Below are 72,089 nucleotides of genomic sequence, written 5' to 3' on the forward strand. Positions count from 1 at the left end.
AGTTCTAGGGAAGCACCTAGAAGGACCTTGTTCAATTCACGACAATGCTTCATTAAGCTGCAGCTGGCACCATCCTTCTTGGTGCACGCGATGTTCAGCGCGCTCCAGTCGGTGCTGTCCCTGTCGGGTGAACGTTTGGTGACGGCAGCTTGGCAGGATTTAGACATGGTTCACCGGCCGCTTGTTTGGCGAAACGCTGTGCTGCCCCCTGAATGCAGTCCTTCAGTCGTCTCCCGTAGAACCTGTGCGTAAAAGAAAAGAAGAAAAGGTACCCAAAATACTTAGCGCCGAAGCAGTTGCTTCAAAATTTAGATGACATGTGCGTTTCGCTCAAGGGATATTGCTTCCGTTGTATACCATGTTTTTACCACAAAGAGAAAGAGTATCGCCAACCATGGCTCATTTCTATAAAAGGCAAGAAACGCTGCGAACATTGGACGGTGTTACGACTGGCCTATGGGATGAAGAATTAGGGTCACGCCACCAAAGCCATGGTCTGTGCCCTGACCTTTGCAGTACGCCAATCCGCCCACAACAGTTGAAAAAATGTCGCAGTTTCGCCTGAAAGGCGAAGCATTGACTGCGATAGAAAATTAGTGGATAGCTGCACAAAGTAAGGATAGCAGTTTTAGCAACCGTATAAACTTTAGACATTCGCTTACTAAGGAAATTAACAACAATGATATAATATGTAAGCGTGACTGAAAGAGGACGTACAAAGAAGCAGACATCCAGACACAGCGCTCTCTTTGCCTTTCGGCTTCTTTCTACGTCGTTGTTCAGTCGCGCTTACACCTTCTATGATGGATTGAAACCAACAAACCAACCAACGTGTTTTACCAAAATAAACAAGCACGGTGTCATGCGCGCACAGCTAAACATGAGCGCATCTCGCTGACGAAATGCTGGAGTGGGGAATTGCGGGTGCAGCAAAGGAATTTATCTTCGTGCATCTATCGCTTCAGCGTGAACAAAACGTCGAAAGCACAACGCATACCAAGCTACCGGCACTGCGCACACTCTACAGCCAAGGATCGCTTTGAAGATGAGACCCGCGCGTGCGCGCCCTTTCGCCGTGTCGCAGTTCGCTTTCAAGACACACGAGCGCCAGCAACGCGTAGCTACAGCGTCCGTCAAAGGCGTTTACTACGGCGTCCGCCATTCGCGTGCCCAAAGCCGTAACAGATGCCGCGGTTGTCTCCACTCTACGCAGCGGCGAACGAGCAGGACATCGAGGCAACCTAGCGACCAGCGGAGAACGCCCAGACCTACCTCGCCTGACTCCGTGCCTCGGGCGCGTGAGGAGACGAAGAAGAAGGAGAAGACTCGCGTTCCTTGCTTCAGTGTGCATCTCGGGAGCTGTACAACACACCGTTACCAATATGTTGCCACAAAGCTGCTAGTTGGCCTTGTTGGTGCTTGCTAAAAGACATGTCTTTTGACGCAAGGGGTCAGAGCCCAAATTAAATCAGTTGGAAGATCCGCCCGTTTCTTTTTTTATGGGTGTTCCTTTTGTGTGTTTTACCTTGCGGCAATAAACAATTCTTATAACACCGTTACAAATTATTGAGGCATTTCTTTGTAAAAGCAAATACAGCAGTTTTCTCATGTGAGATAATCATGTCCGTGCTTTTCAAAAAAGATCATTATTTGCGTTAGGCCAGCGCGTAAATTTTGCTGAACAGCTCGTACAGCGAAGTCAGATGCCAATATGCACAAGTCACTTGCAAATAGTCCATCATTCAACGTAGCGGGCAAGAGGTTCCAGCTCGTACTAGACTCTCATCGTCTGCAACTTGTGCGACAACACACGTTCTTTCGTATTATCATACGTAGAGGGCTATAATAAGCACTATCACCGTACTAAGGCACGTAAGCGTACAATCTAGGCTCGTCAACTTCGAAAGATGGATCGACGTTTACTCGCAAAATAGTTAGAAAAGAAAGAAAGAGAACAAAAAAAAATTCTGCATATACCACGCACTGTGGGAAACGATGTAAGCGAAGCATCCCGTGCTAGATGCCTTGATTGACAATTAGCAATTGACAATGATATCGATGGTTAAAGCCTAATTTGTTCAGCGTATAGTCTAACACGACACTGATGAGCTGATATTAAAAGTGACCTTGCGATTATGTTGGCGGAGTACACAGAACACACAGGAAGAGATGTTTCCGTGAGGCATTGCTGTGCGCCCTATATCATAACCTCTGAGAGGGTTTAGCATAGGCATTGCCTCGCATGGCACATCGCATTGTGCCAGAAGTATTAAACTTAAATTGGATTATGGGTGTGCTACGTGTCGAAACCACAATTAGATTATGAGGCACGCTGTAGTGGCGGCCTTCGGGTTAATTTTGACACCGTCATCTTCGTTAACGTTTCCCATATGTAAGCGCAGGTGTGTTTTCTATTTCGCCTCTGTCTAAATGCGGCTCCCTCGCTTGGGATCAAATACACGACCTCTAGGACTGCAATAGAAGCAAAGCTCCGCGGCGCGCACAGAAATGTTGATATGATGGTTGACCGTTTCTGTAGTGCCGCCTGGACCCTGCAGTGCGCTTTAATTAATGCGGTTCTGCTTCTGCGCGCCCTGCATAGTTTGACCACTTGAGATATTTGCAAGGTGTTTATTTTTTCAAAATAGCAATAACATTTTGTGCGATACTTTGAACCTAAGCTTATCCACTTCCCTTGAAACCGCCATCCTAGAGTAGCAGGCTTTCTTTTTTTGCCTTCTCTCAGCACCTCCCTTGTATGGGAACTACCACTTTTCTCTACAGTTCTATCTACGTTCCCTCTAGACTCACACCTTACTAGAAAGGGAAGCGCTGCAGCTGCAGTTTCTGCAATGCTTCTGAAGAGAGTCACGGGTAATTACAGCTGTCAAGGCTAATGTGGCGGCGGCCACAGAGCTCCAGAGGGCATTGTGCACATTCGACGCGGTGGGGTGAAAACTAGTATTTAGCTTCGCCTTTCTCCTCCGACTCGCTCCTGGTATGTGTGAACACGCATTGACTCCCCCCTCGCCACACTCCCCACCCTACGTGGTGTGCCCGACAGCACCAGCAGCAGCAACAATGGGGAAGCCGAAGAGGCCAAGAAAGCTTCGCGTTAATACGCCGATGGCAATGCCGCGCTCTGCGATGCTTATGGGGTGCGGCTTTCCCGCATAACTTTAGAGCCAAATATGACCGACCGAGTTGCAAAATGAAAATTCATGCACGACGGCGGCCGCCTCATCGTCGTGACAATGTCTCGAGTGATGGCTTCTGCAAAGCCGATAGCAAGAGAACAAAGGGGTCAGTAGCAGTGGTATGCAGGCGTCTCCAGAAGCTGCGTGCAGGCGCAGACACTGCGTATTGCAGCTGTCCTTTCAAGCGAGGACTTGCTGCGCCACTGTTGGGCGTGCATTTTTATAGTGCAGGACAGCTGCTCTTGCGGCTCCTGGCATAATAGCCGGCAGTCGTAAAGAACTTGCGTAAGCAGCTCACGTGAGACGTAAATTAGTGGCATAGACGGTGCTAAACAAATTCCCGTATAGCTACAAGCGATATGCCGTCACTCTATACTGTCAACCACCAGCGAACGCCTTGATAGTGGCGCTAACTTTCAGCAGTATAGGAAACTAATAGCAGGCGCAAGGTCGGCGTTAAACCTTAACGAAGGTGTACATCCTACAAAATAAAGATAATTAGGCTTCTTTTTGATGTCCCCTACAATTCTTATACACATACTATGTTCATTGAAGCAGATATAATGCCTGTCTGGAAATTGTATAGCTATAGACTAATTGTTGCCTTTAGGTGCGAATTAAAAGAAAACCGAAAATTTTTCCCAACCTAGCCAAGCTGGAAATAAAGCTCACATCCTGTACTATACGTCACTCTGCGTACTGGAAGGTGGTCACTCCCCGTGCTAAATATTCTGTGGGTACACTATCGTATATTTTGCCCAAACGTCTTAATAATCAGTATAAATATGGAATTGATTTATGTCGTACTACAGTTCGCGAACTGCGCCACGTGATATGTTATACGTCTCTGAAGAATTTTAATATTGATTTCCTTGCAATACGTTCAATCGAATCAATTTTGCGTAATCTTTGGTTAGATTCCTGTATGTTTCATGTATGCTCCTGTACTGCCTTGTAGAGGGGACCGTGGGCTCTAGTCAAGCTGTTCAGCAGCTTTTACCCACGGCCCCTCCATCGTTTTGATGCAAATAAAGCTTATTGTTATACATCGTGTCGTCCTCAAATATAGCCGTTTGCTCAAGAAAAGATGTACCTCCATGGGATTATTTTACATATCAAAGTGTGCAGGTGGATGCCAACACGTAAACTATTTCCGACCGCATACACTATATATGGTGTCCAATACGATTGAATTATGTCTTCGTATGTATGGCAGCAAATATAGGAAGGATATATGCCCCCTTGCTATAGGAGTTCTACGACGACCTCAAAAAAAAAAAAAACACACACACACACACACAACTATAATAGCCCCTCTTGCTTTAGGAACAGTGAAAGAGATTATGTGTGTCGGCAGTGTTTTAGTTCCCATCCAAGTTTATCACTTGGAGTTATGCTAAACTAGTTCTGCGTTATAAAAGCTTTGCCCCTCTCTCAGCATAAATTAGGACGAAAGCACCGCAATGAAAATACTGTTTGTAAAGTGTTAGGTGACAGCTGCGCCTGACCCAGGCAGTGGTAGTAGGGACCTTACCAAAATAGTGTCAATGTTATTTTACATGCGCCTCGCCGACATCAACAGCTGAAGACATAAAGCGACCGCTTCGATATTACGGACTCGTGTCCTCAGTGGTCGTCGCTGAAATGTTGCGCATGCAACCATGTTTGGCTTAAGGACAGAAGATCTGTCGTGGAGCGCTACAGTTTTACTTTACTACGTTAAAGAATAACGATGTTCGTCCAACTTTCGGCCGTTGCAGTCCAAACCAATACAAAAAAAAGAGAAGCGAAGGCTGCGTATACGCGTTCTTATTAACAGGATAAACCGCTTACATTCAAGACTAGCTGCCTCATTTTTCAAACATTCGTCCACGCTTGTTTCGCGAGCGCTCAAAAAACGTTGTTATGTATAATTTGGACCTAAAATTTGTTTATGTAACATAATGCGTCGACAAAACACGAGATATTGACTCACCTTATACGAGTGCCGGGATTTTTTGATTTCTGGTCCCACACGGCTGCACGTGGCGTCGGTCCTGATAGGCGATGCGACCACTCAAAAAATATCCACGCACTTCACTCCAGGCAAGCAAAAGCGAAATGACAGAGAGTAACTCTTCTTTTGCCCTCGTGCTGTCAGGCTAGCCTGCTCCTACTGAGTCGACCGCGATTGAGGATGAGAGAGACTACACTGCCAGCAAAAAAGAGAGGCACCACTTGTGAAAACCTTCAACGAGAACTTCTGGTGATGTATTACATATGGTTACACATATATATATGGACATACGTCTGGTTTTGTATTACAAATGTATATTGTGATTCTGAGGAAGGAGAGAATAACGCTCCACTCTCCCTTCCCCGTTTTTCTGAAATGGTTGCCCTCGGTGCAGGCCAAGTTCCACGAAACTGCCGAAGCCTTCCGTGGGTCGAACTGAATAGTCGGGGGCCACAGAGCACCACGACGAATCCATTGGCAGCATTCAGAATTCCAGAGATCTGCTGACCCTTGCCATGGGGGCCGGTGTTATGCAGCTTGGGCTTCTACTTCCACGAAAGTTGAAAAAGACGTTGTTGACATCAGCACCGCACCTGGCCCTTCCTGTGCACGATGGGAAGCCCAAAGGAATATTAGGCGGAATCGGGCCATTGTTAGAGAGAGAGAGTCGCCACAAGCTGACCCGTGTCGCAATCGGCCTTTTTCATTTTCCTGTGCTGCCGCATGGCGCACGCCACTGGAAACGTTTTGGAAGGATCCCGGGGCTTTCGCCGGTTGATTTGTGTACCTGGGCCCACGTTCAGTGCGCGTCGGTTCTGCGTTTCATGGATCGTGAATAGTAATTCATGGATTCTTCGCGACCGCATGTATTTCCTGGAAACCACGTAGCACTCACCGACTGCCGGGTGCATAAAGTTTCTCACTATATCACCGAGAGGTAAATCTGGCGCCACCGTCTATGGAAGTTTCCTAAGGGGCCCTGCGCCGTCACGGGAATGGCGGTGTTCGTGTCTGCGGGGCATATGTTGGCTGGTGTTGTTAGAGGCTTTGTCTAAAACGTGGGTATGGCTACACAAATAACCAGTTCTTGAAGTAAAATCTTCATAAAATGTTTCCATTCAGGCAAATTACATCTTTACTCACCTACAATGCGTGACGAATGCCACAAAAGCAAGAACAGACGACAAATTGTTTCAAAGCGAACGCGAATTTTGTCTGACCTCCAGCTTTAGCGGCCCGCCGATACTCTTTACGTGTTATTTTTCTTATTTCTCTATAAATACTGCTATCTTAAACAAGATCTTAGCAGCGTGGTACACGAGCAAGTTTACAAAACAAAATAAATAAAAAATGGGAAACCGCACTAAAAAAATTCTTCACACAAGCGCTTCAATGTTACTTAAGCGATCTTTCCAATCATACAGTAAACGGTGCTATCACTAACAACCTCAGCAAGTGCAAAAAAAAATTATTTAAGATATGTCTCAAAAACTGATAATGAGTCCTGCGTTACAGTTTTATCTGCCAGCTTATTCCAATGTGCCATATTTCAAGGAAAAAATGAAGCAGTTGACACGTGTTGTAAATGGAGTTACAGCAGGTGAGTGTCCTGACACTGCCCAGACGGCGCGACCGGATGGATGGATGGATGGATGGATGTTATGAGCGTCCCCTTTGGAACGGGGCGGTGGCTTGCGCCACTAAGCTCTTGCTACTATGCTGCCTAATATCCTACCTAGGTTAACCCATGAGAAAAAAAAAAGCACACTATGAACTACCACGCCCAAATTTTCTGATACCCTATTGCGAACTGTGCTTTTGTACGTCTCCGTCCTTTGTCGTTTCCCTACTTTTCTTCCACCAATCCTCCAATCGCCTCTTACTGATGTCTATTGCGGACCTGTTTGCTTTTCCACTGCTCCCGCTGAACCCAAGGGCTTCAAGGAGGCCAGTGGTGCCTAAATCGACCGCTGGATAGATGTCTTCACATTCTAATAAAATATGCTCCGTCGTTTCCCTAGCTTTACCGCAGCAAGCACATGCTTCTTCTTCCTTCTTATATCTCGCTTTATACGTGCGTGTTCTAAGGCATCCCGATCTTGCTTCGAAAAGTAATGAGCTTCCCTTTGAGTTATCATAAATGGTTTCTTTCCTAATTTCGTTTTTTCCCCTTAAGTAGTTACTCATGGCAGGTTTCTTTTCCATTGCCGCCACCCATGAGATTAATTCAGCCTCTCTGACTTTCCGCTTGACCTTCTTTGTTGCTGTGTTGCCCACCCCACAGGCCGCATACTTGCTGGTAAGCTTCCTAGTTCTTTTCCTCCACTGTGAATCAACCGAGCAGTGATCGTCAGCGCCTCTTGCGGCACCATCCGTCAAAACTGACATTGACGGACCGCGCTAATCACGCTGCCCACGCGGATCTGCCAATGTGATCGCTTGTTCATGCTTGTTTTGAAACGAACAAATGGCGCAAGTTCTGCTGTAAGGTTTCAGACCAATTTAAAATTAAACGGTCGGATACGCCTGGCATTCGTCGTAAAGGGGAAAAGTTCTACGCTGGCGGGCACGTTCACAGCGTGAAAGAAGTCGCCGGTGTGACTCTGCTGGTGAAGTAAACAAGAAGAAAGGGGATTAACCGAGGGGCCCGATTTTTTTTATTAGTCATCTCATGAGAACTGAATCATGAGAAGTATCACTTCCAACAAGGCAAACACAACTGCAGCGTATCTGTAGCCTGAGTACACTCAACTGTCACATTATGCTTCGATCAAGCAGTTCAATTGATTGTGCAGGCATGGCTGAGCTTACTAAGCGTTAGGGGCAGGTAAAGAAGGGAAAACCAGACATCCACCCATTCGTGCTACAAAGGAAACCTTAACGGGTTCCTCGAAAGAAAAGCCTCAAAGTTGAAGAAAAATTCGTCCTGGTCCGGTACTCGAACCCGGGGCCACCGCCTTTCCGGGGCAGCCGCTCCACCATCTGAGCTAACCAGGCGGCTAGCAGATGGCAGGGCGAAGTTGAATTTGTCGACAACACGAAGCAGAGGCAAGAGTTTGACGTAATAGTTCTGCGGAAACCCGCAAGGTGGAGATAAGTAATTAAACAGGGGTAAATCAGACATCCACCCGTTCGTTGCAATTGCTACGAATGAAACCGTAGGTGTTCTTATCCAAAACTTTGAGTTACCGTAGACGCGTGCCGTAGACAAAACGTGTCCTTCCATGGTGCTGTTTTGACACGCTTGCAAAGCCTCATTGGCCAGGGATGATAGGCGCCATATCTTTTAAAATTACTAAAGGGCTCTTGTAAACAACTTGCAGAAAATATTTATTAGACTGCTATTAGACAAGCACCGCAGTACTTTGTTTACAACTGCCGAGGCACCGGCATGACCAAGCTTGGGCCGCTGCTGCCGCCAAGACTCGGGTGACCGTATACGGCAACTTGAACCCAAGCAGAACCACACAGCGTGAAGTGCTGAGCGACTCACGCAAGCCAGAACACCTGCAGCCACCGCGCAGTACGCCTCGTATACAGCAAAATAAATACCCACGCAGCGTGAAGTGCTGAGCGACTCACGCAAGCCAGAACACCTGCAGCCACCGCGCAGTACGCCTCGTATACAGCAAAATAAAATATATGGAGAATTTGCAAAAATATGCAAGTCGGCTGCTCGGCAAGACTCTTTCTTGACCAAAAATTTCAATCTACTGACTACAACAATTTCTAGTGCGGTCCTCCAGGAAGGAAGCGCGAGCACAAAACCACGGCCGGCCAGGAAATCTGGAGTCGGAGAGCAGGCAGCCCTGCACGGCTGTTACAGCCTTTGACGCAGCAGTACCGCCGTCCCCGCGCTATTTTTTCCTGGGCTGTTTTAGATATTTCTTGCACATTTGCCATCGTAAAGCAGCGGTATGAGAACGTTTACCCGCAGGGTGGTGGCACACGTGGTTCAGAAGTTTCAAATCACACGCGGTCATAACAACCACACGTGCGCCACTACGCCGTCGACTGAAGTTTGATCAGTACCAGAGTTGCGCTTTCGACGCTACAGGTGGCGCGGCCGTCGCCGGGAAACTCCACTGTCAGGAGCGGATAGACGTGCCGATACTGTAGTGACCATTTATTAGTTGGAAAAAGAATTTTAGACGATATACACGTTTTCTATCACTTATAGAAGGCAAGCCGCTCCGAGATAAAAGGTCAGTAGTAATAGAACTACGCCCATATATATTGTATATGAATCGAACTGCTTTTTTCTGTAAGCTTTCTAGCTTTCCAATATCGCCTTTCAGTGAACGGGTCCCATAGAACTATATCATATTCTAAAACGGGGCGGAAGAGTGTTTTGTATGCCAACAGGCGTACTGTTCGTGTGGAGGATTTTAATACGCGTCTTAGAAAGAATAACTTGCGGTGACAGTTTGCTATTACTGTGTCAAGGTGCTTTTACGAGGAAAGTTCCTTTGTGTTCATATAACTGCACATGCAATAACAAGTTTTCGTAGTTAAAGAGATCCCTGTTTTTCTGTAATAATAAAGATAAAACCGCTTTTTACGTGCTGTTGTAGCAGGAAATTAGTCATTGTGACAGACGGAAATGTGCTTTCCTGACTCTCCGAGAACGATGCCAATCCAAAGTCACAATATACCGGCATTCGCATGCATACCACAGCGCAGCTATAGAGTGTACTCTAGCGCAGCAGCGCCAGATTCGTTCTAGGTAATATATTGAGAAACAATATGGCTGGGTGAGCAGGCCTGAGTGCGCTGTTCTGCAACCAGTGCAGCCGATAAAGGCACGCCAAGTTCCTGGTGGGCGACGCGGCTGCCTTGGAATTAGTCGCGGAATTCTGCAATTCTGCATTGTATTCTTTTTGCACATTATTTAGACATTTCGCTTATTCAAGAAGCCTTGGAGCGCGGCCTTCTGCGTCGGATTAATCAAAGCGGCGCATGTGTTTCTATTGACATCTACAGCCGCGATCATTCTTATCGTCAAATATTGTGGAAGAAGTGCATGGCTGATATGAAATAATGAAAAGACCTAGCAAAACATACATATATGTGCCTATGTGCCATGTGGTTACACCCCGAGGCCTGTTAATATGAACGGGCGAACCACTTAAGCAACGGCAGCTGTGATCCAGGTACATATATTACGGGCTGTTAATTTATCACTGATTGACGCCTTTCTTCACCTCGATCATAGTTACATTTTGCGCGTGCCATAGAGCACTACTAGAGAAAACTGCGCTCTCATGAGCGCTCAAATCCAGGCTGCTATCCCCCTCTCGAAAACGCGCGGATGCCATCGCTCACACGGCGTTGGTATAACTGAGCGAGACGGATGTTTATGCTGCGGTATGTCGAATGCACCGTTTCTTGTTTGCTGTTTGACGCAGAGGCAAGCAGTGCACCTCCGAGATTATGAAATGTGTCGGCAAAGCAACACGTACAGGCCCAGCTGTTGCGCATAGCGAATGTTGCCGACCGCCTGCGCGTATAAGGTGACGTACAGATGTTGGCACAGCGCGGTGTCGCCGATTGCCGCTCATGGTGTGCGTGCCATGCGAAGTGAAGGGTAGCTGATTTCAAATTGTTAAGGCCAGAACTTCATTATATAAGCAGTTTCGTTCGACCTAACTCCGTACAGTTCAGTTCAGGTCCACCGGTAGAGCGTGCGCGAACTCGACGGCGCCAGGCTTAGCCTTCGCTGAAGAGGATCGACATTGGCTCAAACTTCGTAGGCACGGCTTGATATGGTTGAAGCTGGTCAGTTTCAACTTGGTAGGCGCGTTTGGCTCATTTCGACCACGTATAATTACATATAAAAGCGAAGACACTGTCGCTACCGTGTTGTCGGTTCGACGGCTGATTACGTGGGGTTTGGTCGAACGATGGTTGGCATGCTGATTTTGCCGAGGCCATCGCCAACAAAGCCCGTCGCAGTATGAGAACTAGCGCTCGTCGGTGACACCGTTGTCATTTGGTATGATGAAATTGTTTAGGTGGCGCGCAATATTCGGTCAATCGTTGGCGTGAATGTCTTGTCGGTCTCGTATCGACCCAGTGTTGCCGCGCCTTTCAAGTACGTTAAGTCAGGTACGCGCGGCCACCACCAGCAAGTGGGGACCGACCTTGCAAGAAGACTTCGTCAGCAGCGGGATGTACTTAAGTGTGGTCCAAGTGTAACGCACAGGTTTTCCGTTAAAACTGCCAGCCATCAATGAAAGGCGGCAACTGCCCGGCACGGTGCAGTCCGGACGACGCGGACGAAGCGCTGGCGGATTCCTATCCTAAAGTGGAGTTGCAGCCTTACGCTACGCATGTTTTCGGCGCAGCACCGACATCGAGCTACCAGTAGAATTCAAACACGGTGCACGGCACGAGTGTTTCCAGCTGCGCGCGTCCTGGCGCTTTTTTTTTCTTCGGGGGACATTGCGGTCCAAAACGTTACGCGACGAATCCGCTAGGGCAGAGCGCATGCGCCGACTAGGACAGTTCGCATGCGACATAGCAGCTATGAAATTGACGCTATATAGGGCGCTCGGGACAGCCGTGTGCGCGCATGCGCAAAAGCATTTTTGCAAACCGTCAATTTCTACAGCGCTTGTTCTTGCGTTGTATGTGCGCATGCTAATTTTCGACATTATTCTGTATACCGGGAGGCTTCCGAAAACATTCTACCCTCTGTAATTTGGGGACGGTAAGGAAGAATAACGTCAATAGGAGATGACGGTTCTCGGCTATGCAGTAGAAAGACGGGAGAAAAGCCCGTCGTCGCCTTGGGCGCCGTATTGCAGCGGTATGTTACGTTTGGAATGACCGGTCCCAGTTGGTGTGGTTGGAGGCGACATATGTCGAAAGCGTGTCGCCAAGAGTTCGGTTGAAGCGCTCTGTCAAGCCATTTGTCTCCAGGCGAAATACGTTTGTACAGCGATAAATAACGCGGCATTCAGTGAAAAGTTCTGGAATGACATCGGCGAGAAAGACGCGGCCTCGGTTGCTCAGGAGTTCGCGTGGGGTGCCGTGACGTAGAACGAAGCGTTGAAGCAGGATGGAGGCTACGTGAGGAACCGTCGCGGCTTGGAAACCAGCCGTTTCAACATACCTCGTGAGGTGGTCTATAGCCATGACGACCGAGCGATTATCAGCAGCTGTGTATGTAAGCCGGTCAAAGGGTCGGGCACTGCAAAGGTTCCATTGGTCCAGACGAGCGACAAGGATAATGCTTGCGGCGTTGACAGTCCATGCAAGAGCGAATGTACTTTTGCAGAGGGGTGTATACATACCACTGGAATAATATCTATATCACTTAGCCTGGCGTAGGTCTTGACGATGGTTTAGGTGACAGTAATCGACGCAAAAGTGATCGAGCCTTCCTACTTTCAAACTAAAACAGCTGGCGGTTCAATGACGCCACGCTTTAGCAATTCACCTACTTGTTCATCAATGGCGCGGCGTTCTGTCAATGATACGTGGTATGGTATGCCCTAGCGGCGAATGAGCATCGGTGTCAACCCCGTCATACAGTTTCCCTTCGGCCTAGGGAAGCGCTATGGCAGTCAAAAGCAGGGCGAAATTTGTCGAGGAGAGGGAGGTCATTCCGTTGCTCGGAGTTTAAGGTGGTGTCGATGACGTAGCTGAAAACGTCTTAAATGGAAGTGGTGGTGTTGGTGATGGTAAGCTTTATTGAAAGGGGGAGGTGGCTGACGGTTCGGGCTCAGGTAAGGCTCTGGGCCTGCTTGGCCTTCTCTGCCCAGTCCACCAATTCACGTTGTCGGGTGACGTCCCCGGACCTGAGCCAGGCTGTCCAGTCACTCTCGCTGCTGACCGGGGGATGAAAAAACTGGAGTGACGTGCATTCCTACATTAAGTGTGCGAGTGTCTCTGTTTGTGGACAGAGCCTACATTGGTCGCTTTCCTTGCCCGCTGCGATTTTCTTAATGTACCAAGGGTGTGGGTATGTATTTGTCTGGATTCGCCTAAATGTGACCGCTTGCATTTTATCGAGTATCTTTGCCGGTGGTAGGAGTGCGCAGTAACGGCAGTTACGGGTCTACAGTAGAGGATGTTGACGTCTGAGGATCCAACAGGAACTTCCAAGGTGGTAAGGCTCCACAGGGCCGAGGGATTGACCGCGAAGCGACGTAATCGGTGTAAGCGTGGGAAATATAGAAGGCGAGGGCAAGTCCTCTGTGCACTTGAAGAACACTTCCACAGTCACTTGTGAAGAAAAAGAAGCACCCATGAAATTTCTGGCATCTTATTTTATCTGCACTTTTCGTGGGCCCAATGACAAAATAGCCTAACCTGCCGGCTAGCTGGCATGCGCTCGGGACGTACTTTGCCACGCCACTTTATTTCTTTGTTTCTTTTTTTTTCTTCTAGGACACTCCAGGCACATTCCTGCCATCCCCGTCTCCCTCATGGGGCGTATAAAGTCCGAGGGCGGTAACATCGTGACCGCGCGCCGCATGCTGCATGTGTGAGTAAAAAGTGGGGGGTATTGGAATGCGTGCCGATGATGGTGGCGCAGCCTTGTGTGTGCAAGAGAGAAAAGCGGGTAGGAAGCGCGCTGCCTCTCCCGTCAACCGCGATTAAGAGGGGGCCTTAGGATTATGCGATCTGTGATTTCACAACATGTTTATTTGGCTTAATTGCCGCATTAATTACAGTCGCTTTTTCTGACATATCTAGATATATTGAAGATTTGTACCCATACTCAATTTTCTTGGTGCGAAGATTTGTGCATACGTGCAATGAACTTTCTTTCCAGTGACACTTCTTTTGCCCTCTATGATGCTGTATCTTCACATTTGTATATTACATTGTATCTTCGCATTTAATGTACAAAGGCAAGTCAAATGAAAGTGAGCCAACCCACCCTACGCAAATTTGTTTGGTTCATTATCTGCCAGGAATGCGCGTAGCACACAGGCATCTCTCATTTACAAAGCGACAGGCAGGTGTGAGGATAAATGTTCCTTAATGCTTTGATAAACTTGGTTGAACATGGTTACGTGACGTAATGGACGCTCCAAAAGTTGAACAGCGTGGTGGTGAGGTTTTTGACTGCTGCAATGCATTCCCAAAAGGTAATTAGTAGCCTTGTGGCTGCCTTTTACGTTGAACATTGCATTTGATTCGCCACTGTAAAGTGTTTGAGCAAACGGTTCAAACAAGGACGTGAAAGTTGCAAAGAGGATCCAAGACTGGGGAGCAAAGACCGAGCCAAAGCCACCATGCAATCACCGCCAACACGATTGCTAATGTTGGTGAGCTGATCAGGCAAGAACGGAGAATAAGTATTGATATACTGGCAGAGTGTGTGAACATAAGCCCAGGTTCGGTTCACACCATAATTTATGACCATCTCGTTTATTGGCTGCTGTGCGAGCAATGCATGCCCAAGATTTTGAACTACCGCCAGCAAACGGAGAAGTCTGAACGGCGCGTGGGAAGGGGCCTTGAACTACGTTCCCTCGGGGACTCCCTCGTTCACAGCAGCCCAGATTTGCGGTGGCGGGCTCAGGCACAAAGCCTGCTTCGTCGCACGGAGAGTCGATGATGCGCGCACTGTTTTCCACACACAGTCGACTTAGTCACGCCGTGGCTAGAGGTTTTCGGTGGCGCTCCAGGAAAAGTTGACGCCCCCTGTCGCAACTGGCTGGCAAAACTGGCACGTCAGTGGGCCGTTCTTAACAGCTTCTGGCAATGTGAGTAATATGTCAGGAAAATACAACGGACTGTAAGCTCAAATCAAACGCCTGAACGAATTGGCCGTCTACGTCCCGTGTGCTGGTCATTCACTGAACTTAGTTGACGCGCCCTTACAAAAAATTTTAGTAACATTTTATAAACCGTCTTTAGACAAATGTTACTAGAACCTATCGACACTCTATAAAACGTCTTTAGACACCGTAACAACTTCCTAGTAACCTCCTGCCGACTATTGGCCACCGATATTGAATTGAAAGTATAGATATAAAATGTCGATAGAATTCTTACCGACTGCTTATTATCTTATGTCGTTAGAAAGTGTCAACTGTGAAGCGACTATTTATTGACCACCTTTATACATCCTAACTACTTGCTAGTAACATCCTGTCGACTATTCGCCACAGATAGTTGACAGGATATTACTAGATAGTCGTTAGGATGTATAAAGGTGGTTAATAAATGGTCGCTTCACAGTTTCAAAGTACATAAAAATTTTATCCAGAGGTAATTACTTTTGCAATTATATATTGCAAAAGTAAGCTTTGATTATCTCTGAATAAAATTTTTATTTGCTTCCTAAAAACTGTGCAATGACTATTTATTAACCACCTTTATATATCCTAACGACTTGCTAGTAACATCCTGTCAACTATCTGTCTTTGGCGAATAGTGATTGCCAAGTGGCTAGGTGTGGCATGCAACAGAAGAAGACGGGTTTCCATTTGTGCTTGAACACATCCATTTAATATCCCCGGGCTAGTAAGGAGGACGAGTTCTCCAGCTGCCCTGGAAGTAGGCTGAAATGTTGCGTTGTGTAGTCTAGAAATGAGAAGAAAAAAGGCAATATATTAGTTTTGCTACAGTGACATGAGACAAGAAGTGCCATGAGAAGTGCACAAGAGACAAGCTTTCAATCCTGTGAGCTATAAACATCTCCACCTGTTTTGTGCAAAGTCCTAAAAATGCATGAAATGACTGAATTCGTGCATTAAAGCTGGGAGCGTGATGGATGTGCATAACACCAACAGATGCACGACACATAAACTCTATCGTACCAATTGTCATCTACAAACAAAAGCTGTAAATCAACTTCAGTTTAATGAACTTCGATATTCGTATTGTGACTAGTACATGGAAGTTTTATGTGTGAATTATCTTAGGAAAGGCAAGGTGTCAGTCATAACTATGCTGCAGCTTTGCTTGGGCACATTTACATAGAAGAGTTGATTTTTATGTTGCACTTAAGAAACACGAAATGATACAAGCAACATGTAAGCAGTTCAACAGGCATTACGGACGTTCTACAGCAAGATTACAAAATGCCTTTGTTGTGCAGGCAGACATTGTCAAAGTGAGCTTGTTACTAAACATGTTAGCTTTCCACAAGACAGGGTATTATATTATCAGTGCATTCACATGACCAGGGCCTCTATCACAAAAATACACATGCCAACAGTAATGACAATCTTCTAGTTATTGTGGCAAAGCTTGCAATATAATATGCTATTATAATCAGGTTAATAGCTATTTTAGCAGGAAAGAAAGGAGTATACCCTAAGATAGCATTGAAATTGCCATGAAAGGAGTTTTGTTGAAAACTGCACAAAGAATATTAAGATGCTTCTTTGTGACATACATACCTACTATGGTGTTGACCTTCTTGGAATCCAACGGATCCTTCTGTGGAAGGCATTTGACAGCCGCCCAAAGAAGGACCTCCCTTCAACGTCTTCTATTGAAAAAGGAGCTTTAAGGAGGCCCTCCGCGAAGTGAAAGCCTGAGTTGTTAGCATCCAGGCACAGCCTCTTCAGCAGGCCCTTTTCAACGTATACACCGTCACCGATGTCTACCTGTGAAAGAATACAACAACCAAAGATTCATTTTATACGCATTTGATCAAGGAATGGTTAGGAAGTAGGGTAAGGTTTGCAAAAACGGAAGTCGCTGCTTCTTTTTGATTCGGTTTAAAGAACAAAGCAGCCTTACGTATACCATACATGCATTGTACTGAGCTGTGTACTTTTACGTAAGACTAGAAAGTATTGGGAACTTCAATGCGAAAGAAAGACATGCATCTGCCTAGAACTAAGCAAATGTGTGCCACCCCTTGACACAGAGTGAGATCTGGTGCTGTTTTAGTGATTAGCAGACATTGAAAGGTTCAAGCCTCATCGAGTATAGGGCCAAGCTGTGCTCGATTAGTGGCGCACAAGTGCTCGAGAACTATCAAACAAGATGCAATTGTCTTCAAATACAATTCTGACTTCCCCTTGCAGGCATGCACTTTTAAATTTACTGACTGCACTTCGGTGTAAAGATTTCGTCTGACAGAGTGAATAAACAATATACGCAAGCAGCATTTTCATAGTTAGCGTAGTCTTTAATAGGTACTGATACCTTCAATTTAGAAAGCGCTGTATATTGGGCCTCATCAAACTAATTTCACAAAAGGTTTGTCAAGGTAGAAGCATAGAACTTTAGTCATTAGAAGACAGGTGAAAGTAGTTAATTATTGCAATTATTACTGAAAATAAATTTCAGACAGCTCATCCCAATGAGAAATGGATGCAAGCAGTTTGTACATGCCACATAAGCATTTAGATATCAAAAATAGGGATTAGAGAAAACCTTCCCTTAGAGGTTCATTATTACAAGCAGCCATGCCCTCGAGAAGACATAACTTTTTTTTCTGTAGGCAGAAAGAGGCTCGAGTATTTTATTGACACATATATGTGCCCATGCATATATGTCATCTCTGTTGTAAACCTTTTTTTCATGTACATGCAAGGTGTGTTTATAACATCTCATTGTGCACAAAATTTGCGTAATAATTTAAAGACCGCGATTTTGTAGCGATGGTATTCCTTTGCGCTATTCGTTAGTAGGCTGACCGACGCCCCGGCCCGTGCTACGTACTGCAGCTGCCGGCCGTTAGCGGTGGGCGAGAAGAGTGATATAGAATCGAGGGGTAAGTATTGCTACAAAATCGCAGTCTTCAAATTATTACGCACTGCCGAACGAACACAAACTTTCAATGTGTTTTCATAATTGTGTGCCCATTCAGGCATAGCAATCAAGGCGGGTAGCAGAATGCAAGTACGCTGTAACATCAGAGGAAGCTTTCGCGAAATTGCTTGCTAAATGTGCACAGCAACATGGCTAACATACGATAGGAAAGCGCTTTGCTCTTGCTAGTTACACAACGCTCATTACGCAAATCATAAGCTTCAAGAATGCGCGCAAGCGCCAAACTTGCTTACCTTTCAAGACTTGGCAAACGCTCCTTCGTCTAACAGGTACAGAAGCACCGACGTTTCTCTGGCGCAAGCACTGTAGAACTGCCGATGAATTCCAGCTCCACAAAAGCACAACCTTCAACAGTCTTCCAAACACTACAATTCGAAGCCCCAGTATCAAACTTTTGACGAGAGCGCCGGCAGGCAGCTCGGCAGAACAAAGGCAGTTCGGACGGGAGCTGTACTAGGGCACTCACTGACGACACTGGTGGATCGCTCGAAACACACGGCGAACTAATGGCGTTACACGAGTCCGGAGGGTTTGGGATGGTCACTGCACACAACAAGCAGCACGTTTTGTCTAGGCACTTCTAAAATTTACCTCAAATACCACCTTACTGCAGGGAGCACTAACGAGAACCAACGTGGTGTGTCGACCAAACAAATACTACAGTAGCGCCACTCTGCGGTTTTTTAGAAAAATGTATCTTAAATGAAAAAATTGCGTGTTTTTTCCTAATAACATTTGATAGAGTCTTTTAATAAATTTAATTGGTCCAGAAGTGTGTACTTTGTACTTTGTGATACGAAGTTTAAGGAAATGTATATATAATAAAAACTAAGCGGATGTTGCCTTCAAGATTCGCAATTGCTTCAGGTGCATGCAGGTTGCAAAAGCATGGCCTTCGAGATCAGACTGTCACTCAAAGGAAGCCGTAGTAGGAGGCGGAGAGGCATTTAGGCCCCAATAATTGGGTTTACAGTGCCTAGGTAGGCTTCCTTATTTATAAAGTGTATACGGGGACTTCAGCCGAACCATGAGCGAGCTATACAGACGCACGCGGTACGATTCGGTGTCCGATCCGACGTGCGGCGCTGCATGCTACGGCATGAGCGGCGCGTAAGCTCGGCCCACATCCAACTCCCCAGCTTGAGTTGATATTCACGTCGAGAAACGCAATATAAACAACTCTGCACCACACTGCTTCGCTTTACGCGAAGGCTGTCGATAAAATTATGCCCCTGTGAGTGACAGAACACTTCACGACGGCGGGTTGTCCACTGCCGGCTCCGCTAAAGCCAGCGATAGGGCCGGTAGGCATAGCTAGGCGGACGCTGCAGCCGACGGCGCTTGCGATCCAGTCCGAGCTCGTCGAAGAGTGCTTATTTTTGCCAAAACAATGAACACTGTACACTTAGGTCGGACGTAATTAAATACAATTGGTTTACTCGACGCAGTCGTTGCGAAGGGCAAACGTGCAAGCGAAGCGAGCGGCCTCGCTCAGACGGTCGGTGTGTGATGTCTGCTCGCGAAATGCCCTCGCGTCGCGGCTCCCGATCTCACCAGTAGCTTAGCGCTAGTGTACAAGGCGCTGGTTTGCGTAACAGGCACACGTTCAAGATAATTTTACTGAACTAGTAACTATTTCATGTCAGAAACAAACTGCAGCAGGCAAGGAAAAAGAATAACTGCGAGAAACCGGAAAGCCAGCACCGCCTCCGTCGAGGGAACGTCAGAGAACGTCACATGCCAGCCGCGCTGCCAATGGCTGCGGCCAGACGACGGTGCAGTTGTCGGACACGTCGAACGATGAAAATCTGCCCGGTTTGTCGCACGCCGGACGTCCGATCCGGCGCTTCGGCACGGCAAAACACCTCGATTCGGGCTGCAGTTTCGGCGCGTCAGACGCCGGATCGGACACCAAATCGGACCGTGTGTCTCCCGCTTTAGTTGGCGAACACGAGCCGATCAGCGCGCCGTCTAGTGCGATGGTGCATGGCCTACGGGCTTCTTTGACACATACTGAGCACAAATTCATGATCACCGCTCATATACACGCTTCCCATGGCACTAGCTGTCGTGTTTTCGAGAATACGTGCCCACATCTTGAATTGGTGAGACCATATTTTCTCTTAGCGTCCGGTATTAGAAGCATTTTTTTTCTATGAACATTCTACTATCATCTGTTACTAGGAAGTTGATTAAAAATTAGGAAAACAGTTACTGTGCAAAAAAAAACATTTTTTTTAATGCAGCCAGTCTTTGCATATTCATTTATAGTTCAGATGCTGTTATATGTTCATTTTTCACTAATTCATTTTTAACAACTTTGTAGTAACCAGTGTTACTAGAAAGTTGATTGCAAATTGTGGAAAGTTACACCTGTCCATGAAACAACACTGTCTTGCACCAGCTATGTTCACTGAATAATTATAACCTTATTGAATAATATTCATGCATGTTTTGTAACTTGGGTTATGTACTTTAAGAACATAATTATTTTTATTGCCTTCCTATTGAATCGTGTTTTTAAAAAGTTAAAATAGTGTGTCTTAACTTTCTAGTAACTTTCTTTTGACATACTGAAGTTAGAAAAGAAGTAACCAACTTTCTTTTGACAAACGTTACTAAAAAGTAAAAGTCAATAGGATGTTACTAAAGTTGATAGGATGTTGATAAAAGTTCTAAAGAAAGTAAGGAAGCATTTTTGTATGGGCGTGTAGCGTTGACAGTTCCCTTGAGGCAGTCAAAATTTCCCCTGTAATTCAGAGACTGTATGTGTTCTTTGCTGCCTCGCCTAAGTGATGGAGGTATGTTTTGGACAGCATGGGCGGAACTGGACAGTGCTTCTTTTGAAAAGTCTCTCTGAGACCACGTGGTCCAGACACGCTGAATCATGTAAGACCATTCTGAAAAAATTCACTGCGTTTTTGTCTTGCGCTGAAGCTATACCAAAGAACGAGGAAGAAAACGGTGACACTAGGAACGAAGCGCACTCCCTCATCAAGAAAACGAGAAAACTAGAGACGGCATTCATGGTGATTTTCTGGAGTGAAAGCTTGGAGCGCTTTGACATAACGAGCATAGCGCTTCAGAAATCAGCCCTATACATTTCAACTGCTGTAGACCTGCTGAGTTCTGTAGAAGGCTTTGTTATATCTTTGTGACCTCTCTTTGATACCTTCGAAGAGAGTGCGCGCACGCTAAGTACAAATCAATGTTATCAGGATGAAGGCAAACGCATCGTTTTGAGTAAACTCCCGGACGGAAAAAGCTATAGTGCGCTACTGGTAGAAAAAAAGTTTATTTGACAGAAAAAAGTTCACTTGACAGTCTATAGGCTCTGCTTTACGAGTGCGAAAGGCTGCCTACACTGAACTCTGCGAAAGGTTCGGATTGTTATAACTGCTGACAAAAGTTGGGAGTGAGGCCTCTCTGGCACATCAGGCTGAGAAGTTCGTGATAACCTACAAAAATTATTTGGAGCCAGCATTTTCCGCTGAAATCGTTCAGTTTGCGAACTTTCTACCCAACTCTGTGTGCCAGGACACGAGTGCCCTGGGAATAATGAAGTTGGTGCGCGAAAGAAAGCTTATTGATGTGTTTCCGAATCTTTCTATTGCTTTGCGAATGTGCTTAAGCATACCCGTGGCAAACTGTGAGACCAAACGATGGTTTTCCAAGTTGTCGCTGATAAAAAAATTGCCGTCGCTCGAGCCTCCATGACGACAAGGTGAACTCGCTTGCTATCATGTCCATTGAGAGTGACCTCCTCCGCGATATATCTTTCGTAGCGACTATATTCAATTTCGCCAAAGAAAAGGCGCGAAAGGTGCCATTTTAAAAGAGGACTGTTTGCGCTATACATCAATGGTTCGAATAAGTTTGTTGTGTCGCCTCCCAGCCTCCATGTTCGTAATGAAACGCCGAGCAGTGTAATTAAAGATATCGAAATTTTTGTTTTTCGTCTCTTGTTTGGTCTTGTGATATTAAGCGTGCCTATTAAGAACTGTATTTTCGTAAACTGTAAACGTAATCCATGTACACACCCCGAAATTCTGAGGTTTCCAAGAAACTCGCTTTTTAGACAGCGAGTTCATTCGGTTCTGCGGCCCTAAGGGCACTTCCTGTTACGTCGCCTCCCACGCGTGATTATTCGCTCTTTGTAACGCATTTTGAAAACATGGCGCGTACGACTACGCAAATATATCCTGGCTCTCGAGGATTTCGTACAAGCCTTAGTGGGCTGCCTCAGGTTCTAGCTGAGGTAGCTGACCGTCTTTGTACACGACCGTCAGCGGACAATGTAAAAGCAGCATTACCTGCCATGAAGCGTGCCTCGGCCCCATGGCCGGACGGGTTACCCGTTCAGTTTTAGCTAACGTTCTGGGAAGATATTGGTGCCACTTTCGTGTCTGTTATCAGCCGCTGCTTGGGGAACCATGAATACCCCTCTAGTTTGCGCGACGGTCGCATTGTGCTGGTACCTTAGCATGATCCATCATCTGTTTGTCCAGAGGAATGAAGGCCAATCACGCTTCTCAACGATGACTACAAAGCCTTCACAGCTGTTCTCACCCTATGCCTGGTAAGCCTGATGCCTTACTTAATAGGACACCATCAGGCATGCTCAGTCCCTGATAGAGAGATGCTCACACCAGGGATTACGTTCTTGACAAAGTGATTCCTCAGAATTTTGAGAATGACAGCCCACAAACAAATGACATGAAACAAAACAATGACAGCGCATGCATAATTCTTTTGAGACATAAATTTTAGAAGTGCGAAACAATAACAGAGCTGAAACCTGAAAATGATGCTAATTTTATTAGCCCGGATTTGCGCTATCTTCGGGATCGGCCGAGATAAGAGATTCGAAACATAACTGATACGAAAAAGTGGCGTTCGCCAAGAAAGACATTCGCTTTCATTTTTATATTGTTTTCCATATTGTTGTCACCTGTTACCTTTAGCAATGTTGCATATCCCCCCTATGTAATAATACGTACCTTCCAACGGATGGTCCTTAGTGTATACTGAAAATTTTAAAAAATTAAAATAAAATGAGATTGTCTCATGGCAGGATTGAAACAGAAGTGTTCCAACGCAACAGTTCATTCTTACATTACATGGGGCGCTTAGGTTTACTCCAATTGGTACTGCCACTACGCAGCTACGAACTTTGCACTTCGTGTAATCATCGCTACCGCAGTCATTGCTTTCTTTCTTACGAATTATGAAAGTCACTCGTTCGCCTAAAGAGACCCTGCAAACATTAAAAACGACGATTTAAAAAGACTGGCAACCAATCTCTATGGTACCCGTTGTTTTAGTGCAACGAGAAGCTTACTGGACTGAGTGTCCTATAGCATAGTGGTAATCCGCAAAACGCTGTGGCACATTTGTTAGCGAAAATTTTACGATATGCCTTGATGATCTTGTCGCGCTCATTAAACATGCTGGAAACAGGAATGGGAGAGTCCGATATCGATGATGCGCTGGCATTGGTGGGAAGCCGACGACAAGTGCGGCTCTAGCGGACGAAGGCAGTGGCTTAGCGAGAAATTTATTTCGGGGGGGGGGGGGGCATTCTTTGTCGAAAACTACCACTCCTCCCTCTCCTTCACGTCTCTCTCTCTCTCTCCATGTGTATATAGCGAGCGAGAAGAAAGGGAACCGAGGGGCCCCATTTTTGTTTACCATATCATAAGGCAACAAACAAGGACACCAAGAGCAACGTAGTGGAAATTACACACTTAATAATTAAAGAAATGAGAAACTAATGGAAATGAAAGTGTATGAGGAAGAACTGGCCGCAGCTGATATACGAACCGACGTGCTCGCATCAAACCTGCGATGCTCTTGCCAATTGAGCTACTGCGGCGGCCCCGGTTTGCCATTCACTCACTGCAGTTTACTGGCAGAACTAACCCTGGGAGTGTTAGCCAGCGCCACCACTCACGAACCTAGGCGTCGGATGTGGAACACCCGTTTTGTCGCAGGCGTCACGAGTACATGATCTATTTCGGCAACGGCAGTCGCCCAATAAACGCACACAAGCTACCTAAAGGCATCAATGTCGCCGGATTTGAGACCCTCGTATTGTAATGATCGAGAAGAAAGGGAACCTAGAGGCCCGGTTTTTATTAACCATATCATAAGAAGCCAACAAAGACAACATAGGGCAAATCACTTGTACTTACTAAATGAATTAAAGACATGATAAATTATTGGACAAGAAAGTGGATCAAGCGATTCTTTTACCAGTTGAGCTAACCGCGGCGCCGTTTTGCCTTCCACCTTCTGGGGTACTTATGCTTTGCTACTAAACTAACCCTGGGAGTGTTACATTTCTGCGTTTCTTGTATACACAGCATGCACTTTATTTATTAAATGGCCACAAACAGTCTTTTTTCCATGACACGCTCATTTATTGTAATCTTTACTTACAGGCAACAAAAACACAAATCTGTCGACAACGAACTTGTTCTCCAGTTTATTCCCGTGCCTCCACTGTGGCTATGACATTCTGCTACTAACACAAGGTGAATGCTTCCTGTGTGAATGAAACTCCCTCTGCGGTGGCAAAACTACTAAAATTGTCAACGCACCTAGTCGTTCACCCTCCTCCGCCCCCCATTTACATGCCGTCAACATCCACTGTGAATATGTCATCGTAACGGAGTTAGGCAATCTCGATACATGGCTGTACCTATCATCACTACTATTATCGGTCTGGGAAGCTAATTGTGTGCGTTGAGTTCCGCCACAGTAGTATCAACGCGCGGTTAGAGATAAGAACTATACATATTGTGATCAATGTAGTTCAAGAACAAAACGCCTTCTGACTGTCGATGTAGCAGTACATACCGAGGTAATAAGGCCGATAATATAAACTATACCTGACAGTTGATGTCCAGTGCATAGTACTGTATACTTGACGTTTCCCCGGTGTAAAAAGAAATTTAAATACAATGCTTTAAAAGGGAAGGAGAATCCGTTGAAGGAAATCAACGTAACTCCATCACGTTCAAGTTCTAATACATTCGAGTATTTGCCTCCAGTCTCTCACAATCAGTGGTTGTAGCGAACTGATTCCAGCTCTTAATGCTAGCTCGGACTGCACTGCGGAAGCACGCATGGATTATTTCTGCCTTTCATCAGACATGAGGATTACAATTGTACAACGCAACTCTGAATGCGTGACAGTTGACACTTTACGGACAGGGTAATGCGAAAGTATAAGATTGCTCTCTGCACTCGAACACATGGTGGTAGATACGCTGAAAGACGCACGTCCGCGTTACCGCATGTTACTGTTTACCGCAATCAAATCATGGACATTACTTTGCAGAACACTAGCGCCTAATAAGTGTCTCAAATCACTCGCTCCGAAGTGCACCATGTAAATTAAAACAACAGCTGCACATAGTGTTGGGTGAGATAGATATACATCTAAGCTTTGTTTCAGCACTGAAATCAGGGTCAATAAAGAAAGATGGGCACGCCGCCATCGTTCCAAAATTCGCACGTGTCAAGGAAACTGAAATTGCTTTTCATGTCACGTGAAGTAATACGAGGAAAACGACAGGACGCCTCCTCCATTGCTTCAACGCCAGCACCTGAAAACACATTCAATTGACGCTGAAACACTTCCACATCGGCGATGGCAAACGGTGTTCAGTGGCTTCCTAGCAGCTTCCTGGGTCGGCGATGTAAGGAGTGGGAAAAATCAAGAGGCGCACAACCGAGCCCTACTAGTTGAAACATAACAGCCTCTCTTTACAGCCGCACTTCGACGCCAGCGGGAGGAGCAAGCTTGGTTTCCTCTCCCCTCAGTGTGCCACGCTCTGCTCCAGAACACTGTAGAATGAAGCAGATATTGGTAACATTTGTTGTTTAGCATTAACACCACAACGAGGAAGCGATAATGATACAAATATATAAATACCCTTAGTCGTCTGAATGTCACTCTGCAGGTTGTGTCGAAAATAACTCATTCAAAATAAGAGGTCGTGATATTTCATCACTTTTTAGCTTACAAAAGCTCTGGTTTAGCTACGAATGAAATATGTATCGCAGAATTCTAATCCTTAAATTGAATCTTATATGTTCCTATTGTGTCTGTGTGTGATGACAGTATTGATGGTAGTTTAAGTTTGCGCATTATAACTATCTTCATTTTTTGCGGAATCTTTTTTTTACTATATACATAGAGCAAGGAAAAAGTATGAACGACCACCAACTCGCCCTTTTCACTTCCATATTTTCTCTCTGACTTGTGGTAATTTGTGTGCCTTCAAAATAAAGGCGTCACGAAAAAGAGAAGGCCATTAGCAAGTTTATTTATGAATAATGGGTTATATAAAATGCCTAATGATGTCCTACGCAGCTACTCACTGCGCGGCCCTGTGTGGTAGCACGAGAGAGCACCAAGAGATAGAACTCGTGATGCTACCGTCGCGACGTTCGCATCCCCTGTGCCAATAGTCTGCGTTTTAATGTCACGCTACACAGATCTCCCGAGAAATGAAACCTAATGCAGTCTGTAGAGCAGCTGTTATCAAACATGTTCTCGGTTCGTTTAGTGCTGTTGGTATGTTTTATATAGTACATGCCTAAGACATTCGGTATGTACTCTCTCGCCTGTACAGCTAGCTATCAATGAATAAGAAAGCTGACCATGTGGGACCAATCTGGTTGCCAGCGATGTCCTTATAAGCTATATTATGGTGAATGAAAAGAAGTAAAAGTGTAAACAGGACGGTAATTTTTTTTTATCTCCCATGTGACTGAAATGCTATGGAAGAAGATATTGAATATTTACGATATATGCGCCTTCTGAGCTTGTGTGCTTTATATTATCAAGACAAATTACTTGCACAAGAAAAAATCAATCTCAGCTTGACAATTAAGTCATAATGCTAATGACGCCCGTAGCAGGAAGCTGACAAACTTAACAGCTTCTTCGCAAGTTATTGTCGAATTCCTTTTCAGCAATCTCCGAAAAATTCGTGGTATTTTCATGTTTTGTTTATAGACAGCCACATTCACTTTCGTCATGCTGTGTTAAACGAGCTGTTCCTTCAAGCCCCGGCCCCATGCAAACGGCGTAAAAAAAGCCGGTAGATTGTTTTCACCGACCTAGACTGGCTCAACGTGACAGGACGTCTGCTATCTTCAGGAAACTTCGAATGTGGAGCCAGCAGTCATGGCCAATGTCGGCGAGCTGAATCCTCCTGGCACCGGGTTGACTGAGGCACTGCACCGCCTCCTTGACGACGCCAGTCATTGTCATAAATTCGTCGATGCTACTTCTCCGGACGCGAAGCAGGATGCTGCGGATCCTCTTCTTGGCTTCAGCTTTAGTGACGTCAGCATCTTCCATCACCATTTCGAAGAGACGTGGGTGGTCATGCATCAGCTCGATGGCGCGGGCACCCTCGACGCCATCTTGTTCGCCCAGCACCAAGTCTGCAGCGTCCAAGACGGTGGATGCATTCTTCCTGGCCACTTCCTGCGTGTACAGAGAGGAGCCACGGTGGGTAAAGCCAGAGAAATGTAAGCGTGCGAAAGTAAAACGTTCCAAGCACTTCGGTATAGTCTACGCGAAAATGGAACTGAAGTGGACAGCGCGTGGAATCCATAAGGACATTGAAGGTAGCCGTCCATATACTATAAAAAAACATAACGCGACGTCTCCATCGTAGCATCGCTTGCTTTGTCGCAGAAATAATCTCGTAGATTGCCGATATGAAGTCTACGTAACGTGATTATGAACATCTTAACGTTAAGCGCCATCCAGTGCAATGACAGGATTTCGATTAGAGCAAACAAACATTACAGGCGTCCGCCATTGTGGGGCAGAAACTTCACCTTAATCATCGTCATCATCAGTCTATTTTTACGTCATCTGCAGGACGAAGGCCTCTCGCAGCGTTCTCCAATCACCGCTGTGCGAGCTGATTCCAAGTGTAGCTTGCAAGTTTCCCGATTTCTTCACTCCACCAAAGTACGTAATATATTCGTTCACAAAATTTTGGCGTATGTGCAGTTGAGGCAAGCATCCGACGTGATTGACGAGCGTGCTGTCACATCGTGATAGCAGTCGATGGTAACCACGACAGCTGATAACCATGATCTGCTGCCACGATAGCTTGGTGGTGTAATTAAACATTAAGCCGATGCAACCCCAGTCAAGACCTACGTTATTTGAGGCATTCACTGTTTAGTAAAAAATACTTGTCGTGATTCGTGTCTCCAACGAATCGGGTATAATCGCGTATACTCTCTCTCCCCGTATATATATATATATATATATATATATATATATATATATATATATATATATATATATATATATATATATAGGACGCATTGGGGAAATTAGCTGTTGTTGAAATGTACACAATACTCAATAACAAGGGAAATGAAAGTGGGCGAGAACGTCAAATGTCAAGGTTGGGACCTGGACCCACAACGTCAGCATTACGCATGCTTTAATTCACTACCAATTGTGCTACAGCCACGGTCATCAATATCAATCCGGCCACTAACATTGGGATCCATATTTACTAGATCTAGGGCCGTAGTAGCGTTAGCCTGCGCCGCTCATGGTGGCCGGATGCGTAACATCCCTTTTCTGATGCCCGATGGCGAGGATTTCGAATCTGGCGGTCTTGATGTCAGGTAGCGCGCGAAGGTTTATTAGTCACGTGCCTACTCACCTAAGATCACGTGTTACGGGACGCTGAACATGTTATTACATTCGAACTACCTTCACACACACTTTAGCATTCTCAGACTCCCCTTGTCGAAGTAGCCTATGTTTATTTTGGTGAACTGAGTGGCTTTCGAGAGCTTTATATTCGCAGTTATTATTCCAAAGGCTAATGGTAACCTTTTCTTTTGTTCGAGACCATTCAAAGTTTTAGTATTTAAGTATACTTCAGGTAAACTTGGTGAATCGTTGTTTTCAATTTGTTTTGTGTAAAAGAGACACAGTTCGTATTTCCTTCGTTCGTTAGCAGAACGTCTTAGTGTTAGACGTCGCTGTTGAGCATCATCATTGGCGATGCTATACAGGTTGTTTTCCACCAAGAATTTTAAATTTCGGGGGATTTTTTATGGTGGTTATGTACTTTGACTGAGGCTTATCGTCCTCATTTGCACGTAGGGCCTCTTTTGTACCACCGACGCTGTTTTCACGAGCATGACAGCTAGGAAAATCGTGAAAAGGACACCACCGCCATCTTGTTAAGAACACATTGTTTTCCAATGCCCACCTAATGTAATCCTCGCGCACTGTAGTGCGTCTCCTTCTCGCCTACGAAATCATCATCATCATCAGCCTGGTTTCGCCCACTGCAGGGCAAAGGCCTCTCCCATACTTCGCCAACTACCCCGGTCATGTACTAATTGTGGCCATGTTGACCCTCCAAAATTCCTAATCTCATCTGCCCACCTAACTTTCTGTCGCCCGTGCTACACTTCCCTTCCCTCGAAATGCAGTCCGTAACCCTTAATGAGCACCGGTTATTTTCCCTCCTCATTACATGTCCTGCCCATGCCCATTTCTTTTTTTTATTTCGACTAAGATGTCATTAGCGCGCGTTTGTTCTCTCACCCAATCTGCTCTTTTCTTATCCCTTAACGTTACACCTATCATTCTTCTTTCCATAGCTCGTTGCGTCGTCCTCCATTTAAGTAGAAGCCTTTTCGTAAGCCTCCAGGTTTCTGCCCCGTACGTGAGTACTGGTAAGACACAGCTGCTATACACTTTTCTCTTGAGGGATAATGGCAACCTGCTGTTCATGATCTGCGAATGCCTGCCAAACGCACCCCAGCCCATTCTTATTCTTCCGATTATTTCTCTCATGATCCGGATCAGCAGTCACTACTTGTCCTAAGTAGACGTATTCCCTTACCATTTCCAGTGCCTCGCTACCTATCGTAAACTGCTGTTCCCTTTCGAGGCTGTTAAACATTACTTTACTTTTCTGCAGAATAATTTTTAGTCCCACGTACCCTTCTGATCTGCCGCTCCAGGCAGAAATGCCTACCAAATGCATGAGCATTTTGCACTGTTTTGATAATCAGCCTGGAGCGTGAAGCCTGGCAGTAATTACCCATCATCAATGTAGTGCGATTACTTAGTGGTTAGCGCGTTCAACTCGGCAAAGTACATTGCCCCAGTGTAACGGAGTTCAGATTCCAGTGTGGTCGGCTGTGGAGATCCGTAGTAATTTTTTTTTCTTCGCGCTTAGGCAAATGGTGGAGCTGGGAATTACGAGGTGGCTTGGGACGTTGAAAGAAAAGCATAATCGTTGTGCCACGGCCACTTTCATGTATTTAAGCGCTCTCGCAGTAACGCTTTCTAGTGATTCGGTCATGCTCGACTCGCATACCTCGAACGTCTTTACGTGAACGTAAGGGGAAAGTCAAATTCAATTGGATGAAGTGTCGGAAGGGATATTTTACATATGGGAGACTTAACGATGTACTTCATTACTTTAAATTTGCAGGCACAGAGACGTGCAGTGTGCTGCAGTCTATTCGGCAACGGCCAAGCAAAGCTTACTGACTGATTAGTCAGTACCAAGAATAATTCCGTTAAGTCCCAAGGAGTCTCCCACAGGGAACTCTGGCAAGTTCATCATTCAGAAAACATAATAGTCATGCTTGACAGGTAGATTTGTCTGCGCCTTGTTGTAGCCTTTTTGAGATCCAGCGAGAGGGTGGCAGGTCTTGTTGTGAAACTCAATAAGAGGTACAAAATGAAGATTGTACAGGTCTACGCCCCTACATCCAATCATGATGACCAGGAAGTCGAAAGCTTCTATGAAGACGTGGAATCGGCGATGGGTAGAGTGAAAACTAAATACACTATACTAATGGGCGACTTTAATGCCAAGGTAGGCAAAAGCAGGTGGGAGACAAGGCAGTGGGCGAATATGGCATAGGCACTAGGAATAGCAGGGGAGAGTTATTAGTAGAGTTTGCGGAACAGAATAATATGAGGATAATGAATACCTTCTTCCGCAAGCGGGATAGCCGAAAGTGGACGTGGAGGAGCCCGAACGGCGAGACTAGAAATGAAATAGACCTCATACTCTGCGCTAACACTGGCATCATACAAGATGTGGACGTGCTCGGCAAGGTGCGCTGCAGTGACCACAGGATGGTAAGAACTCGAATTAGCCTAGACCTGAAGAGGGAACGGAAGAAACTTGTACATAAGAAGCCGATTAATGAGTTAGCGGTAAAAGGGAAAATAGAGGAATTCCAGATCAAGCTACAGAACAGGTATTCAGCTTTAACTCAGGAAGAGGACCTTAGTGTTGAAGCAATGAACGACAATCTTGTGGGCATCATTAAGGAGTGTGCAATGGAAGTCGGTGGTAACTTCGTTAGGCAGGATACCAGCAAACTATCGCAGGAGACGAAAGATCTGATCAAGAAACGCCAATGTATGAAAGCATCTAACCCTACAGCTAGAATAGAACTGGCGGAACTTTCGAAGTTAATCAACAAGCGTAAGACAGCTGACATAAGGAAGTATAATATGGATAGAATTGAACATGCTCTCAGGAATGGAGGAAGCCTAAAAACAGTGAAGAAGAAACTAGGAATTGGCAAGAATCAGATGCATGCGTTAAGAGACAAAGCCGGCAATATCATTACGAATATGGATGAGATAGTTCAAGTGGCTGAGGAGTTCTATAGAGATTTATACAGTACCAGTGGCACCCACGACGATAATGGAAGAGAAAACAGTCTAGAGGAATTCGAAATACCGAAGGTAACGCCGGAAGAAGTAAAGAAAGCCTTAGGAGATATGCAAAGGAGGAAGGCAGCTGGGGAGGATCAGGTAACAGCAGATTTGTTGAAGGATGGTGGACAGATTGTTCTAGAGAAACTGGCCACCCTGTATACGCAATGCCTCATGACCTCGAGCGTACCGGAATCATGGAAGAACGCTAACATAATCCTAATCCATAAGAAAGGGGACGCCAAAGACTTGAAAAATTATAGACCGATCAGCTTACTGTCCGTTGCCTACAAAGTATTTACTAAGGTAATTGCAAATAGAATCAGGAACACCTTAGACTTCTGTCAACCAAAGGACCAGGCAGGATTCCGTAAAGGCTACTCAACAATAGACCATATTCACACTATCAATCAAGTGATAGAGAAATGTGCAGAATATAACCAACCCTTATATATAGCTTTCATTGATTACGAGAAAGCGTTTGATTCAGTCGAAACCTCAGCAGTCATGGAGGCATTAAGGAATCAGGGTGTAGATGAGCCATATGTAAAAATACTGAAAGATATCTATAGCGGCTCCACAGCCACCGTAGTCCTCCATAAAGCAAGCAACAAAATCCCAATAAAGAAAGGCGTCAGGCAAGGAGATACGATATCTCCAATTCTATTCACAGCATGTCTACAGGAGGTATTCAGAGACCTGGATTGGGAAGAATTGGGGATAAAAGTTAATGGAGAATACCTTAGTAACTTGCGATTCGCTGATGATATTGCCTTGCTTAGTAACTCAGGGGACCAATTGCAAGCAGTCCTTCAGTCGTCTATCGTATAACCTGCGCGTAGAAGAAGAGAAAACAAAAAGGTGCACGAAAGATTTAGCGAGTAAACAGTTGCTTCACAGTGAAAGATGACGAGCGCGTTTACCTCAAGGGATGTTACCTTTGTTGTATAGCATGTTTTGACCACAAAGAGAAAGATTATCGCCAATCATGGGCCATGTATATAAAAGGCAAGAAACGCTGCGAGGATGTACCGCTTTCTTTTTCTTTCTTTTTTTTATTGTTAAGCATGGACTGGGCCAAAAATTTCACACGGCCTATAAGCCGTGGGATAGGATTGACGAAAAGGATTAAGGAGTGGAGACTATTTACAATGTATGTTTACAAAGGACAAAGCAGCGCTGGCCAGTTCAGCCGACAGCTAGAGAGCCAGAGAGCGTTCGCCGTCTTTGTCGGGGCGCCCGCGTGCGTCGTCCATAAGAAACTTTCAATATGCATGCGTAATTATCCCCGGTGGCAGAAGCACCGTCCCGGTGCATCTAAATAGCGGTGATAACAGGAGAGTAATATGGTTTGAGGCGTGCGATATGCAAAACGTCAGTGGATTTCGAGGCAGATGAGGCACTGGCACTGACTGGGGCGATTTGGTCCGTAACAGGTGTCACGGCAAGGAGCACTCGATATGGGCCTGTGTACAGAGAAAGCAGTTTTTCTGACAGGCCAACATGACGAGTCGGGGACCACAGGAGTACCAGAGATCCAGGCGAAAAGTGGATGTCTCTGTGGTGGCGATCGTACAAACGCCGTTGCTCTTTTTGCGAGTACAGGAGGCGAGCGCGGACAATTTCGCGTGCTTGCCCTGCCCTCATGATGGCGTCAAGTGCATTTCGGTAGTCTCTGCTGCGGCGGATGGAAGGGATGCGTCCGGTAGCAATGTGGGTTCTCGGCCAAACAACATAAAAAACAGGAATAACCGGCAGTGTCGTGACGCGAATAATTATATGCAAGAGTGACATAGGGTGGGGCAAGGTCCCAATCGGTCCCAATCCTTCCTCACTGAGGCAATCGCCGGCGGTGTCTCTGCGTGCGTCGGCCTTTACCTCTGCTGCGACAGTGACTGATGGAAATCCTTAAAGGTCAACCCTGTCGATTTCTCGGTGTCCATCTCTGTTCATAAAAGTTTGAAAATACGCTCGCTTTTGCACTCTGGTTATCGACCGGTGCCAAACAATATGGCTGCAAGACATTTAGGTTTACTTAAAATGAATTTTGAAGACTGGTCGTGAGTTCTAGCCACCCCCTGTTTCTGACGTCAAAGACTACGCCGCCACTGTCGCTGAAATCACGTTGTCTGTCAATCACGTCAGGACATGTCATCGACCATCAGCTGCGCTTCTTTGGCGTCAGCGCCACGTGTATTGCGTGTCTACCACGCGTTTACGCTGTACTATGCGTGTTTACACTGTGGTAGTGTATGATCTGACGTCATCGACTCATCGTGACGTTACACAATGCAGGCACCCGTTCCAGTATTACGTTTATGGGTTACTTAAATTGTTGTTCGATTTCTATGCAAATTGAACCACCCCAGCGGCTTTCAATACTACTTCAAAATAGTCTTATCTGGTTTAAAAAACACCGGAGTTGCCCTTTGCGTGGCTGAATGTAGTCCGACGTAGCGTCAGCGCGCGCACATGATACGTCAGGTTGTTGAGAACAACCAGCGCCCATACACTGTAAACGAAAATAAACCCACCTGGGAGTTTTTAGGAGGTGATGTGCCCTAAAACCTCCCCTCTCAAATATTTACTCCGATGTATGGGAGCAAAACAGCGCCATCCCCTCGTTTCACTCCGCTGGCTAGCTGCGGGAGTATTAAGGCGACCTGACGCGATTTTACTCCGCTTAAAAATCTTGTTCTCCCGTGAAACTCCGACAGGGAGTTTTAAAAAACTCCCCTCCGCCGATACAGGTTTGTCACGTGGCGCTTCCCATGAGGCTGTGCGCCTCGCCAGCGACCGGGCGCGTTCGGCGGAGCGGGCAGTGGTCATGGCTGACGGTTTGTTTACGTCTGTGAAGTGTCGTTCCGTGACAGCATTTCGTCAATTTGTTTCCCGTATTTCCTTCCAGAAAGTGTTATAGGCATGCCTGAAGCTCACTGTATCTCAGCTTCAAGTACATTAGCTGTGATCGCTTTGCTGACAACGATGATTGCAAGAACCACGTTTTCAAGTGCGGGAAAAGGCTTAGGTATACCTCGAAGCTGCTCACTGGCTCGTGATGTCCGCTCACGTTCTGGCTGTGTTTTCGTGCTGCGTCACCCTGTCTTGTGTTCTTCAGTACGTGAAATGCGACTTCTATGTCCTTTTAGTACATGCTGACAACGTCCAGTGTAGTGTTTGAAAGGACCGCGTAGCAATGGCAACAGTAGCAACTGTTCGAGCGACGACATCCGTGCTAGTCGCGCATGAATGGCGTAACCCAAGTTTGTTGCGGTGCTGTGTTGCCAGTGAGAAAGACCGGAGTGCAAGCAACTGTTTTTATGTATCTGTGAACGGACATCCTCGCCCGACGAAAAACGGTAGGACATGAGTATGCGTACTGAAAATAAAGCTTCTTATTGAGCGATGTGAATCGAATTATTATCGCGCATATATGTTTTGGTCACGTCGTTGCTTCCTATATTGCATTAACATTACGCTCTATCCGAGACACTGATTTAGACGAATGCCTGCTGGCTCCGAGTTTAGGGATTCACTCGACAGATCAGCGATGTAGCTCCTTTTCGCAACCGAGACAGATTGCTCGGACGCAGAGCAAGTAGTGCGGTGTATAAAATGTATGACTGCGCATTTCTCGGTGTTAATTATGTCGGCTGCTGCGGGTCATGCTCAAACGTAATAATTTCTTGCTACGCTACCACTATATCGCAAAAATTTAATTTTGCTATGCAACACATGCACTTACATTTTTCTTGCTTACTGTAACTAACGCACTACTTCTTGGTCGCGAACGCCGGCAGTGTACGAAGTCGCTTCAGCACTCACAGAATGGCATGATAATTTTGAAAAATTACGCCATTAACTTTTTCTCTCTCACTATTTTGAATTAGCAGTTTTGTGTTGTTTAAGGTATTCTGTTAATTTCAGAGAAAGAGATCTCGTATGAACGAGCATGTGAGTCGTAATTCTGAAAACAGCACAGCTGCTCCCTAGGCGGTTTCGAGGCACACAATATCGTGGCTATATATACTGGCACCGTTGCTTCGTGAGTATCGCGTGTACATGTGATGTCTTTCAAATTTCTGCATTGGGCGTTTCTGAAATGTTTATGTATGTCATGATATATGTGCTTTCATTGACTTGTTCCGTCGAATTCGACGCGGTCTCGTGTGCATATTTCGAAATTTGACCAGCAGCCTCTGCATGTAAACATGTTCGCGCAAACTCACGCGATGGTTCTTTTTATACTCCCGTTGCACCTCGAAAAAACTCCGTCAATAGCAAAGCAAAAAATCAAGAAAAGACAGAAAAAAATTCCCATAATTCCACGCGAAAATTCCGCTCGTACGGAGTAAAAATTCTACTCCGATCATACGGAGCAAAAAAAAACTCCGAACCGGGGGGTCGCTATAGGACAAGCAGTATACTCCCACCTCGGAGTTATTTCCGTTTACAGTGTAGTGCAACCGATGGTACGACGCAGTGGCGCCACCAACGTATCAGAACGCGCCCGACACGACGATCGCGCGATCAGTGGCACGAGCGCGTCTCTGTTACAACGTGATGAGCACAACCAGTGCTCATCACGTTGGGGAAGCGGACCAATCGCGGATGCCAGCGCCAGTGCCGTTATATGGTTATCTATATTCTGTGCACTGGCTGAACCCCATCGAAAGCCTCTCTACTTCAGCGTACTCCTCGCTTTTTGAGAGCCAATTAGATAAGGAAAACCGGTCAATGTAGGCAATGTTATTCCTGGCAGGGGTGCGGGAGGGTACGGCAGGGGTGCAGGACGCAAGGTAGGTGACGTCAGCAACGTTTCGACATAGCGGGTACACAATGCGCTCTGGACGCCGTAATTAGGCGTGACTCCCCTCCCTACCCCTGCAGAAGCATTGCAGGGATTGCCGCGCTTGCCTCTGTGTTCACATGTGACAGCAACGACTGACCAGGGAGAAGGAAGGAAAAGGGTTCAACCGAATCAGTCCGACACAGTCAAACCGACGCAGTCATGAAAGGGGTGAATAACCTTACACTTCTGGCGCTCATGGCAGGTCACTTAACGTGACGCGATGGCACGAAATTGCGCCGCCAAAAAGCTTTGCCAATGAGCAATGCTTCCTTCAGGTCTGTTCTGTAGAGTGAGTGAATGAATGGCATGCCCTGTGTTCTGTGCCCAGAGAATTCAGGTTGAACATCGCAAAACGTTCCATCGTAACAGTCAACAAAGGCGACTTAGTCCGTTGCAAAGTCGGCTGTATTAAGCTACATAGGAAATAACAAGAACGACTATGCACAGCGTCTGTGACTCGGGACTTTCCGGGTGCATCTGCGGGTGCCGTCGCAAAGGCCAAGGCAGAACATCCTAGAGTGCGCCAGCCTGCAATACGACCCCAGTGGGTTCCCATATCCAGGCGCAATGTGACCGTAACTTCGTACATGCGCGATAACGTTACTTGCGAGAGGGTCAGCTTTCCCCTTGTACAAGCCAATGCAATGACCATCGACAAATCATCGGCTGCGCACAAATGGGATAAGAGGCACCCTCTGCGGCTCGTGTACGTCGCACTATTGCGTGCCACCGCTGTTGAAGGCTTCTACCTAATAAATTGAAAGAATGACTTTACATTTAAGCAGCGAAGTGGTACCGCGAATCGAACGCTTCGTGACGGGATAGTTTTTTTAAATAAGCGGTAATTAACCACTTGATCACATAATCGACAAGCTCCAACGGTCGGCAAGAACGGGATACGTCTCAAACGTGTCCTTCAATGTTCAGTCTACACGCCCCATACGTTGAAGTGAATTGCGCAATGCCGAAAGCAGACATCATCGCCTTGTCGGAAACATGCAGTAGCGACCCGCAACCGACTCCCAACGAGTGTGCTACTGGAAGCGACAGTCTTACAGGTGTGCCGGAGTGGCCACTTGCAAGAACGAAATGGCCGCCCGTCCGTCCAAAGGGCCGGTAATGTTGGGACCACCGGATTGCGAAGCCAGGTGCGCAATTCTTGACGGCGATGCTGACGCCTGGGATCTGCATCTCAAGTGCGGTGACGTCGACGTTACACTGGCAGCTGGTAACATCGCCCTCTCGGCGACGCAAAAAGAAATCAAACGCTTCCGTTCGCTTTAACATCGCTCAATATGCACCCCGGGGCGTTGAACCCTGGTTGAGAAAGCACCAGTGTAAATACGCGCCACCGGTGTTCGACGCGATTTCACCGTTCATTGGAGGAAACGCGAAAACCGCTGGCTGCCAACTTTTATGCAAGAGGTATTTTGTGTGCGATTCGGGATCTGCGACTACAACGCACTATCACCAACTTATGGCGCATTCACGCCGAAGGCGGGGCGGGCAAAGCGGGCAGGCGGAAAGCGGCGAAAACGTCCTCGCCGAGCGGGCAAAGCAGGCGGAAAACGCGGCGGGCAGCCCGATCGCTCTCGGACCGATTTTTGCCGCCCCGCCGGAGCTTCCCGCTTTCCCGCAGCGAACCAGGGCTCGAGGAGACAAGCCGACTCAAAAGGCATGCACCCAGACAGCTGGATTTTGCGCTGCACTTTTGATCGACACCTTTAAATGTTCCGCGATGCTATGTGACAAGAGACACGACGTACTCAAGAACACTGAATACAAGTATCAAAGCACTGGCATGACCGATTCGCTCTCGTTCTTGCAAGGCGGGGCGAACCCACCAGCGGTGTCGGCGGGCGGTCTTCGAGCTTTCTGCTGCTCGTCTTGAAAAGCTCCTGAAGTGGCAGCGAGTAGAATGCCAACTATTTCGTCTTCTTCGTCCGAGCTGCTTCACAAGTGGTTAGCAAGCGCGAGCGGCCGTCCAGACGACGGTAGCGCGGTGACGACGCTCGCGCGCACGCGTTGAGGACGGGCGACTGGTGCCAAGAGATGGCGGCACGTGTGCCACGAAAACGCCGGATGCTCCGCCTTCACTGGCACGCGGGCCGCCAGGCAAGCCGTCCGGTCTGAACAGGCGCGCCCGCTCACCGCCTCGCCGCGTTGAAAATCCGCTTGGCCGCTTGGACGCTCCGCTTTCGGTGTGAATGTGCCCTTATAGAGGCAATTCCTTGTAAAAGAAAATGTAGCAGTTTTCTCGTGTGAAATTATTATGCCTCTGCGTCGAAAGATATAAATATAAGCGTTAGACAAGCTTGTGGATTTTAATGAACGGCTTCAATGAGTACTTGAGTCAGATGCCCATATGCTCAAGTCGCCTCCATACAGTGAATCATTCAAGGTAGCAGGCAAGCGATTCCAGTTCGTGCTAGACTCTCAGCGTCTGCAACTTGTGCGCTGACGCGGGTGCTTGGTTATTATCATAGGTAGACGGCTATCATAGGCACTATTACAATACTAAGGCACGTAAGCGTAAAGTCTAGGCTCGACTACTTCGGATGACAGATTGACTTTTACTCGCAACATAGTTAAATATAAAGAAAAGAAAGGCAGAGAACGAAAATTTTATGCATATGCCACGCAGTGTGGGAATAGATTTAAGCGAAGCATTCTGTCATGGATGCTTTCGTTGACGATAATTAGCGCCGATGTTAATGACGAAAGTTTAATTTCGGCAACGTTTAGTTTATCACAAGACTGATGAGTTGGTATTAAACGTTACCTTGCGTGCACCACTGCTGTTTGTCTGTGTAGTGCGCAGAACACACAGGGAGAGGGGTTTCCTTGAGGCGTAGTTGAGCGCCGCATTTCATAACCTCGGAGTGGGTTAAGCTTAGGCATTGCCTCGCATGGCACATCCAATTGTGGCAGAAGTATTAAACTTGAATTGGTTAATGGGGCATTTCGTGCCAAAACCAGAATTAGAGTATGAGGCACGCCGTACTAGCAGACTCCGGGTTCATTTTGACAGGCTAATGTCCTTTAAAGGGCCCCTGAAGCGGTTCAGACAAATTTTGTAGACGCGTAGGGTACAGCTTCAGTAGAACATTCGCACCACAATTTAAGTGAAGCGTTACGTATTAATGAAGGTACAAGCAATTACAAGGTACCCTGCTCCCTAGCCATGCTGTTCCTTCTCAGCTCGCTCGCCGAGCCATCGCTGCTAAGCTCCACCTTCACTGGTTCTCCATCACGATGCGACGTCACATCGTCCACTCCCGGTTGTTGTGGAACACCCCCCGCCCGCGCGAAACCTCTCCGCTGGCCGCTTGGCCGTCCACACCACGCGAGATCTTTCGAAGCAGCGTTCCTTGCGAGCATTCTGTCGCAGCGCCGAACGTGTATGGTATTCGGTTAAGCACACAGTAGCGGAACGTTTCGACAAAAGGGTGGAAGCATAAACTCAAGATGATGAAGGAACTGATGAACCGTAGACGTACGTCAGCTGCCTGATTAGGTCTCCACGGTCCAGCCACCCGTGGGCACAGAGCTTAACCAGCCAAAGAGCTGATATTGCTCTAACCAAGTGTAAAACATTTTAAACATTTACAAAACAACGTATAAACAACAACAATCCTGCGAAAAATTTACACCAGCAGCAAAGAAGAATACATTTTGTTACTGACGGATGTAACATTTTGTTATCGGATGGCGCAAATCGAGGCGCCGATCCGATAGCGGCACTCCGATGCACTGCAGTCAGTTCGCTCGTCTACTGGCGCACAGAGGGACACGATGTCGAAGCTTGACATATTGCCAGCCGCTACGTTTGCAGTCCAACATGCAACAAAGTCAAATAATAGCGCTCGCGAAAAGACAGACCGACACTGACGGCGGAGTTCTCGTCAAAGTCGGAGCACGTTGTAACACAAGCAGACGACACTTGCTGGGTGCAGGAAGTGCTTAAGTGTACTGAAAAATTTTGCTTGTGCATTGCCTCTATGTTACTTTCTTTTTATAAAAACAAAGTAACTAACATTCCAACTTTTACAAACATCATTTGGTTACCGTAAAGTTGGAAAAATCATCGATCACGCGCCCTCGTCAGCCAATCGGATAGCTCGCCCCCCGGACGTCATTGAGGTGATTTGCATAATATGGGTAGGGTTGGCTTAAAATTCCTCCGTGCAGTGTGCTGCGATCGGCAGCGATGTGCATTTCTAATGGCGTTTTTCACTGGTCGAACTGGAGCAGCCGCCTGAATCCTCGAGCGAGCGCTCGGCTTTCACGAATCCTAGTCTGCCAGTGGAGCGCACGAACGCTCTGCGGGAGATCACACAGGAAGTCTACGTGCACGTGACACAAACCGGTTCCGCAAACCATGCCCAGCACAATGTTGTGCGTACCAACCGGGTACCGATTTCGCTTGAAGACGGAAGTGACGCCATGTGACGCGTTCTATTTCCGCCCGAATCCGCGTCTCGGCGGCGGAGCAAGTGAGAGCGATCCGGGGCGGAGCGAGTTGATCCGAAACGACCAGTGGAACGCGCGAACCCGCTCCAGATCGACCAGTGAAATTCGGATGCGTTGCCGCGGAGCAAAAAATCCTGCTCTGAATCGACGAGTGAAAAACGCCATAAGATCTTATAATAAATCACACGCTTTACGCGGAGCACTTATATGCGTTAAATAATGATCACAAGGACCTACTGTAACGACTCTGTACGTTTGTACAATATTGTCAAAATCGTTTCAGGGTCCCATTAACTTGTCCGAAAATCTAGGTGCACGTGGGTTTTCTACTTCGCCCCCGTCGAAATGCGGCGGCCGCGGTTGTGATCAAATCCACGACCTCTAGGAATGCAATATCAGCAAAGCTACCCCGGCGGGCACAGAAATGTTCATTTAACTGTCGACTGCTTCGCTAGTGTTGCCTGGACGTTGCAGTGCGCATTAATTAATGCGCCTCTGCTGCTGCGTGCCCTGCGTAGTTTGTCCGCTTGAGATATTTGCAAGGTGTTCATTTTTTAGAAATAGCAGCAACATGCTGTACCGTAACTTGAACCAAAGCTTATCCAGCTCGTATAGTAGTAGGTTTTGCTTGCGTTCCATCCGGACCTCCCCCTTCCCTTGTATGGGAACTGCCTTTTGTCCTCCCTCCAATCTACAGATTTGTCTACGCCCCTCTGGACTCGCACCTTAGTAGAAAAGGAAGCGCTGCAGCTGCATCTTCTGAGGGGACTCACGCATAATTACAGCTATCAAGAGATGGGCGGAAAACTAGTTTTTAGCTTCGCGTTTCTACGCCGACTCGCTCCTGTCATGTATGCACTTCGAGTGACCACCCCCAGCTCCCACGACGCGGTGTGCTTCGCTTTAAAACACTGCTGTCAATGCCGCGTGCTCGTATTCTCGGGGCGTGTGGCTTTCCCACCTAACTTTAGAGCCAAATATGGCCGACCGAGTTGCAAAAATCTTTCGCTGCCGCCATCTTGACCCGTGAAAATTCATGCACGAAGGCGGCCGCCCCATCGTCGTTGCAATGTCGCGAGTGATGGCTTCTGCAATTGCCTTAGCTCAGTGCCAGGAGCAGTTTGTAAGAGCGCCACTGCAAGCTGAAATGTTGCAATCATAATGGCGTGACAAAGCTGATCGAGAGTCTACAAAGTGGTCTAGAGCATTGGCATGCAGGCGCAGACACTTCCCTTCGCATCTACTATATACAGCGAGGACTTGTTGCGCCACTGTTGGGCGTAAATTCTTATAACGCAGAACAGCTCCTTTTGCAGGCCCTGACATAGTAACCTGCATTCGTAAACAAATTTCTCAAGCACCTCATGCGAGACGTAAATTATCGGCATACACGGTGCTAAACAAATTCTCGTATAGCTACCGACGATATGCCGTAAGTCTGTACTGTCAACGGCGAGCGCATGCCTTCATAGCGGCGCCTAGCGTTCAGCAGTATAGCAAACTATATAGTATAGTATACTATAGTATAGTATAGTACAGTATAGTATGGTATAGTATGGTATGGTATGGTATAGTAAAAAAAGCAGGCGCTAGGAGAGTGTTGAAATTTGCATATATATATATACATTCTTGCTAATCGTGTCGTCCCCACAAGTATCTGTTTTTGTTTTAAGAAAGGACATACCTCCATGTGATTATTTTTCATATAATGTCCAGAGGGACGTTGACATGTATAATAAAGTATTTCTGAACACTCCCACTTTATCTGGTGCCCAATGCAACTGAATTGTCTTTATAAGTATGACAGCAAACATAGGGAGAGAATATGCCCCCTTCCTGTAGTGATACAGCAACGTAAATAAACATAACTATAATCCAAGTTTATGTCTTGGAGGTATGCTGAAATATTTCAGCGTCATTGAAGCATGTTCCCTATCTCAGCATCTATTAGGACAAAAGCGCCGCAATGAAAATACCATTTTCAAATGCTTAGGCAAACCCTGCGCCTGTCCCTGGCAGTAGTGACCATGTCAAGATAGTATTAATGTTATTTTACATGCGCCTAACTGACATAAACCACTGAGGACAAAAAGCGACCGCTTCGCAATTATGGGCCCGTGTTTTCAGCGGTCGTCATTGAAATGTCGTGCATGCGCACGCAAGATCCGAGATGCAGCGCTAGCTTCACCTTACTACGGTAAGGAGCAACGACGTTCGTCCAACTCTCGGCCGTTTCGGTTCGGCGACGAAATGTCTCTCTCAAGAACCAAAGAAGGAAAGGCCATATACGCGAGTTCTCATTAACAATTCTAACCGCCTACATTGACGACTGGCATCGTCATTTTCCAAACATGCGTCCACGCTTCTTGCGCGAGCGCTCACAAAAACGTTGTAAAATATAATTTCTACCTAAAATTTGTTGCCGTAATATAATGCATCGACAAGACACGAGAAATTGACTCACCTTATACGAGTGCCGGATGCTTCGAGTTGTCGTCCCGTACGGCTGCACGTGGCGTCGGTCCTGATAAGCGATGCGACCGCTCAAAAAATATCCACGCACTTCACTCCAGGCAAGCAAAAGCGAAATGACGGAGAGCAACTCTTCCGTTCGTCTCGTGCTGCCAGGCTAGCCTGCTCCTACTGAGTCGAACACGAGTGTAGATGAGCGAGACTAAATTGCTTGCCGAAAAGAGAGGCACCACTTCTGGACACTTTCAGTATGAAATTCTCGTGATCCGTTCCAAATATATTTAGTGGTTCGAAGGAAGGAGGAGATGCCGCTTCGCTCTCCCCACCCCGTTCTCTGCCCACTCTTACCACTCCACTCTCCGCCCTTGGTGCAGGCAAAGTTCCACGAAACTGTCGAACCGTTCCGAACTGAATAGTGCAAGGCCACCGACCTCCACGAAGAATCAATTGGCAGCATTCAGAATTCCAGAGATCTGCTGACCCTTGCTGTGGGGGCCGGTTTTATGCACTTTGGGCTTCTACTTCCACGAAAGAGGAAAGCCACGTAGTTGACATCAGCACAGGACCTACCACGTCATGTCCACGATGGGACGCCCTAAGGGATATTAAGCGGAACCAGCCCATTGTTAGTGAGAGAGTGGCCACAAGCCGACCCGTGTCGCAATCCGCCTTTTTCATTTTTCTGCGCTGCCCCGTGCCGCATGCCACTAAAAACTTTCTGGAAGGATCCTGGAGTTTTCGTCGGTTGATTTTAGTACCTTCGCCCACGTTGTGTGCACGTTGATTGTGCGTTTCGTTGATCGCGAATCATTGTTCATGGCTTTTGCGGGACCGCACGTAGTTCCTGTAAACCATGTAGCACGCACCGCCTGCTGGGTGCATAGAGTGTCTCACTATAACACCTAGAGGCAAATCTGGCGCCACCGTCTATGGGAGTTTCCTAAGGTGCCCTGTGCCGTCATGGGAATGACGGTGCACGTGTCTGCGAGGCTTGTTTTGGCTGGTGTTGTAAGAGGCTTCGCCGAAAACTTAGATTTGGCTACGCAAATAATGCATTCTTAATGTGAGATCTTCATAAAATGTTTCCATTCACGTATATAACATCTTCTATACAAAACTCGAGTTCTAGACTCACCTGTGCCGGATTGAATTGTGGTACCGCACGGCTGCACGTGGCGTCGGTCCTGATAGGCGATGCGACCGCTGAAACGATATCCGCAAACTTCACCCCAGGCAAGCAAAAGCGATATGACAGAGCAGCTCTTCCTTTGGTCTCGTGCTATCAGGCTAGCCTGCTCCTACTTAGTCGAGTGCGATTGTGGATGAGCGAGACCAAATTGCTTGAAAAGAGTGGCACCACTTTTGGACACTTTAAACAAGAACGTCTGGTTTTGTATTACAAATGTATATAGTGATTCTGAGGAAGAAGAAAATCACCCTCCACTCTCCCCACCCCATTTTTTTGAAGTGGTTGCCCTTGGTGCCGGCAAAGTTCCACGAAAGGGCCGAAGCCTTCCCTGGGTCGAACTGAATAGTCGGGGGCCACAGAGCACCACGACGAATTTATGGGCAGCCTTCAGAATTCCACAGATCTGCTGATCCTTAGCTTGGAGACCAATTTTATCCAGCTTGGACTTGTGCTTCCACGAAAGAGGCAAACGACGCCGTTGACATCAACACCGGACCTGCCCCATCCTGTCCACGATGGGACGTCCAAAGGAATAGTAAGCGGAACCGGCCCATTGTGACAGAGAGAGTCGCCACCGGCTGACCCATGTCGCAATCCGCCTTTTTTATGTTCCTGTGCTGCCGCATGCGGCACGGCGCTGAAAATGTTTTAGAAGGATCCCGGTGCTTTCACCGGTTCATTTGTGTACATGCGCCCAGTTTGAGGGCGCGTCGGTTGTGCGTTTCGTGGATCGCGAATCATCATTAATGGCTTCTTCGAGTCCGTACGTAGTTCCTAGAAACCATGTTGCACTCACCAACTGCTGGGTGCATAAAGTGACTCACTATACCACCTAGAGGCATGTCTATTTTGTCCTCAAGATAACCATCGCATTCTTTTTATGGGATCCATGTCGGATATTATGGATTTACAGGGCAAAAAGACAATGCCGAAGCACATAGCTTATTCATATGTATCATGCCGGTCCGCCAACCGCAGTGATCACTATTTTGAGCAGCGCCATGAACCTCATGCAGGAGGCTAGTGTAGACATATAGTGATTTCAAGCCTAGTAGACTTGAATCGTCGCGAGAACGACACCGCTGTATCACAAATATTTGATTGCGTCTGCAGCTTAGATGTTTCGTAATTGACTTAGGTTGGCCGTACACGAGCAGGCGATCTAGCTTTAGTCCTTACGCCAAGCAATCAGGTAGTGAGCAGGTTTACCATTTCATGCAGGTAATACAGAGACGCTGGTTGTCTTCGTTGAATCAAAACCGATATACGCAAAACAGTTCACAACACATACTGCCGCTGACAATGCGCATCACATCTTTGCGCCCCCAAGAGATATTTCCCCGTACTGTCGTTACCTATACACCGAAAGATTCCCCTGACAACCTTATACGAACGGAAATTGCGTAAATTTAACCAAGTACTGTCTAAAACATCTCGAAATCATTCCGCAGCACGCATAAGCAATAATTTCAAGCAGCGCCGCGGCGGATCGCACAAGCCAGCAGAAAGAAAGGCTCGCAGCGTGCCCTTTCCTCCTCGCCCAATGAAAAGGTCTGTTGAGTTTGGTTACGAGTAGTGCTACCCTCTCGTTGATGCTGTAGAATTCGTCAATGTTGCCCGCTATGTCTTTATGGATTACGAATCCCACCCCGTATGGCTTGTTATGCGGAAGACCTCTATAGAAGAGGACATGACCGTTATTCAGCAATGTGTAAGCCTCACCAGGTCTTCTAATCTCACTAAGGCCGATAATGTCCCAAACAATGTCTGATAGTTCTTCGAAGAGTCCTGCTGAGCTTGCCCCACTCGTGAGGGTTCCGGTGTTAAACTTTGCAAGGGTCAGTTTCCATTGGCGGCCTGTCCGGAGCCAGATATTCTTAGCACCCTCTGCTGCGTTGCAAGTCTGACCGCCGCCTTGGTCAGGTGCTCCGCAGCCACTGGAGGCTGAGGGCCATTTCATTGAGGAGATGATTTCATTAGTAAGGTTGTGGCGGAATAATGCACCAGGGAGGCCAATTGCTGTTCTGGTGAGGGAGTGTCTTTGTTCAAGCATAGTCGGCCTTCCTAATTTGGTTGCACCTTGATTACTATAGCCCCATTCGCTCTCGGCATCTTTCGCCGGTGTCAGGTGCCACTCCAAGCCTACATATGCAGTGCACTGGAGGATGTCATACGCAGATACACCACCGTTAAAAAAAAAGAAAAAACACAGAAAGAGAAATAGGGGCCGATTAGAACTTCCGACTACCGCAACCCAGCGTAAGGCTTAGCTCAGTAAGATATTTCCGCAGGTGGTTAAGCTACCTTGTCTCTGACAATTACGGCTCAGGGGGCCCTTCATGCGTAAGAGATCCGCTAATTTGTCCACCCTTTGCAGGTTTTTGCTGATCGCTATAGGTTGCACGACATAGTGTCAATTCTCGGTTGCCGTAATCTCTTGTTTCCCGGATCTTACGCTTGCACGCGGTCTTGACCGCGCCTAGGTACACGATACATTTTTGCTAAATTTGAAGAGGGCTTGACACTTGTGTGCAAAAAATAAAACAGGGAAGCCTTTCAGCGCTTACCAAGAGGCTCCGGGTGCCGTATGATCCACTCGTCACGACTGCTTGTCTCTTGTCGTCCGAACACCCGCGTTCCCGGGTGGTAGTCAGAATGTTCAGTCGCACTATCGGGCTGAGATTCGCACAAAGCAGGCGACCTTGACGGTTCTCAGTAGTGTCCTCACCCTTTCTACAGCTTTGGACCGTGATTATACTAGGACTAATGAGAAGGACGGAATGGCGGGGGGGGGGTGGGTAACTGACCTCGTAGTTTTTCTAGGAACGCAGCGACCCTAAGCACTAGGGAGACGGCAGTTGTATGCCTCATTTAACCTACAGTGTTCCTTTCATCGATAGTCAAGGTCGGCCAATCTGAGCTCGGTTAAACCGCACACATGGCACTAAACTGGAGAAACCGCGTAGTTTATGACCTGCACGTGAATGGCCATAAATAATAGAGGAAACAAAATTACAACCAGTGTTTGAAGAAAAAATATTTAAGAGGGTCCCTGTGCGGATGGTCGTGGCGAAGATATGTAATTCTCTGTTATAATGATAAACTTAAAGAAAAGAGATAAAGAAAAGGAAGGAAATCGGGGTTTTGAACTCGTGATCCTTGGATGTTCGCCAGAAAGATGGCTCAGTTAGGTTGGTCTGCCAGGCCCCAGGTTACCTTGAAGCGGCACAGCCCCTGTCCTGATCTTCGTACTTAAGTGGAAAGGCGCTGACGTTGTCGGCGATGGTTGAGTCCCAGTGGTTGGAAGGCATACTTTCTTGGGAAAATGGCCGACTGTCAATAAGAGGAAACTCGAGCGGCTCTAGAGGCTACAGGAAAAGCTTAAGCAGGTGCGAGGCGACGTTTGCACGCTTAGCGCCTTAGCGTGGGAAATTCGCCGAGCAAGTATCCCAAGGAATGCTGCTCGCACAAAATCGTAAAATTACAATTCCAACCTAAATCGCGAACAGCGTGCTGGTTTCTATCACTATGAATCAGGGTCATTTCATTTCCATCAACATCTCACAACACATTCTGGCAAGCTCTGAGTTCCTTTACAAGCTGCGAGGCGAAATTTCAGGTCAAAGACGTCAGTGTAGAATGCTGTTGCAGTTCCTGCCGTGACAACTGTGCTTTAAACCAAATCAGGTCTCTAAATTCGAGAGTTTGTAATAAGGTGTGATGTTTCCTGCCTAAAAAGCAGCCTTCTCCTTTCTTATCGCGAATGATATTTGTCAGTATATAGAGGCATAACTTCAAAAAAAAATCAACAGAACACATTTGCCATAGATATTGCTGATAACAAAGAGCCCTATGTTGAACTGTAGCCATTCACCGATCTGATGTGACAACTTTACCTTGATCCCCCGTTTATATTTCCAATCACACATCATTTATGCTTGAAACTCGCTTCCCCACTTTCCCTTCACCTAAACCATCGCGTCTAGACATCCACATTCTACACGCGCACTCGCGCTATTGTTTGTCAAGAGTTTTGCAGGCCTCTAATTCTAGATCTGAGCCAGAGTCATGGGATGCGCTCAAGGTGCAGTGGCGTATGCATTGTTCAGCCGGAAGACGTGCACTCGGACGACGTGTGTCAGAAAACCTGGCGGATACTGCCACGAAGCTCCGTGTTGCCCTTCGGGTCAATCAACTGACTCCGTTGACGCCGTCATGGCAGCGTTCACTTTGTCAGCTGCTGCTTGGCGATGCATGCGTAATCCGTGTGCACACCCTGTAGTTTTGCGGTTTGCAAGAAACTCGATTTTTAGACAGGCGCATGCATTCGGTTCGGCGCCGCAAGAGCACTTCGGGTTGCGTCGCCTCCCTCTCCTAATTATTCGCTCATTGTAACGCATATTGAAAACATGGCCCGTACGACTATGCAAATAGATTTTTTCTCTCGTGGATTTCGTGTAATGCTTAGTGGGCTGCCTCAGGTTCCACTTGAGAGAGAGAGAGAGAGGAAAGGGGAAAGGCAGGGAGGTTAACCAGAGAAAACGATTCTCCTTGCACAAGACTTCTGCAGCATCAGCCTCTAGCCGCCCTTGGAAGAGCGCCAGCGGTTTGAATGAGAAGCGTTGTTCAGGGAGGGAACGTATATGTGGGAAAATGGCTTTTGGGGGTCTAGTGTCTGGCAAAATCTTGTCCAACGTCGAGATGCCAATCTATCCAATCTATCCATGTGACGTTGAAGTCTCTTTTGTAGTCGTCTGGCTGTCCTAAGGTCTTCGACGGATTTTGTACGCCGGTAACGGCGCTCCGCACGACGACGGAGTGCACGAAGTCGCTCCAACTCCATATCCAATTCCGTGTGCTTCGACGAAACTGTGACCGTGCGCTCGTCGCGTAGCATTGCAGACTTTATTGCTTCCTCTAATCCAGAGGACAACCCCTCTCGACAAGCATCTTCCATGGTGGAAGTAAAATTGGTCAAATCAATTAATCGAATGGTGTTCCGTGAGATGGGACTGGCCATCCCTTTGATGACAAGGTATGTGGGAATATGATCACTCCCGTGTGTCTAAATATCCGAAAGCCATTTAACCTATCTTGTGAAAGTGCAGGAGACGAAAGCTAGGTCAAGACAGCTGCCATAATTCACGCCTCGTATAAACGTTGGGCTGCCGTCATTCAGCAAAGAGAGGCCGTGGTTGCAGGCGACATTTGCAAGTCTTTGCCCTCTCGCATTTGTCCTTGTGCTTCCCCATGCTATATGGTGCGCATTAAAATCTCCGATGATGACATATGGGGCTGGACACGCAGACAAGATAATCGTTAATCGTTTGGGATCAAAAATTCTTGAAGGCGATATATAAACGCCTACAAGTGTAAACATGAGTTTGCCCTTTTTAATTGTTAGGCAAACATATTGACTCTTATCATGAGGTGGAATCGGCTGGCGAACATATGTCAGTTTTTGACGAATTAAAACGACGACTTTGCTGCATGCATCAGTTGTTGCGGATATAACAGCTTCGTATCCCGATAATCTGACTGCTTTTGACACATTAGGCTCACATATGACAATGATTGGGAACAAATTAGTATATATATACTGACGAAAGTCTGAAAGGCGTAATGTTAGACCTCTTGCGTTCCACTGTATGATTGACGCTGCCTTGACTTCCACTCGAAACGATGGGCGATGGTTGGCCATGTCTCTATTCGAGGGACTCAAGCACTGGGCTTAAGGCGTCCAGTACTTTCAGTGCATTTTGAGCAGACGTAGTTCCAAGGTTCGACAGAATCACTGGAATGGCATCTATGAGGGGAAGCAGCATTGAAAGGACTTGACAATCTGCTTTGGGCGTGGCATCAGCGGCAGGAGTAGGCTCCTGAGCGGGCTTGACAATTTGTAATTCTGTGGGAGATTGCTGGCTCGGAAGCGCAGGCCATTCTTCTTGAGACAAATTCCTTTCAGGCGACTTCCTTGTGCTGTTCAGCCCCTTTTTGGCCTGATTGGAGAATGTGGGTGCTACAATGGAAGCGGCCCTCTCCTTTCGCGGCTCTGCCTTTCTTGAGGAGGTTCGGTGACGCCGATGCCGGATCGTTGCAGCAGCCTCCCTGTGTGTCGAATTGTCCAAAATCATTTGCTTGAGAACATCGACCTCTTGATGGTAGGGCAGCCCCTAGACGAGGCAGCATGGGACCCATTAGAGTTGCCGCACTTTAGTACAGTAGCCCAGCACGTCTACTCCGCGTGAGGTTCAGCACAATGGGGACACAGTATCGAGTTTGGGCAGACACCCTTGACATGTCCAAGCCTAAAGCACTGATGGCATTGAAGAGGCTTTTGTACGAAGAGCCGAACAGGGTGTCGGAAGTGACAGACTTTGACGTGTGTTGGTAAGCAATCTCCTTTGAAGATCAGTTTGACGCAGCGCGATGTTGCAAGGCGGCTCACAAGCGTGATGCCAACACCCTCACTTGCTGGTTTGATGAGGTTCCACTTGAGGTACCTGACCGTCTTTGCGCCCGACCATCAGCAGATGAAGAGAAGGGAGCATTATCTTCCATGAAGCGTGGCTCGGCCCCAGGGCTGGACCGGTTACCCATTCAGTTTTATCTGACGTTCTGGGAAGATATGGGTGCCAGTTTTGTATCTGTTATCAGCCGTTACTTTGAGGACAGAGAGAACACGTTCAAGCATCTGTCCCTGACAGAGAGATGTTCAGACCAGGAATTACAGTCTTGATAAAATTATTCCTCAAAATTTTGAGAATGGCAGCCCACAAACAACTGCCACGAAAAAAAAAACAACGGCAGCACATGCATAATTCCATTGAGACTTAAATTTTAGAAGTGCGAAACAATTACAGAGCTGAAACCTGAAAGTGATGCTATTTTATTAGACCCGGATTTGCACTACCTCCGTGATCGGCCCAGAAAAGAGATTTGAAACATACCCGATACGGAAAAATGGTGTTCGCCAAGAAAGACATTGGCTTTCATTTTTATATTGCTTTTAATTTTGTTGTCACCTCTTACATGTTACCTTTGGCGATGTTTCATTTCCCCTCTATGTAATATTTTTCAACGCAGGGCCTCTAGTTTGTACTGAAATAAAATTTTCAAAATAAATAAAATGAGATAGTCCGATGGAAGGATTCAAAGAGAGGTTGTCTAACGCAACAGCTCGTTTTTACATAGGCTGCATACGTTTACGCTAATAGATACTGCCACTACAGCTACGAACGTTGCACTTCGTGTAATCATGCCCATCGCATTCATTGCTTGGCCCTCACGTCGAAACTGATATTTTTTTTTTACGAATTACCAAAGTCACTCGTTCACCTCAACAGTCTCTGAAAAGATTGAAAACGATGATTTAAAGAGACTGACAACTAATTTCTATGGTACCCATTGTTTTAGTGCAACGGAAAGCTTACTGCACTGAGTATCCAATCACATAGTGGTAACGCGCAAAACGGCATGGCACATATTTAGTGAAAATTTTCCGATATGCTTTTACCGATCTTGTCGTGCTCATTAAACTTGCTGGAAAGAGGGATAGAAGAGTGCGATATCCATGAAACGCTGGTGTTAGTGGGAAGCCGACATGTGCGGCTCAAAGTGACGAAGAATGTAGTGGCCTAGCAAGAAAAGTATTTGGGGGGGGGGGGGCTGTTCTTTGCCAAAAACTACAACTCCTCCCTCTTCTTCACGTCTTTCTCTCTATCTCTCTCCACACACACACACACACACACACATACATATATATATATATATATATATATATATATATATATATATATATATATATATATATATATATATATATATATTACGAACCAGAAGTAAGGGAACCGAGGCGCATCATTTTTGTTGACCACAACATAAGCCAATAAACAAGGACACCCAGAGCAACGTAGGCGAAATTACGCACTTATTAAGTAAAAAATGAGAATCAAATGGGAATGAAAATGGTTGAAGAACTGGCAGGTGATATACGAACCACCGTGCGATTCTCTTGCCAATTGAGCTACTGCGGGGACCCCGGTTTGCCATTCACTCTATGCGGTTTACTGCTACAACTAAACCTGGGAGTGTTAGCCGGCGCCACCCCCCACGAGCCTAGGCGTCGAATGTGAAACACCTTTGTTGTCGCAGGAGTCACGAGACGGTGATCTATTTGGGTGACGGCAGCTGGTCGATAAACGCACACAACGTAAATCAAGGCATCAATGTTGGCGGATTCAAGACCCTCGTAATGTAATGACGAGAAGAAAGGGAGCCGAGGGGCCCGATTTTTATTAACCATGTCATAAGAAACCAACGAGGGCACCAAGGAGAACATCATAGGGTAAATTACTTGTACTTACTAATCGAATTAAATAAATGATAAATTAATGGAGATGAAAGTGGATCAAGTGATATTCTTACCATTTGAGATACCGCGGCGCCGTTTTGCCATCCACCATCTGGGGTGTCGGTACTTTTCTACTAAACTAACCCTGGGAGTGTTAAATTTCTGCATTTCTTGTATACGCAGCATGCACTTTATTTAATAAATGGCCACAAACAGTCTTTTTGCCATGGCATGCCCGTTTATTGCAATTTTTATTTACAGGCAACAAAAAACACAAATCAGTCGACCAGTTTGTTGACGTGCCACTGTGGCTTTGACATTCTGCTGCTAACACAAGGTGAGTGGTTCCTGCGTGAATGAAACTAACTTTATGGTGGTAAAATTACTAGAAATTGTCACTGCGCCTAGTTTTTCACTGCCCTCCGCCCCCCATCTATATGCCGTCCACATCTACTGTGTCAGTATCTCATCGTAATAGAGTTAGGCAATCGATATGCTTGGCTAATCCTAACATCACTAGTGTTTTTGGTCTGGGAAGCTAATTCTGTCCATTGAGTTTCACCTCTGCAGTATCAACGCTTGGTTTGAGATGAGAACTATACATACTCTGGTACGTCTAGTTCAAGAACGAAACGCCTTCTGACTGTCGATGTAGCATTAAATACCGAGATAATAAGCGCGATAATATAACTATACCTGACCGTTTATGTAGAGCGCGTGGTACTGTATACTAGACTTTTCCTCTGTGTGAAAAGTAACTTAAGTACAATGCTTTAAAAGGAAAGATGAATCCGTTGAGGGAAATAAACGAAACTCCGTCACGTTCAATTCAAATACGTTCAAGTTTTTGTCTCTTGTCTCTCACATTCTACGCTTGTAGCGAACTGATTCCAGATCTAAATGCTAGCTCGGGCTCCACTGCAGAAACATGCATGGATTATTTCGTACTTTCGTCAGGCATGACGATTACAATGCACAGTACAACACTGACAATTGACACTTTACGGACAGAGTGATACAAGAGTACAAGAATGGCCTCGGCACTCAAACACAGGGTCTTAGACACGCCGGAAGACGCATGTCCGCTTTATTGCATGTTACTAATTACCTCAATAAAACCATGGCCATTACTTTGCAGAACACTAGCGCCTAATAAGTGCTTTAAATCACTCGCTCCGAACTGCACAATGCAAATTAAAACAGCTAAATGTAGTATCGGGTGAGAAAGATATACACCTAAGCTTTGTTTCAGGACTGAAATCATGGTCAACAAAGAAAGATGGGCACGCCACTATGGTTGCAAAACTGGCACGTGTCAAGCAAACTCCAATCGCCATTCATGTCACGTGAAGTAATACAACGGAAACGAGCGGACGCCTCCTCCACTGCTTCAACGCCACCACCTCAAAGCACATTCAATTGACGCTGAAACACTTCCACATCGGCGATGGCAAATGGTGTTCAATGGCTTCCTAGCACCTTCCTGGGTCGGCGATGTAACGAGTGGGAAAAGTCAAGTTGTGAACAACCGAGCCCTACTAGATGAAACGTAGCAGCCCCTCTCTACAGCCGCACTTCGACGTCGGCAGGAGGAGCCACCTTGGTTTCTTCTTCCCTCGGGCTGCCAAGCTCTGCTGCCGAAGACTGCAGAATGAAGCAGATATTGGTAAAATTTATTGATTAGCATTAACAACACAACGACGAAGTGATACTCTTCCTCGTCTCCGTCTCAAACTGAAGGTTGTGTAGAAAATAAAAGCTACGTGCATGCCAACTCATTCAAAATAAGAGGTCGTGATATTCCATCACTTTCTACCTTATAAAACTCTGTTTTAGTTACGAATGAAGTATATATTGCAGAAGTCTAATCTTTCAATAAATCGCAGTTTATATGTTCCGTTTGTGTCGCTGTGTCATGACAGTACTGACAGTAGTTGAAGTTTGGGCATTATGATTTCGGGTCTCTCTTTTTAAGTACTATATACATAGAGCAAGAAGAAAGTATGACCAACCGCCACCTAACTCTTTTCAAAATCATATTTTTACTTGTGTAACATCTTAATTTGTGGGCCTTGAAAATAAAACCGTGAGGAAATGATGGCCATTAGCAAGTTAATTTATGAAAAGTCATTTAATTAACTCGAGTGAAATTCTCAATTGTGTCCTACACAGTTACTTACTGCGCGGCCCTGTGTCGCGGCCCCGAGAAATGAAACCAAATGTAGTCCGTAGACCAGCTAGTATAAAACATGTTCTAGGTTCGTTTAGCGATGTTGGCATTCTTTATATGGTAAATGCCGAATACATTCGGTTAATGCAAAAGATGACTAGATGAAATGGCATGTCAGATTTCGGTATATATACACGGCCACAAAAAAAGAAGCAATTGGTAAATGCTACACGGTATCTCAACTGTCAAGCTCGTTTATTATTATTTTTTCCCTTTCATTCTATTCCTCCTACTACCATTTTGTTCTCACTGATTGAGCTAACAAGGCCTGCCTAAGTGACATGGTATGTTCACCTTTGAATAAACTCACTCGCCTGTACAGCTGTCAACGAAAAAGAAATCCGACCATCTGGAACCAATTGGTTTGTCTGTGATGTGATCACAAGATTATTGTTTATGAAAAATGGTGAATACCCCATGTGAATGTAACACTATCCAAAACGACAATGAATATTTACTAATTATGCGCCTTCTGAGCTTGGGCGTTTTATACTATCAAACCAAATATGTGGCGCATAGAAAAATCAATCTGAGCTTTACGATTAAGTCATGAAAAGGCTAATGCCGACCGCAGCAGGAATGTGACAAACTCAACAAATTCATCGCAAGTTTTTGTCGAATTCCTTTTCAGAAATCTTCGACATATTTGTGTTATTTTCATTTTTTGTTTATAGACAGCCACATTCGCTCTCGTCATGCGTTGTTAAACGAGGTATTGCTGCAAGCCCCGACCCTATGAAAACGGCGAAAAATAAAGCCTCTAGATTGTTTTCACCGACCTTGACTGGCTCAACATGACACGACGTCCGCTATCTTCAGGAAACTTCGAATGTGGAGCCAGCAGTCGTGGCCAATGTCGGCGAGCTGACGCCTCCTGGCACCGGGATGACTGAGGCACTGCACCACCTCCTTGACGACGCCAGTCATTGTCATAAATTCGTCAATGCTGCTCCTGCGGACGCGAAGCAGGGCGCTGCGGATCCTCTTCTTGGCTTCGGTCTTAGTGACGTCAGCACCTTCCATCACCCTTTCGAGGAGACGCGGGTGGTCACGCATCAGCTCGATGGCGCGGGCACCCTCGACGCCATTTTGTTCGCCCAGCACGAAGTCTGCAGCGTCCAAGACGGCGGATGCATTCTTCCTGGCCACTTCCTGCGTGTACAGAGATGAGCCATGGTTGGTACAAAGCTAAATAAATGTAAGCCTGCGAAAGTCAAACGCTCCAAGCATTTCTATAGTCTACGCGAAAACGGAACTGAAGTGGATAGCGCGTGCGAATCGATAAGAAAATTGGAGGTATAACCGTGCACATACTATAAAAACATGACGTGCCGTCTCGATCACAGCATCGCTTGCTTCACCCCAGAAATAATCTCGTAGATAGCCGATATGAAGTCTACGCAACGTGATTATGAGCATTTTAACGTCGAGCGCCATCCAGGGCAACCACAGGATTTCACATAGAGCAAACAAACATTGCAGGCGAACGCCGTTGTAAGTGCAGAAACATCACCTTCATCATCATCATCATCATCATCATCATCATCAGCAGCAGCAGCAGCAGCAGCAGCAGCAGCAGCAGTCTATTTTTACGTCATCTGCAGGACGAAGGCCTCTCACAGAAATCTCGAATCACCGCTGTGCGAGCTGATTCCAAGTGTAGCTTGCAAATTCCCGATTTCTTCACTCTACCAAAGTACGCAATATATTCCTTCACAAAATTTTCGCACGTGTGCAGTTGACGGAAGTGTCCGACGTGATTGACGAGCGTGCTGCGACATCGTGATGGCCGCAGTGCGTAACACATGCCTCCTCTGCAATGCAATGGGCCGTGAGGCTTGGCATCTGCCGACACGATAGATTGCTTGTGTTATTAAGCACTAAGCCGAAGCAAGCCCGCTCGCTCCACTGCTACGTATTTTGAAGCATTCACCGGTTACTAAAAACCTACTTGGCATAAATCGTGTCCCCAACGATAACTTACTGCTCCTGCCTGGTCTGTGTGCGTATATATATATATATATATATATATATATATATATATATATATATATATATATATATATATATATATATATATATATATATATATATATGTGTGTGTATAGAAAACATGCAATGAATCCAAGGAAAGCATAGGTGAATTTATCTGTAGTTGAAATGTGGAAAATAGTAAAAAAAAAATGGAAATGATAGCGGACGAGTCGGTAACTTGTCGCCGTTGGGAGCTGGACCCACAACTTCAGCATCACTCGTGCGTTGGACTACCAGTTGTGCTACAGCCAAGGTCATCAATCCGGCCACTAACTTGGGTATCCATATTTACTAGATATATAAATAAGGCTGTAGGAGTGTTAGCCAGCACCCCTCCTGCTAAACGTATCTGTAACATCCCCCTTTATTTTTGCCCGGTGGTGAGGGTCTCGAATCTGGCAGCCTTGATGTCATTAGGTAGCGGGCGAAGGTTTATTAGCCACATGCCTACTGACCTAAGATCTCCTGTTACGTGACGCTGAACATGTTATTAAATTCGAACTACCTTTACACAGAGTCCTTAGCATTCTCAGACTCCCCTTGTCGAAGTTGCCTACGTTTATTTAGTAAACTATTTCAAGAACTTTCTAGAACTGTATATTTGCAGTTTCCTTTGTTCGCGACCATTCCTTTCCACTTGTTCGCGACCATTCAACGCATTAGTTTTAAATATGTTTGAGGTAAACATGGTGAATCGTTCTTTTTTTTAATTTTGCTTTGTGTAAAAGGGACACAGTATTTCCTTCGTTCTTTAACACAAAGTCTCAGTGACACATCTAGTCACCCCAGCGTAGCTTTCGAAATGACTTGCGACTTGGAAGTCTCCTGCCAGCGTTTCATTAATTCGGCTTTTGTATGACCATGTAGGACGCCGGTGAAGGAATCGTTGCGCTATTAAAACGCTTTATGGTTTTAAGGCCCGGTGACTCGTTTCGAAGTTCCCGCTTGAGACTTTCAAGCAGAGTTTGGAGCCAACATCTTTCACTACAACTGAGGCGAGGAGCGAAATAACGGAGTGCGGCTCCACGAGATATGCGTGCGACCTTTGACGCTTAGACGTCGCTGCTGAGCATTGACGTTAGCGATGCATATTCAGGTTGTCTTCCACAAATAACTTTAAATTTCAGTGGATCTCCTCTTGTGGTTACGTGCCCTGTTTGAAGCTTTTATCATTATTGTCATGTAGCGTCTCTTTCGTGCCACCGACGCTATTTTCACGACCATGAGAACGAGGAACATCGCGAAAAGAACACCGCCATCTTCTCAAGAACACATTGTTTTCCAATGCCCACGTACTGTAAACCTCGCGCACTGCAATGCTGCTTCTTCTCGCCTTCTAAATGCATGAATATATTGCACTCCTTTGAGCATCAGCCTTTAGCGTGAAGCCTCGAACTAATTACCCAGCATCAATGTTCCGCGATTACTTAGTGGTTAGCGCGTTCGACTCTGCAATGTACATTGCTCCAGTGACACGCAGGTGAGATTCCAGTGTGGTCGGCTGCGGAGATCCGTAGTAATTTTTTTTCTTCGCGCTTAGGTGAATGGTGGAGCTGGAGATTACAAGGTAGCTTGGAACGTCGAAACAAAGAATAATCGTTGTGCCACACCCAGCTTCGAGCACCTCACCGGTCTCGCAGTAACGCTTTCTGGTGGTTCGGTCATGCTCAACTCGCATATCTCGAACAAGCGTCTTTACGTGAACGTAAGGCGAAAAGCAGGTTCAATTTGATGAATACTACAAAAGGCACAGCAATTCAGGAAACCATGGATTAACAGATATCTTTACAGTAGAATTAGAGAACGTGATAAACTATACCATAACTTCATTAAACTAGGAGACATATCTATATTACGTGAATACAAAAAGTTCGCAAGAATGTGAACTCAGATTTGAAGAGAGCTCGTATTCAATATTATCAGGCAAGGTTTGCTTGGGTCTGCCGTAATCCCAGGAAAGCTTGGAACTCGGCACGTCTGGTCATAAGAAAAACAAAGGCTAGCCTTCCTACGACACTAACCATGACGGCGTTAAGTTCACTGAAGCCGACCTAGTGGACAAATTGAATAATCTGTTCCTAACCTCTGGTGCAGCAGGTCAGACAAATGGTACAACAAATGACTGTGAACAATACATTTCTTCTTCGTGCGCGCAATCTGTTTTCTTGGCCCCATGTAGTGAATTAGAAATAGTTACATACCTGAAATCGTTAAATGAGAATACTGCCGCTGGCTATGATGATATTGCCACGACAAACTTGGTGACATTCAAGTTGCGCGCCCTTTGCATTGGGTACTGTGCACGCCGTACAACGGTGTTGTTCAGCAACAACAGGCAGCGATCTTCGTGGCACGGGCAGCCAGTTAGACCCGGCTCGAATGCGCCACGCGCACGAGGTGTCACGAGAGGGGAAGAGGAAGACGGTTCGAGCCCAGTTTTGCGAACGCGACTGCCGCGGACTTCTTCGCGACCGCAGTGACTTTTCCTTGTGGGCACAAGTTCGCCTTTAATAAATATCGTTGTTTTACTAACATCGTTACAATATTAAGGCTGACCTTATTAAGCGCGTTGCTGAATTACTATGTGGCCCACTTTAACATCTCTGCAATAAAGTTTTCACTACGGGTAACTTTTCTGAAGGGATGAAGATAGGCAGAGTAGTAGTAATTCACAAAGGTGGTTCTCATAATGACGTGAATAACTATCGGCCTATATCTGTGCTACCTTTATTTTATAAAGTGTTAGAATATACATTAAAATCACGATTAATGAAGATTATTGGCGACCCCCAAATGCTTTTCAAACAGCAATTTGGCTTCGTGAAATGAAATCAACTGAAACAGCGTTGTTAGGTATTAAATAAAAAATAGTTAATGATATTGATAATTAGCAATACCTTCTTGGTTTATTTCTAGACTTTAAAAATGCGTTCGATTCTATTAAACATCACATTTTGTTTCGCAAACTCCCACACTACGGTGTTAGAGGTTTGGTGTTAAATTTGATAGGCAGTTATCTAATCCAACAGGGTGCAACTTACTAGCCTAAATGGTACCGTTCCCAATTACAGCGGATAAAGTAGGCTCTATCCTTGGACCATTATTCTTTATTCATTATATAAATGGCCTTCTGAACATACCGTGAACTCCTGACTTAGTTCTTAATGCAGACGGCACAAGTATTTTTTTTACAAGTAAACACTTATTTGAACTTGAAAAGGCAGCTAATAGATGGTTAACTAATCTATCAAACTGGTTGCATTGTAATGAACTTCAATAAAATGTACAAAAGGCTAAGTATATTATTTTAAAAAGCCGTAACAAAACTTAAGACTATAGTACCTGTATTAGATTAAAGAATTGTGCTATCGTAGGGGTTTCTACTTATAGGTTCTAGGTGTCGTCTTTGAAGAAAACTTGAGCTGGACGCACCATGTAAACGAAATACATACAAATATGTGCAGGTCAATTTCTATGTTGGATAGTACCAGAACCTTGGTGCCAAAATGGTTATACCTACTGCTATACTGTGCTCTTTTTCATTCGCATATACACTATTGTCCACTCATCTGTGATACAACTAATAAGACAAATTTAGAGAGGTTAATAATTTTACAAAAAAGAGTTTTGCGTTTAAAAGAAAGCCTTCAAAGTAGTCACCACATTGCACCAAACTTTTTCAAGCTAAACAGACTGACAATAGATCATCTATTCCAACTTAGGCTCGCTATGTATACACATAGGGAAATTCTGCATGACCCAAATACCCTGTCCACATTTTTGTCATTCGACCACTCACAATATCACGGTAGGCATAACAGACTTAGAACACCTATGTTTAAAACCAAATATGGTACTCAGACACTCGCCTACCTAGTACCTCATTTCCTCAATTATAATCCAGAAATCGCTACTATGATTCAGGAATGCAGATCTACTTATAGTATAAAGAAAAAGGTTAGGAATTATTTTATGCTAAGTTCCTAATGGTACTTAACGGTACTTGTGGTCTCGGTAACTTTTCTTTTTATTTTAGTCGTTTCTTCTTTTACATTTTTTCTCCTATTTGCTATATGATGTTTTGTAACAGACATACGTATTATTCGCTTGTCAAAATATTGCGATGTTCTCACGCATTAGTGATGATATATTACGTATAAAGTGTAAGTATCTTACTTCTTTGTATCCTTGATTGCTTGCCGCATACATCTTTTTTCTTGTTTCTACGTTGTTCCACTGTATTTTCATGATGTTCCAACCCCTGAGCAATGTACGGTTAGGGGGGCCTTTGTCAGACATTGCATCTGCCTTCAGCTTCTACATCCCAGACAATGTGTTGTCTAAATAAAGCATTCATTCATTCATTCATTCATTCATTCATTCATTCATTCATTCATTCATTCATTCATTCATTCAAGTACCGGAGGGACAATTTTGCATATGGGAGGCTTAACAATGCACTTCATTAGTTTAAAAGCTGCACGAAAAGAAAGGCGCAGTGTGTCGCAGTCCTATGTGTCAACGACCGAGCGAAGCTTACTGTACGACTAGTCGGTACCAAGATTAACTCCGGAAGTCGTACGCCGTCTCCCACAGGGAAATCTTCATCATTCAGCTAACATGTGAATCATGGATAATAGGTACATTTGTCAGCAGCTACTTGTAGCCTCGAGCACCTTTGCGACGCCCTTATGGCACCATTTAGCTTTCTATATAGGTAAGTACTCTGTCTTCAAAGCAGTTATATTAGTCTCTGCGAATATGCGCAGATCAAGGACAATGGTGGCGTTTAGGACGCAATATGCTAATGACAATCAAGAGTTCCACCTTGTAACTTCCATAGAAGATTCAATGTGAACAGTCCTATGCGTGCGTTGTCTTTAGTAGGTTATCACTTTCCTTGTTATGGCCAACAGACAAAAAAGATGTTAGGACAGAGTCATACCATGATGTCCGCCAGCGCGCCGTCCTTGGGGTCGGATGCTTCGAGGAACGCTTCGGTCTCGTGTACAGGACAGCTGCGCACCTGTTTAGCACGCTTCTCGTACAAGATCCACGCAGAAGTTGCGGCGAATTCGGTGAGGCTGAGGCTCCTGCTAGCGCCTCGCGCGAGCACCTTCAAGTCGTCGTATGACAGCTTCAAACCCTTGAGGTTCACTCTGACTAGCTTGGTGTTAGAAGCTACAGCTGACACCAGTTCTGCCTCCACTTCCCGAAGCTCCGGGCTTCTCCTAAGGAGACGCGTGGGAACCAGCATTATTTCTAACTCAGTGAGCGTGGTAGCTCCCCTTATATATGCTGCCAAGGCAGAATATTCATTGCGTTCGCAGCTATAGCATACAACCCACAGTGAAGTTATGTGATGGCAACCGCTGACAACACGTAAAGATGGGATTATCGTACGCGGGACGTTGACAATTAGAATCTCCGCATGGATGGTTGCATTGCATATTTGCGGGCACTGCTGCAGCTGCCTTGTGTTGTCGTGCGGGCATTGTCCCTTGACGACAACGCGGTCATCGAGTCCCCACTCCCGGATAGTTCTGGAGACGCTCCCGAGTCCGTCGATGCAGGGCAAGGTGTTGACGATCACCGTATTCAGTGCCTTGTTGTCTGCGACTGCACGGAAGATGGCGTTGCAATCTGCTTCTCTTAAAGTCCGCATGTCGATGCAGAGTCGGCTGAGGATCGAGTTCTGTTTCCGCAGGGCTTGGCACAAGGACTCCATGTACTTCGCGGCTTGGTGATCCGGAAGCTGGAGACATGGATTCCAGGATGACGCAAGACATTCGCATGACGTCGAAGGTAGCCTCAGTCGGCGTAGTGTGGCACTGCGTGTGATGACTTCGGCGAAGAGAGCGACCGCGCTCATGCTGGAAACACATATGGAAAAAAAATATAGTTGTTGAAAAATAATGCCTCAAGTAAAAAAGTGTTTTAGAGCTCCAATACACTGAACTGCAAGAAACAGAAATCGACGTTTCTGAACGTGTACAAGAGAATTTATGTTTCAAGAAATAAGGACCACATTATATTTCAAAAGATCCTCAAGGTGTCGACAACTGTCTAGTCAATGAAACGGCGTCAGTAAAAAAAAAAGGCATTTTGATATCCATGAGATCATATCGAAATGAGGCGCTGAGATTCCGGCACAAGATTCAACCACAACCAAGCTTGGTCTTTTCTCTGGCGGTGCTCATCCTTTTCCTTCGCAATTACTAGCATTCATTTGAAAGCGATACGTAATCACAATCACTTAAAAAGAGCGTTTTCGTATTCTTTTAAGGGCAAGTTCAATTTTGGCTAATGACCAGTCACTGCTGTCGTATAGAGTAACGAATAAAACACGAGCTTGAATACATGACACCTGTGGCAATCTCAACAAATGACAGTACGAAGTCCAAAAAAATAACTAAACTCGCACTGACCTAAATCGCGTTCATAGGCACACAATTTCCAATCCTAGTTCGACTTCATGGAAACGCAGGGTGTTTCAGCGAACACTTTCAAAAATTTGTAAAGGTTGCCTGTGGCAGATATAACAATTCTAGTTTATGAGCTGGTTTAAATTGTTAACATAACGTCGTTTCATGCACTGGAGTACACAAGTAACTGGAACGCCACTGCATTTCTCCGCGAAGTTCGGGAATTTATATCTGGAAACTGGCGTCACCTTAAACATTCGTTCCAAGAGGCGAAGTCCACTGCTAGAATTTTAAAATGCAATATGGGTAATACGATCATTAGCTGAAACCTAATTAGTGAATTCTTGTTAATTAGTTAATTTTGGATTTCAATCTCTTGTGCAAGTAGTGTCGGTCGCTTCGTGTAGACCTGCTCAAAAACTAGAATTGAGTTATCTGTCACAGGCAACGTTTAAAAAAGTTTGAAGATGTTCGCTGAGACACCTTGTATAAAACAACAGGTGCCATTTTATTTCATGCCATGAAGAGTGATTTCGTTAAAAAAAAAATCTGCGGTAGCCTAAATAAACTGTGGGGCAAATATACAATTAAGAATTTGTTCGCTGAACTCTCAATAATTGAAAATCTTGCTACAGCTTATGAAATACAATAATATAGGCACTGCTTTACGTTGTGCCCTTTAAATTACATTTCACAGTACGTATGATGCTTCAAATTTTCTTATATGAAATGTTGGGCATTGCAGGGCGAAGCAGCCAAATTCCCGTAATGCATGCTGCGAGATGCCCTGCTGGTAGCGTCGCTTCGTAATGCAATTATAAGCTATACTTACAATACTTCGCTCGTCGTCTCGATGTCTGCGTTCAGTTCCTCCAACGTATTGATCTTGCAGACTGCATCGACGATTTCCTTCAGGGGCAACCCTCTGTAGTAAAAGGCCTGCGATTTCAGAGTCAGTTTGCGCAGCACGCAGTCTTCTTTGCCGAGGTATCTGGCGAACAGCGCGTTGGAAGCTTCGTCGCGGTAGCCGAACACGCATTTTGAGACACCGAGTTCAGTGATGCTCTTGTTTTCAGTGAGCTCCCGTATCAGCCAACATGCGTGATTACCGTTCATTTCAACCTCTGACACGTCGAGTGTTGTCAGATGATCCATGCCTAATCCGAGTGACCTTCCAGGCATGGGCACGTCGATTCCCCATTCCTCCTCGATCTCGCTGACATTGAAGGCGGCATTTCCACGCTGAGGGATCGGATTGAGCATTTCGAGCATGATAGGGTCGTCTAGAGGTGATAATATAAGTCCTCGGCAGATGGTAATGCTTTTCAAATAGCGATTGCGATTGATTGCTGAACGCATCAAAGCGCGATCCATCAAAAAAGGCCTGAATTTTATCGCTGTGATGCAGCGATGCTCGGCGAGTAGACGCTCGGCGAGATCCAGCGCCCTCGCTTCGCGCGAGACATGCTCCAGGCTGTGTTCAGTGAACCCGCAAGCGTATGCCTCGTCACACTCGATCAGGACGGCACCTCTGCTCTTTCCTCGCCCATCTTCCGTAAGCTCCAGGCAAGCACCTAGGAGGACCTTGTTCAACTCACGACGGTGCTTCATTAAGCTGCAGCTGGCACCATCCTTCTTGGTGCACGGGATGTTCAGCGCACTCCAGTCGGTGGTGACTTTGTCGGGTGCAGGTTTGGTGACCACAGCTTGCGAGTATTCAGACATGCTTCACAGGCCGCTTGATTGGCCAAACGCTGTGCTGCCCACTTAAAGCAGTCCTTTAGTCGTCAATCGTAGAACCTGCGCGTAGAAGAAGAGAAAACAAAAAGGTGCACGAAAGATTTAGCGAGTAAACAGTTGCTTCGCGGTGAAAGATGACGAGCGCGTTTACCTCAAGGGATGTTAGCTTTGTTGTATAGCATGTTTTGACCACAAAGAGAAAGATTATCGCCAATCATGGGCCATGTATATAAAAGGTAAGAAACGCTGCGAGGATGTACCGCTTTTTTTTTTCTTTTTTTGTTATCGTTAAGCATCGACTGGGCCAGAAATTTCACACGGCCTATGAGCCGTGTGAAAGGATTAAGGAAAAGGATTAAGGAGTGGAGACTATTTACAATGCATGTTTACTAAGGATAAAGCAGCGCTGGCCAGTTCAGCCGACAGCTAGAGAGCCGGAGAGCGTTCGTCGTCTTCGTCAGGGCGCCCGCGTGCATCGTCCATAAGAAACATTCAATACCCCATTGCAAAAACCAGCGCCACTGGGACCCAGTGCGCCGGATTATGGGCCCATTGCAGCGCGCTGGACGCTGGGGCGCTGGGAAGGCGCTGGGAGGGTGCGGCGTACTGGGAGGCACTGGCTACTCGTGCGTAAAACAGCTCTAGCGTGTTAAATATGGGGTGCCTGGACGCCGTATATGTTTTTTTGAATACAGAAAGCAAGGAAGAGCGCTTTAGTGCAACAAAAAAAAGAAAAAAAACGTGAAAAATAAGATTGCTCCGACAAGCATTCGCACGACCGACCGGCAGATCCCAACCCCGTCACTTTACCACTACGCCACGCCAGTTTTTTTTTGTCTTTATTGCCAACTTGGCACAATACAGTGAAAAACACCATCATAACATCACATTAAAAATGCTAGCTTGTGTCTGGCTAGCATAAGTGGATAAAAAAACGCTTTACGGTCAGGAGTTCGTCCAGATAAACACACCAATCTGGCTTTTCTTCCTTCTGTTTGTACACATCTCGTAAATATCCGATGCTTTTGTTGAAGTTGTCCCGGGCTGACCTCGCGTTGACGTCCGCATTACGCACTGGCATTCTGGTTTTCCAAACACTGTGCATTACTAGAATCATTAGCATATCGTACGGCACACATTCGCTTTCGACGGGAAGAAATCGAATGCCGTAGGGTGTAAGCGGCAGTTCCTTTTTCAGGGTTCTTTGCAAGATGTCCCATAAGAATACGGCATCCCAACAATCGATAAAAATGTGCTCGATTGTTTCAGGCCTTTCGCATATTACACAGTCAACCGACCATGGTACCAACAACCCTTTTTCCTTTAGCCACGGTATTGTAGAAAGTGTGCCACTATGGAGCATGAAAAAGAAAGTTTTGACTGACGATCGGATAGTCATACTTTTAACCCTTTTTAAAACATTGCTGCCTGACCCAGGATTGTACATCCTTCGATACAAGGGAACAGGCATCATCACATCAATTAGATCTTTGTAGAGGCGTTTTCTCTTGACCTCGCTGAGATATTCCATTGAAAATCTTCTTTTAGAAACTGCACAGCCGCAACAATTTCATGCATGTATCCGCGGACATTGCGTTGCATATGGGCGCATGATGACACAATGACATCTGGCAATGCGTTCGCCAATCTCACTTGCATAACACTTCCCAGGTAGCACACAAAGTCTTGAAAACGTCGTGTTAAGGGATTCAACGTCTCAAACGGATTTTTGACCAAAATCGACGCATCAAAGACGTTCCAAACAAGATAGCTTAAAAACGAGGGGTGAATACGTTTTGATAACGTTGGAAGCCTGGCAGCTTAAAAACGAGGGGTGAATACGTTTTGAAAACGACTTCATATGACTCGCTCTATCTCTTTAGTTATCATGTGACCAAGGTGGCCACGTGATTCGTGATGCCGGGCAGCCGGGCGAGCCGGGCATAGTCGCGTCGTCATGGCGTCGTCGCGTCCCCGCACTCGCATTGCGCTGTGGTGTGTCTGCGGCTGTTCTGAATGTGCTGCCGCTGCCCTTTGTCATGTAAGTGTTGCAGTGTTTTGCCGTCAAGAAAACGACATTCTGTGATTATTTTGGGTTGTGCGAAATTGTTTGTGTGGTTTTAATTCGGAAATCAGTAGTGTTTTCAATTGTTATCGGACCATGGCGGCCACGTTATTCGTGAAGCCTGGCATAGTTGCGTTATCGCACTTGCATTGCGCTGTGGTATGTTTGCGGCTGTTCTGAATGTGCTGCCGCTGCCCTTTGTCATGTAAGTGTTGCAGTGTTTTGCCGTCAAGAAAACGACATTCTGTGATTATTTTGGGTTGTGCGATCTGTTTGTGTAGTTTTAATTTCGAATTCAGTAGTGTTTTCAATTGCAGGGCGCCGAGTGGAGGGCACTAATCAGCTCTTCAAGTTCGTTGTCATGTTATTTGAGGCGCCTTTTCACTGACGCGTAATTCAGGCGTTAAGGGCAGTATAAGGACGAAAGTTAGGGGGAAGAAATCGTGCCTGTGTGTCCCTAGCGTCGGGATCGGCCGCTACGCGTGATCCTAACAAGAAAGCATTTTGCAGAATGCGAAGAAAGATGGCAAAATTGCTGCGCACCTTGCCAATCTCCGCAATAGAGCCGTCATCGTGGTATTTTAGTCTCCCGTTTAGCAAGAGTGTTGCAGACAAGATAACTGGTTCAAACAGGCTTTTTTTTATGATACAGTACTAGTACGGTATCCCAAAAGGTGAGGTCAAGTGCTCGCCCTATTTTCTTCCCTCGCGCTACAGCGCACTTACAGAATTTTGCGTGCACCATATATACCGTGCTTTTATCGTTTACGCTTTAGGTTCTCGATTGTGTTTTCGCTCCCTTTACCCACGTGAGCGGTATTTCATGGTCTTACGGGGTACCACTTGTGTCCATATATTGTGTCCAATATATGAAACGGCCCAACTCTATTTTATTTGACGCCTCAAATGGTATTAATGTATTGAGTCCCTTGTAGCTTTGTGCTCGTTATCAATTTTACTACTTGGCGAATGGATGCAGCATGTACGCTGCATAACTCGCTTGTGGATACTGCGTACGTGAGTCGAGTATGCTTCAGGTAGTACGATTATTTGCCGTTTGGGACATGTGTCGGAATGTACGCTGTGCGCCCTTCGCGCTTTATTTAGTCGGCGGCCTGCCGAGTTCGTGCGGGTGCAATGTGTGCGCGTGGAGTTTGCGAAGCGCTCGCGCGGTTTTTTTTTATATGTGTTCTGTTCGCGCGCTTCGCACACCACGGCATGCCGCAGTTCTTTGTCCTTGTGCAACACATTTTCCTAGCGTACGCCTGTGCATTATTTGATACCGGTTTCACACGGGGCTCTTTTAACCGCTATCCAATCCGTTACAAATCGAATTTCTCGGTCGTGATTGGCTCCTTTGCGCAAGTTACGAGAGTGAGCCAGTCGCATCGATAATTTCGATCCGGATCGGGCGTGATGGCGATTGAGAGTGGTCGTGAGACACCGGTTTTACACATGGCTCCCACATAGGGAACACTTTAAGTTCAATGCTACTGAGTGAAGAGCAAGTGCATATACATGCCAGTGGTGGTATGTGGGCAAGTCTTTCTGGTGAAGCCAATACTTGTGCATTCAAAACATTTCAACTACCAGCTTAGTGCATCAATGTGTCTACTTCACAAAACGGAGCACCAGTGCAGATATCTAAGCATACCTGTCCAGGGCAGCAAGTGTGTCTACATTTAAACCACTACCAGCTTGTGCGGCAGTTCTATTTCCGGCGGGACTGCAGAATAATCAGTAGGGTGCGCTCAAGCTGTTTATCTATGAAGCTCTGCCTCGACTGTGTGCCAAATATTTTTGGACGTGAAAGTGGGGGTGAATTGGTAAACATCAGTGGAACTGTGCCTGGACTTTGTGGCAAATGTTTTTGGATGTGAAAGTGTGGGTGAACTGGCAAAGAATTTGCTATGGGCTACATGTGTTAAACGTTTTTTCTCATTCAGAGTGCTTTTTTTTTTTACTTTATGAGACTGAAGATGTTCGCAAAGTGTGACATGTCAGTGTGCTAATTAATGTATTTGCTGGTTTGCAAATTATTCGTTGCAACTTTGTCTTTGCCAGAGAGGTACAGGCGCCCAAATCTTTAACTGGTGTGCGGGAGCGGCGACTTTTCCGTGCGTAAGCGCCGTTTGACGGGGCGAGGCTGGAAACAGTCTGAGGCTAAGCGCATGCGGACAAAGCGCGCTCAGCTGGGCCCATCGTCTACTAGGCTGTTTCCAGCCTCGCCGCGTCATACGGCGCTGACGCCCGGAAAAGTCGCCGCTCCCGCACACCAGTTAAAGATTTGGGCGCCTGTACAACTTTGCCTCTTGTACAGGGTTTTTTAAACACTTACTATTTATTACGACCATTGCTTCCTTTGTTACACAAATGCAGCTTCCAGTGCATTTCAGTTTATTTCCATGTTTATGTAAGTTACTAATATGAGGCTTGCATATTCATTTCTCACGTTCTGGAGTGGCAAGATGCAGCATTACTGTCTCATCGCTCGCTGTACTACAGTAGTGTTCACTTGTTACACTGAATCCCCCGTTTAAGTATTCTGTACTAATTTCACTTTATTGCTTTTCTTGTATGGTTATTTTTCTCGCCATTACCTTCTTTGATATATCCTAAAGGCGATATTTCCAATTTTGCATTGTTCCCATTTTTTTATTTCTGTCACAGGATTATTTTATAATGGTATGCGGTGGTATTTCTTTTTGTGCTCTTTTCAAGCTTCTAGCTGATTGGTAACATTGCTTGGAGGCAGTTACCATCCGACTCATACTCTTGCATTTTTCAGTCTACTTCCATTCGCTCCGAATGTCACTTCTGCATAACTCTAGTCCATCTAATAGCACGTGCTCTTTACTATGATAAATGAGAAACTTTAGTACACTCCAGGTTCTTCTGTTCATTTTTGTATGTGTACTTGGAATTTTGTTTATGTGCTAGTGAATGTTCACTTTCGAGTTAATTACGAATACTTTCTGCGACTTTTGTCATTGTTGATGTACTTTTACTTCTATTTGCATTTCTCACACAGTTTGTTTGAAGCTTGCATAAGCATTACATTTTAATAAAGTGTTTTTGCTTGGTCACAATGTTCTCATTTCATTCACTTTTGGCATGAAGGGCTCGGTCTTGCCGCCTGCCAAGTCGTGACCATTTGTTCTTTGCAGGATGTCATTCCCATTTTGGTTGTAAGCATCGTAGCTTACTAAAGGTGGTATTAAGGATTAATTATTCCTAACAGGCTTATTTTCGTGGGACTTGGTAGAGGATACGCCGGCCATGCGGGGAACAATGCTTGGCACTGCGCCATGGCTCTTACAGTCAACACGACGCTTCTACTCATCTGGGGCGCGATTGGAGATCGTTGTTCGAAACGCCCGATCAGTTTCACCTCACGCGATTGGCCTAGACCGTGCCGACGGGTGCGGCTGACGACGTCTGCGCGGCATAGGCCAGTCGCGTGAGGCGAAACTAAACGCGTGTTTTGAACAACGATGTCTGATCGCACCCGTCACCCGCGAAAATTAGCTTCAGATGATCGCAAACCTTCCAAGACCACTTCTAGACCAGCTTTTTGATAACCTCCTAAAAACGCTTAGAAATTGGTTACGAATAGTTTTGGCAAAGGGATTACTTGTGTCTTTCCCAATCCTATTTCTAGACCAGCTTTTCGAATACGTCTTGCAAACCTGTTCTAGATCGTCTAAAGAAAGTAATTAAGCCGGACATTAGCAGAGATATACGACGTTTTCCCGCCGAAGTTCTCTCATTCGTGTCTTCTTTAACCCGTTTTTATCGTCTTGGATAAACGCTACGAAAACGTTACGTATCTCTTTTGTGCTACCTGGGTTCTTAAAAAAGGATTTCTTTCATTGCGATAATATACGAACCTAGAGACAATTTGTCTCACGAACAAATGAATCAAACCCAGTCCTCCCGATCGCACTGGAAGGAACAAATTTGGGGATAATTTGCCATGTCAAAGCCGAGAAGCAGTTTGTTTCGCAGAGCTACGTCTCGTACAGACATGGTTGATGCGCAACCATGTCTGTTTAGTTTGAGCCCAGCAACTAAAACTCACGCCTGTACCAGAAATAAAAAGTGGCTGTCCGTATTCAGCAGTATGCTTCGAAGTGCCACAACATCGATTTTCAATTGCGATTGCTATTTTAACTACCCGCGCCGAGATCGCTCCCCACCGAAACTTAGGCCTAGCGTATCCGCCGAGTCCATCCTCTGGGAGTGTCTAGGCGCAGGAATCAAGAAATCTATATTTCTTGATTTATCTATATATATCTATATATCTATATCTATACGGTCATCTATATATATATATATATATATATATATATATATATATATATATATATATATATATATACCTATATGGTATCTATATATCTATATGGTTATCTATATTCACTGCAGTGGCTCAGCCCCATCGAAAGCCTCTCTACTTTAGCGTACTCCTCACTTTTTGACTGCCAATTAGATAAGAAAAACCGCTCAATGTAGGCAATGTTATTCGTTTTGAACGTTTGATTG

The 72,089-nt window shown here is 46.0% G+C and overlaps 2 long non-coding RNA genes across 2 annotated transcripts; one reads left to right on the forward strand and one right to left on the reverse strand.

The window, feature by feature from the left end:
- Positions 1–15,643: 15,643 nt before the first annotated feature.
- On the reverse strand, positions 15,644–18,585 carry LOC139052834 (uncharacterized). Its single transcript, XR_011510081.1, has 3 exons — positions 18,183–18,585; positions 16,563–16,772; positions 15,644–15,741 (listed from the first exon to the last, which is right to left on the reverse strand). It is a non-coding gene; the product is annotated as an uncharacterized lncRNA (long non-coding RNA).
- Positions 18,586–24,399: 5,814 nt separating this feature from the next.
- Positions 24,400–54,947, forward strand: LOC139052838 (uncharacterized). The gene is made up of 3 exons (XR_011510083.1): positions 24,400–24,485; positions 53,312–53,387; positions 54,303–54,947. It is a non-coding gene; the product is annotated as an uncharacterized lncRNA (long non-coding RNA).
- Positions 54,948–72,089: the final 17,142 nt, after the last annotated feature.

Source organism: Dermacentor albipictus, unplaced genomic scaffold, assembly GCF_038994185.2.
Source record: "Dermacentor albipictus isolate Rhodes 1998 colony unplaced genomic scaffold, USDA_Dalb.pri_finalv2 scaffold_39, whole genome shotgun sequence".
Classification (NCBI taxonomy): Eukaryota; Metazoa; Arthropoda; class Arachnida; order Ixodida; family Ixodidae; genus Dermacentor; species Dermacentor albipictus.